Source organism: Chiloscyllium plagiosum, unplaced genomic scaffold (genome assembly GCF_037043375.1).
Source record: "Chiloscyllium plagiosum isolate Xiang-an unplaced genomic scaffold, Cpla_swu_hap1 HiC_scaffold_7, whole genome shotgun sequence".
NCBI classification, from domain to species: domain Eukaryota; kingdom Metazoa; phylum Chordata; class Chondrichthyes; order Orectolobiformes; family Hemiscylliidae; genus Chiloscyllium; species Chiloscyllium plagiosum.
Window position 1 is genome coordinate 108,767,765 of NW_028270145.1, and position 72,089 is coordinate 108,839,853.

Genomic DNA, 72,089 nt, shown 5'->3' on the forward strand with positions numbered 1-72,089 from the left:
TTGTGTGAGTGAGAGTGGGTAAGAGAGTGTGTGTGTGAGTGAGACAGTGTGTGAGTATGTGTGTGTGTGTGTGAGAGAGAGACAGAGAGAAAGAGAGTGGGTGTGAGAGAGAGTGTGTGTGGGGGAATGTCTATGTGTGAGAGAGAGAGAAAGTGGATGTGTGAGAGAGTGTGTGAATGTGTATGTGTGTGCGTATGTCTGAGAGTTTGAATGTGTATGTGTGTGTGAGAGAGAGTTTGAATGTGTGTGTGCGCGTGTGTGAATGTGCATGAGTGAATGTGTGTGCAAATGTGTGTATATGTGTATGCGTATGTGAGAAATAGTGCATGTTTGTGTGTATATGTGCGTGGATGCTTGAGAGAGTGTGTGTATCTATGTATGTGAGAGGACGTGTGTGTGTCATTTGCTAGAAAGTATGTGTGTGTGAGTGTGTATGTGTAAGTGTCTCATTACCAGCATCTCAGCGCTTTGTACAGACTCACAGCTGAATCATTACACAGCCACCTGACCAATGAAAGATAGAGAGAGAGGGGGAGAGAGAAGTGCGATAAAGAAAGGATAGAAAGACAGGCTGAAAAGGCTCAGATGAGTCTGATACAATGGGAGGAACCAGGTCCCAGCAGGAAAACACAGTTGGTGCCGATAACCAGGTGTACCAGCAGGTATAGGGCCAGCAGTAATTCATATCAGAGATAACTCTGAGCCTGAACTGAGCTTGGCCATCTCTGGTTACCAGCCACAGGTATCCTGGGAAATGAGGACATGACTCTCTGTCAGTCACCCTCACTCACAAGTGTGGAGTATCAACGTCAGCATGGATGGGTTGGGCTGAATGGCCTGTTTCTGCACAATGCAGGACGCTGCACCTCCTCAATAAATGCCTCTGGGTTCGCACCTCGTGGGTCAGCTCTCTGAGATTGTGAACCGTGGTGTTCCCGAGCACTGGAACGTACACTGTTTGCAGCCAGCTCTGTTGAGTCAAGTGCTCTCAGTGACCCACAGCACTGCAGATGATGAGATTATAGCCAGCAGCCTCCTGGCCTCTGGACACCTGCAGTCTCTTTAACCGCTGCACAGTAAGCCCTTTGCACAGCTCCCTCACGCGGGCATTGTGTTGAAACAGATTTCACACATTATCTGAAAGATACACTCATTCACATTCAGCACAGAGCTTTCCAATTCACCTCAAGACAGGATTATGTTCAGGTTGACACAAACTATAGCTGGTATTGAACTGAGGGATTTTGGAGGATTTACACATAGAAAAGGTTACAGACTGGAATCTAATAGGCAGATTCAGGGTGTTTATATATAGATAGAAACCTGGATATGCAATACAGACTGGAATCTATTGAATGGGTTTGGGATAGTTATATATAGTTATATATAAAATAAGAGTGTTTATGTGTGAGAGAGTGTATGTGTGTGAATGTATTTGTGTGTGGTTGTGTGAATGTGAGTGTATGTGAATGTGTGTGTGTGTTTGTGTGTGTGAGTGTGTGAATGTGAGTGTGTGTGTGAGTGTGTGAATGTGTGTGTTTGTGAGAGTGCGTAAATGTACGTGTGTTTGTGAGAGTGCATGAATGTGAGCATGTGTGAGTGTGTGAATGTACGTGTGTTTGTGAGAGTGTGTGAATGTGAGTGTGCATGTGAGAGAGTGCATGAATGTACGTGTGTTTGTGAGAGTGCATGAATGTACGTGTTTGTGAGAGTGTGTGTGAATGAGAGTATGTGTGTGTGTGTGAGAGAGGGTGTGTGTATGTATGTGAGTGTGTGAGTGTATGTGTGTGAGAGTGTGTGTGAATGTGATAGTGTGTGTGAATGTGTGTGCGTGTATGTGTGTGAGAGTGTGTGTGAGAGAGAGTGTGTGTGAGAGTGTGTGTGAATGTGAGAGTGTGTGTGAGAGAGAGTGTGAATGTGTGTGTGAGAGAGTGTGTGTGTGTGAATGTGAGAGTATGTTTGGGTGGTGAGAGTGTGAATGACTGTGTAGACAAAGTCTGACAACATGCTTCCTCTGGGGTATACAAAGTTAAAAATCACACAACACCAGGTTTTAGTCCAACAGGTTTATTTGGAAGCACTAGCTTTCAGAGCACTGTTCCTTTATCAGGTGGTTGTGGAGTATAAGATCGTAAGAAACAAAATTTATAGCAAAAGTTGACAGTGTGATGTAACTGAAATTATATTTTGAAAAATACCTGGATTGTTTGTTAAGTTTCTCATCTTTTAGAGTCACCATGTTGATTTCAATTCTTTCATACGTAAATCGCAGAACATTTATAAGTTACATTCTCAAGTGAACTCATGTCAGCCTGGATATGTAAGAGAGAGAGAGCGTGTGTGAGTGAGAGAGAGAGAGAGAGAAAGAGAGAGTGTGTGTATGTATGTGAGAGAGAGAGTGTGTGAGTGAATGTGTGTGAATGTGTCTGTGTGTGTGTGAGTGTGAATGAGTGTGTTTGTGTATGTGAGAGAGTGTGTGTGCATCCTGCTCTGTGTTTGTGTGTATATGTGTGTGTGCAAGAGAGAGTATGAGTGTGAGAGAGAGTGTGTGTGTGAGAGAGAAAGAGAGCGTGTGTGTGTGAGAGAGAGAGCATGTGTGTGTGATTGAGAAAGAGAGGTGTGTGTGTGAGAGAGAAGAGAGCGTGTGTGTGTATGAGAGAGAGCATGTGTGTGTGAGAGAGAGAAAGAGAGAGAGAGTGTGTGTGTGTGAGAGAGAGCATGAGTGTGTGTGTGTGAGAGAGAGAAAGAGCGAGAGAGTGTGTGTGTGAGAGAGAGTGTGTGTGTATATGTGTGTGCGTCAGATCAGAAATACATCTGTGGGTGCTAGAAATCACTCCCCTTCCTCAGGCATCCAAAGATTTCCAATTATTCCAGCAATCAGTTACCACGGTCTAATAACTCCCTGGGAATAGGCACTGAAAGACGTTGCTGGCTGGATCTCAGTCCCCACCTCATTGAAACAATGAGCCCATTCAGTTCCCAACGTTCTGACAGTATCTTGGTGTCCCTGACAAGGGGGACCAGTGGAAAGATATTTGTATCAGTTCTCACTCTCAAAGGAAGGGCCTTTGCTTCACTGAGGACCAGCTGGGATTCTAGTGTTTGAAAGAACTGCCCGATTTCATGGCAGACATGCCCCATTGGAGTTGGACCAGGAACTGAATACCAAAACATAGGACTTCAGAATAAGAGGAGGCCATTTGGCCCCTCAAACCTGGTCTACTATTTGGTAAATCTTTATCCACTCATTTATCGCAGACCCATAGAATCTTACAGAGGCCCTTTGGCCCATCAGTACAATGAAAACTACACTAAATCTAAACCAGTCTCACCTTCCAGCACTAGGCCTCTGGCCTTGAATGTTGTGACAGTTCAAGACAGTTCGTCCAATTCATTTTTAAAGGTTGTGAGGTTTTCTGCCTCAACCAGTCTCCCAGGCAGAGGATTCCAGACTCCCACTACCCTCTTGGTGACAAATATTCCCTCAATCCCCTCCAAGCTTCCTGCCCTTCACCTTAAAATTATACCCCTTTAATCCTGAGCCTTTGACTAAGGCGAACGGCTGCTTTCTATCCACCCTGTCCATGCTACTTGAAATCTCATACACCTCTGTCAGGTCCCCCCTCAGCCTTCTCTGCTCCATTGAAAACAACCCGAGCTTATCCAGCCTCTCTCCATCGCTGAAATGCTCTATCCCAGGCAACCTCCTTGTGAATCCCCTCTGCACCCCCTCCGGTGCAAGCACATCACTCCCCATAGTGCTGTGACCAGAGCTGCACACGGTACTCCAGCTGTAGCCTAACCAAAGTTCAGTACTACTCCAACATAACCTCCTTGCTCTCAGAATCTGTGTCTCAACTGATTAAGGCAAGTGTCCCATACACCTTCTTAACTCTCCTACTAACCTGTACTGCCATCGTCAGGGGTCTGTGGACAGAACCCCAAGATCCCTCTAATCCTCTGAGCTTCCTGACCTCCTGCCATTCATTGAGTACTCCCTTGATTTGTTACTTTTTTTAAAGATTCCCCACAGTGTGGAAACAGGCCCTGCAGCCCAACAGGTCTGCACTGACCCTCCGAAGAGTAACCCATTTCCCTCTGACTAATGCAGCTAACACTTTGGGCAATTTAGCATGGCCAATTCACCTGCCCTGGAGGTAAAGAGTCTGCTAACCACTCAGAAGCTAACTACTGGTGGCACAGTGGCTCAGTGGTCAGCACTGCTGCCTCACAGCGCCAGGGACCCGGGTTCGATTCCACCCCCAGGGGACTGTCTGTGTAAAGTTTGCACATTCTCCTTGTGTCTGTGTGGGTGTGCTCTGGTTTCCTCCCACAGTCCAAAGATGTGCAGGTCAGGGTGAATTGGCCAAACTAAATTGCCCACAGTGCTTGGGAATGTGTAGATTAGGTGCATTAGTCAGGGGTAAATGTAGAGTAATAGGGTAGGGGGAATGGACCTGGGTGGGTTACTCTTCAGAGGGTCGGTGTGGGCTTGTTGGGCCGAAGGGCCTGTTTCCACAATGTAGGGATTCGATTATTCTAAAGTGTATCATCCCACATTCGATCTGTCAATGATCTGCCCACATGACTGATTTTATCCTGCTGTAGCCTGAAATCATCTTCTCTTTCAGACACCTAGCCAATCTTAACCTCCCTTTGCAGACTCCTTATCTCCTCTGGACAACCGAATCTCCGTTCTATTTTTGTCAGCAGACAAAGATTTACTCCAGCAGTAGATTTAACTCCCAGCATTTCGGTGCCTGATCCAAGTCATGGAAATGAATATTTGGTGTCAATGATGAGGGGGCACAGTTTTAGAGTAAGGGGAAGGAGATTCAGAGGGGATTGTGGAAAAAAGATATTTCACTCAGAGGGTGGTGAGAATCTGGAATGTACTGCCTGGGCAGGTGATGGAGGATGGAAATATTACGACCTTTTTTTGGATGAGCACGTCAAATATCATAATATTCGAGGATGTGGGACACGAGCAGAAAATTGGGATTGTACCCTTCGGTGGTGGTTTTTTTCAGGGCAGAGTCGATGGGCTGAAGGGCCTTTTTTGTGCTGTATGAATCTATGAATCGATGAATTTATGGATAGTAAACAGCTGATCCTTGTGACACGCCACTACATACAGCTTGCTAACTTGAAAATGACCCTTTTATGCCTCCTCTCTGTTTGCTGTTGGTAGCCAATTTTTTCTCCAAGATAATATGTCACTGCCAACTTGATGTGCTTTTAATTTAATTAAAATAAATCTCTATTTAATATTGTCATCAAAAAGTCAGTGGGAAGCACATATGCCTCTGAGTCAGAAAGCCAGTTATAGAATCTTCACAGTGTGCAGGCAGGCCATTTGGCCCATCAAATCAACATCAACTCTCTGAAGGGCATCCCACCCAGATCCACCTCTATAACCCTTCCACTACAGCCCCGCATTTCCCATGGCCAATCCACCTGACCTGCACATCTTTGTAGGAGGAAACCGGAGCACCCGGAGGGAACACACACAGACACGGGGAGAACGTGCAAACTCCACACAGACAGTCTGCCTGAGGCGGGAATTGAACCCGGGTCTCTGGCGCTGTGAGGCAGCAGCACTAACCACTGAGCCATCGGGCTGTCCTGCACAAATCAGCTATCAGCAGATGAGTACAAATCCTAACCCTACACTTCAGGTGCTTGGAACCAAGTCAAGCCACTAATTAAATTTTTGCTGTCTCACTTTCCTCATGGTATTTTAGACCTCAAAAAGGAGGCCATTGTGCTTGTGTTAGCTCTTTGGTAAGAAGGCCAGGCTCAATGGGCTGAATGGCCTATTTTGTCGCCCCCTACTTCTCAGGATGTTATGTGGTTCAACATCCACTTTTTTTGGTAATTACTCCTGTGAAGTGCCTGGAGTGCAAGTTGTTGTGGTCATCTGAAAATTGGCATTCTTGCATGGGTCCTGATGGGTTCAAGATGAAAAACTTTGACAATATGTTGCTGTTTTCAGCCAGACTCAGAAACATGTTTACGAACTGAAAATACTGCCGATGTTGGAAATCTGAAATAAAGACAGAAAGTGTTGGGAATACCCAATAGTTCACGACAATGAACTTGATGAAAGAGATCTCGTAGCAGCTAGTAGTCATAGAGTCATAGGGCATCGAAACAGACCCTTCGGCCCAACTCATCCAGGCCAACCAGGTTTCCTAAGCTGAACTAGTCCCATTTGCCAGCATTTGGCTTGTATCCCTCTAAACATTTCCTATTCATGTACCAGTCCAAATGCCTTTTAAATGCTGTCATTGTACCAGCCTCCACCACATCCTCTGGCAGCTCATTCCATACATGCACCACCCTCTGCGTGAAAAAGTTGCCCCTTAGGTCTCTTTTAAATCATTTCCCTCTCACCTTAAACCTGCGCCCTCTAATTTTAAACTCCTCTACTCTGGGGAAAAGACCTTGACTATTCACTTTATTTATGCCCCTCATGATTTTATAAGCCTCCATAAGGTCACCCCTCCATAAGGCATCCAGGGAAAAATGTCCCAGCATATCCAGCCTTTCCTTATAATTCAAACCTTCCAATCTCAGTAACATCCTTAGAAATTGTTTCTGCACTTTTTCCATTTTAAGAGCATCCTTCCTGCATGCAGTATTCCAAAAGTTGCCTCACCAATGTCCTGCATGGTGGCAACATAAAGTCCCAACTGCTGTACTTAATGCTCTGACAATTAAGGCAAGTGCGCAAATGCCTTCCTCATCACCCGTGATTCCACTTTGAAGGAACTATCTACCTGCACTCCGAGGTCTCTTTGTTTCAACAACACTTCCCAGGGCCCTAACAGTAAGTAGTGTTACTGCCTCTAAGACAGGAGTTCTGGCGTAAAGCCTCACTCCAGAACTGGGACATGGGGGCGGCACGGTGGTACAGTGGTTAGCACTGCTGCCTCACAGCGCCAGAGACCCGGGTTCAATTCCCGCCTCAGGCGACTGACTGTGTGGAGTTTGCACGTTCTCCCCGTGTCTGCGTGGGTTTCCTCCGGGTGCTCCTGTTTCCTCCCACAGTCCAAAGATGTGCAGGGTCAGGTGAATTGGCCATACTAAATTGCCTGTAGTGTTAGGTAAGGGGTAAATGTAGGGGAATGGGTGGGTTGCGCTTCGGCGGGTCGGTGTGGACTTGTTGGGCCGAAGTGCCTGTTTCCACACTGTAATGTAATGTAATCTAATGACCAAGGTAAGTGTCTTCATTATTCAGTCGTGTAAGGATCAACTTGTAGCTCCTCCCACCGTATATTGATTGTGGGAGGGAAGAGCAGGAGGGACTCCTGGTCATTCTGGGCAGGAAAGAATCTGGAGACTTGACCATCACCACCCATCGCTGCAGACAACAAAAGGCTGGGAAAGGCAACTCGTCGAAGATTCATTTGGCCGAATGGCTGGATGGTGCCAATAGCATGGAGATGGTCAAATCTGTGCTTGAGCAGGGACCATGAGTTGAAGATGGTAACATCTCACCATCTTGTTTCAGTCTGCAGTGATCAGTTGCAGTGTGGTTTTAGGCCTACAGGTGTCAGTGTTGATCCAGCTGATCTCCTTGTTCTCTGTACTGCCACCAGCAGACTGTTCTCTGAACTGCAGTCTTTATTGGCTGCATTGCAGATCCCAGAACATAAAGGGCATGACTTAGAATCATAGTTAAAAATCACCCAACACCAGGTTATAGTCTAACAGGTTTAACTGAAGTACTAGCTTTTGGAGCGCTGCTCCTTCATCAGGTGGTTGATCAGTGGCGTTCCGAAAGCTAGTGTTTCCAAATAAACCTGTTAGACTACAACCTGGTGTTGGGTGATTTTTAACTTTGTCCACCCCAGTCCAACACCAGCATCTCCAAACATGACTAGAATCATAGAGCCAGAGAGATGTACAGCACAGAAAACAGATCCTAGTCCCATTTGTCGGCATTTGGCTCATATCTCTCCAAACCCTTCCTATTCATATACCCATCCAAATGCCTTTTAAATGTTGCTCTTGTACCAGCCTCCACCACTTCCTCTGGCAGTTCATTCCATACACGTACCACCCTCTGTGTGAAAAAGTTGCCCCTGTAGGTGTCTTTATATCTTTCCCCTCTCACCCTAAACCTATGCCATCTTGTTCTGGATTCCCCGACCCCAGGGAAAAGACTTTGCCTATTTACCCTATCCATGCCCCTCATGATTTTGTAAACCTCTGTAAGGTCACCCCTCAGCCCCCGACGCTCCAGGGAAAACAGCCCCAGCCTGTTCAGCCTCTCCCTATAGCTCAAATCCTCCAATCCTGGCAACATGCTTGTAAATCTTTTCTGAACCCTTTCAAGTTTCACAACATCTTTCTGATAGAAGGGAGAGCAGAATTGCATGCAATATTCCAACAGTGGCCTAACTAATGTCCTGTACAGCCACAACATGACCTCCCAACTCCTGTACTCAATACTCTGACCAATAAATGCCTACAATAGAACATTCTGCCTGTCAAACCTGTTTAGATTAGATTCCCTACAGAGTGGAAGCAGGTCTTTCGGTCCAACAAGTCCACACTGACCCTCCAAAGAGTAACCCAACCGTTTCCCTCTGACTAATGCACCTAACACTAAGGGCAATTTAGCATTGTTCTGGATTAGTGGTGCTGGAAAAGCACAGCAGTTCAGGCAGCATCCGAGAAGCAGTAAAATCGACGTTTCGGGCAAAAGCCCTTCCATGGCCAATTCACATGCTCTGCACATCTTTGTGACTGTGGGAAGAAACCGGATCACCCAGAAGGAACCCGCACAGACACAGGGGAGCATGTGCAAACTCCACGCAGTCGCCTGAGGCTGGAACCAAACCCAGATCCCTGGCGCTGAGGGGACAGTGCTAACCACCATGCTACCCTTTCTTCCATTCAATGAGCTAATGGCTGATCTGTAGCTCAGATGCATCAAACTAGCTTATTTCCATAGATTTAGTACACTTGCTGAACAAAAGTCTAGCAACCCCAGCTTTGAAAACGTCAATTGACCCCCCATTTGAATTGGGGCTCGTAGAGGGTAGGGTTCCAGATTTCCGCTGCCCTTAACATGAAGTAATGTTCTCAGGCATCACGCATGAAAGGCTTGGGTTTCATTTTAAGATTCTGACCTTTTAGTCTGGACTCCCATTACCAGAGAAAACAGAGTTCTATCAATCAAGCCTCTTGACTTTATAACTATGTAATTAATTCTAACACGAAAATGCATAAATTTAAGGTGAGTGGGGGGGAAGGTCAAAGGAGATGCGAAGGGCATGTTTCTTTACATAGAGAGGGGTAGGAGTCTCAAACACACTGCCAATGGGTGGTGGAGGAGGGTGCTTAAGGGACTTTTAATTAATCACATGAATATACATGGAATGGTGGGATATGGACCAAGGGCAGGCAGAAGGGATTAGTTTAATTTGGCATCATGTTCGGCACAACATCATGGGCTGAAGGGCCTGTATTGTTCTCTGTTCTAATTCATTAATTCATTACAATTAATTATCACCTTAGTTAGACCATTGCTTAACCTTCAATATTTGAGGAAATACAAGGTTTGTCTTGGCAATTTTTTCTTGCAACTTAACCCCTTTACTCCTGTCTGCTGAATCTGTGCTATACCCTCAGGGGCCAATGTATTGCTGGCCTGAGACTGAACACAGTCATTTCAAACAGCATCTGACCATAACTTCACTTTATTGTTACCAAAACCTTCTTGGTACCATTTTAACACTTCCTTTTTGCTCGCCATGAAAACCAAAACTTAATATTTCCTGCTCTGGGTTAAAACTGTGCCCAGGATCTCACAATCACCTCACTTGTCTCTGTGTTGTGTTGTTGTAAGCTTTCCTGATCTCGGCCTGCCCTGTGGAACAGTAATTTTGCCCAAAACGTTGACTTTCGTGCTCCTCGTATGCAGCCTGACCTGCTGTGCTTTTCCAGCACCACTCTGATCTAAACTGTAATTCCTGCTTTAACAAAGGTAAAATTCTGCCAATGTTGCAAATCCGAAACAAAAGCAGGAAATGCTGGAGAAAGCTAGATTGGCCTTGGATGGATGTCAATTTACAAGCAATAGATTTTATATCCATTCACTTCCTCTGAACAGTCAGAATGTCTCCCAGTTGACAGGATCAATAACTCAACGCTTATAGATTGGGAAAGGGGCTGGTGCAACGATGATTGGAGTATGGGATCACTTGCCTCAATTATACAGGGCCTTGGTGAGACCCCCCCCCCACCCGAGAGTATTGAGTACAGTGTTGGTCTCCTTATCTGAGGTAGGATGCTCTGGCGATGGAGGGAGGGCATCGAAAGGTTACCAAACTGATTCCTGGGATGGCAGAACTGATGTATGAAGAGAGACTGGATTGGTTTGGACTATATTCACTGGAGGTTAGAAGAATGGGAGGGAGGGAGGGAGTCTCATAGAAACCTATAAAATTCTGACAGGACGAGACAGGGTAAACACAGGAAGGATGTTCCCGATGACCAGGGGGTCCAGAAGCAGGGGTCACAGTCTAAGGATACGGGGAGGCCATTTAGGACTGAGATGAGGAGAGAAATCTTCACCCACACAGTGGGGAGCCTCTGGAATGTGGTTGATGTCAAAACGTTGAATGTTTTCAAGATGGAGTTAGATATAGTTCTTAGGGCTAAACAGATCATAAGATATGGGGAGAAAATGGGAACGGTGTAAAGAGTTGGGTGATTGTCCTCGATTTTATTGAATAGTGGAGCAGGGGGATCGAAGGGCTGCATGGCCTACTCCTGTTCCTATTCTCTATTGTCCATTGTCATATCTCTCCTCAGATATCTTTGGCATGGAAGAATGGATGCCTAGGAATCATAGTCAGAGAGTCATACCACACAGAAACAGACCCTTCGGTCCAGCCATTTCATGCTGACCATAATCCCAAGCTAATCTAGTCCCACCTGCCTGCTCCTGGCCCATATCCCTCCAAACCTTTCATGTACCTATCTAAATATCTTTTAGATGTTGTAACTGTAGCTGCATCCACCACTTCCTCAGGAAGTTCACTCCACACATGAATCACTCTCTGTGTAAAAACGTTACCCCCATGTGTTTTTAAAGTCTTTCTTCTCTCACCTTAAAATTAAGCCACCTAGTCTTGAAATCTCACCCTTGGGAAAAGACACCCTACCAATACCCCTCATTATTTTATAAACTTGCAAACCAGTGAAACATGTCCCAGGCTCTTCTTTAAAGTCAAACCCTCCAGTTCTGGCAACATCCTGGGTAAATCTCTGAAGCAGGTCATCACCCAGTGGCCCACTCATGTCCAGGAGGTTTCCTGGATAAGTGGGTCTTATGAATCAGATTGAGCCAACACAGGTATTACAAATTCCCACCAGCTGAGTTTTCTCGAAACATCGCACTGTTCCAGGGTGGCAGTACAATGTTCTACCTCTGGGTGGCAGCCTTGCCTGTGTATTGAGCAGGAGTGGGCTGTTTGTGGGATTCTCTCTAGTCTTTTAACATCCAACCCTCTCAGCCAACAGCACCACCACCACCCCTGCCCCCATCGTCTGTAGAGCTCAGACAACTGCTTAACGTCAGCAGTGAGATTTGGTCTGTGGAGAGAGAGGGCTCTGATCTTCAGGTCCTCACTTTCTCCCACTTAATGGAAGTCTGGCTACTGGTAAACCAAGGTGAAAGAAAAACTGATTGCAATTTTTTCCCAGGGCATAGATGAAATTCAGCGCGATTGGTGAATGCAACACAGATATCTCACAGTGCAAGAGGAGGCCGTTCAGCCTTTCATTCCTGCAGCAGCTCTTCAAACGAGTGTTATTACCTTGTGCCAATCTCCTGTCTAATCCTCATATTCTTGCACCTTATTGTTATCCCGATAACCATCCAATTCCCCTCTTAAATGTCTCAGTTGAACCTTCCTCCACCACATTTCCAGACACTGCATGCCCACTGAGTCTCCTCTCAGATCACTCTTGCTCTTTTTTTTTGCAAATCACTTCAAATCTGTGCCCTCTTGTTCTCGTTCCTCCCACAAGCAGAGTCGAGAAACACACAGCAGGTCAGTCAGCATCCGAAGAGCAGGAGAAACCTTCTCCTTTTACCAGCAGGACTAGTTTCTACCCTATCCAGCTTGTTCTATCAGATCTTCCTTTCAACCTGCTTCATTCCATGGAGAACAATCCCAACCCCTTCAATCCATTCCCATCACTGACACAGTTTTGTATTCACGCGTGGGACATGGATGCCGCGGGCTGAGCCAGCTTTTATTGCTTCATTCCTGGAAGCAGTCCTGGAACCTGCTTTCGCATTCCAACTGGTTTTGTGGAAAACAGAATTATTAGAAAGAGGTGGCTCAGTGATTAGCATTGCTGCCTCACAGTAGTTCAATTCCAGCCTTGGGTGACTGTCGGTGTGGAGTTCGCCCTGGGTGTCCTTATGGTCTGAAAATACGCAGGTTAGCTGAGTTGGCCATGGGGAAGGAAAGGTTACAGGGATATAATGGGCAGCTGCTCTTCAGAGGTCAGTGTGAACTCGATGGGCTGAAAGGCTTGCTCCCATGATGTGGGGACTCAGTGTTTGACTAATGTATCAGAGTTCCTGAGGAAGTAACAATCCTGAAGGGGCTGGATGTGGACAGGATGCCCTTTCTTATGGGAGAATCTAGAGCTGGGGATCACTGTTTAAATATCGCAAGGTGCCCATTTAAAGCAGCGATTGGATGAATTATTTTGTTCTGTCAGAGGGTTGTGGACCTTTGGAACTCTCTTCCTGAAAAGCTGGTGGATTCGGAGTTCCTGAATATTTTTGACACAGAAGCTGATGCATTCCTGTTAAGCAAAGGGGTTAAAGGTAATGGAAGGTAGTCGGGAATATGGCTTTGCGTTTCCAATCATAATAGCCATGATCTTATTGAATGGTGGAATAGTGAAGCAGGCACAATAATGCCTCTTCTTCCTCAGGCAGCTCAGGAAATTCAGCATGTCCATAACGACCCTCACCAACATCTACAGATGCATCATCGGAAGCATACTGTCCGGGTGCATAACGGCCTGACACGGCAACTGCTCTGTCCAGGGATGTAAACAAGTACACAGCCCAGACCATCACAAGAGACGACCTCCCATCCATAGATTCCATTTATGCGGCTCACTGCCGCGGACAGGCTGAAACATCATCACAGACACATCCCAGCCCCACAATGCTCTCTTGCAACCTCTTCCTTCAGGCAGAAGATACAAAAGCTTGAACACACACACACACACACACAGACACACACACACATACACACACCCAGACACACACACACACACAGACACACACACACATACACACACCCAGACACACACACACACACACTCAGACACACACACACATACACACAGCCAGACACACACACACGCACAGACACACACACACATACACACACCCAGACACACACACACACACACAGACACAGACACACACATACACATACCCAGACACACACACACACACACAGACACAGACACACACATACACACACACAGACACTCAGACACACACACACACACACCCAGACACACACACACATACACACACCCAGACACACACACACACTCAGACACACACACATACACACACCCAGACACACACACACACACAGACACAGACACACACATACACACACACAGACACTCAGACACACACACACACTCAGACACACACACACATACACACACCCAGACACACACACACACAGACACAGACACACACATACACACACACAGACACTCAGACACACACACACACTCAGACACACACACATACACACACCCAGATGCACACACACAGACACAGACACAGACACACATATACACTCAGACACACACACACACACTCAGACACACAGACACACACACATACACACACCCAGACACACACACACGCACACACAGACACAGACACACACAGACACTCAGACACACACACTCAGACACACAGACACACACACATACACACACAAACACAGACACACACAGACACACACACACACAGGCACACTCAGACACACACACACACACATACACACACCCAGGCACACACTCAGACACACACACACACACACTCAGACACACAGACACACACACATACACACACCCAGACACACACACACGCACACACAGACACAGACACACACAGACACTCAGACACACACACTCAGACACACAGACACACACACATACACACACAAACACAGACACACACAGACACACACACACAGGCACACTCAGACACACACACACACACATACACACACCCAGGCACACACACAGACACACACACACACACAGACACTCAGACACACACACACACCCAGACACACAGACACAGACACACACACACATACACACTCAGACACACAGACACACAGACAGACAGACACACTCAGACACACACACAGACACACACACACAGACACACACACTGACACACAGACAGACACTCAGACACACACACACACACGCATACACCGACACACACACACACACGCACACACAGACACACACAGACACATACACGGACACACGGACACACTCAGACACACACACATGCACACACGGACACACAGACACTCAGATACACACACAGACACACACACTGACGCACACACAGACAGACAGGCACACAGACAGACAGACACACACACACACATACACCAACACACACACAGACACACACACACACACAAACAGTTTCAGGAACAGCTTCTTCCCTGTTGTTATTAGATTGATGAATGGACTCTCTCACTTCAAATATGGTTAATCTTGTTAATGTTGACCTTGCCTAACACACGCCCTGTGCAATGTAATCTGTATACCTCTGGTTTTGATCAGTAACCCTAGCTCACTGTGATCTACCTGTACTCCTCACAAACAAAGCTTTTCACTGCATTTTGGGAAAGCAAATCTGAGCAGGACTTATACACTTAATGGTAAGGTCCTAGGGAGTGTTGCTGAACAAAGAGACCTTGGAGTGCAGGTTCATAGCTCCTTGAAAGTGGAGTCGCAGGTAGATAGGATAGTGAAGAAGGCGTTTGGTATGCTTTCCTTTATTGGTCAGAGTATTGAGTACAGGAGTTGGGAGGTCATGTTGTAGCTGTACAGGACATTGGTTAGGCCACTTGGAATATTGCGTGCAATACTGGTCTCCTTCCTATCGGAAAGATATTGTGAAACTTGAAAGGGTTCAGAAAATATTTACAAGGATGTTGCCAGGGTTGAAGGATCTGAGCTACAGGGAGATACCGAACAGGCTGGGACTGTTTTCCCTGGAGCGTCGGAGGCTGAGGGGTAACCTTATAGAGGTTTACAAAATTATGAGGAGCATGGATAGGATAAATAGACAAAGTCTTTTCCCTGGGGTCGGGGAGTCCATAACAAGAGGGCATAGGTTTAGGGTGAGAGGGGAAAGATATAAAGACACCTAAGGGGCAACCTTTTCACACAGAGAGTGATACGTGTATGGAATGAGCTGCCAGAGGAAGTGGTGGAGGTAAAAACAATGACTGCAGATGCTAGAAACCAGATTCTGGATTAGTGGTGCTGGAAGAGCACAGCAGTTCAGGCAGCATCCAAGGAGCAGTGAAATCGACGTTTCGGGCAAAAGCCCTTCAGGCTGGTACAAGAGCAACATTTAAAAGGCATTTGGATGGGTATATGAATAGGAAGGGTTTGGAGGGGTATGGGCCGGGTGCTGGCAGGTAGGACTAGATTGGGTTGGGATATCTGGTCAGCATGGACGGGTTGGACCGAAGGGTCTGTTTCCATGCTGTACATCTCTATGACTCTATGACTCTATGACACTATACTTCGGTACACATGACAATAAATCAATCCATCAAATCAATCAAACAATCAAAGGTTCTGAGTCATGATCTGTTTATGGACACTCTCGCCTGAGCATCAATGATGCTTTGCATGAATCCACTATTTAATTAACCAACATCAGGCAAAGGTGAATTGATTGAACTTTTCAAGTACATCCGAGGTGAGATGGAGGTGTCATTGTCCCGTCACTAGATTAGTGATCCAGAGGCCCAGGCTCAATGTGGGTGAAGTTTGAAGAGACAACACCTGCAATTAATGATGGCCATTGCTGACATTGTTGCAAAATAAAACCCAAATGGTCTTCTTTAGGGAAGGAAATTTGCTATCCTGAACTGATTTGGTCTACATGTGACTCCAGACCCACTGCAATGTGGCGGAATCTTATTGACCCTCGCAAATGACCTGATGAGTCACGTAATTCATGGGCGGTTCGTGGTGGACAATAAATGTCAGCCTTGGCAATGATGCCCACATCCCATGCAAGAATAAGAAATAATTAACGGGACAGTTAGAAGGAACGTTTGGCATGGAATTCCGGACTTGGGGGTATGTGCTAAAAGTTGGAGCTGGACTGAAATTAGGGAAAATTCATACATCCAACTTTTGGATGGAAAACTCTTTCCCAGTCAATATTCGATCAATTTTTAACTTTTAGTTTGAGGTTGTTAACAAAGGCTTTGGGAAGTGTGGGGAGATGGTGGTTATATTGGCCGAGGTCACAGGTTATTGATCTCATTGGATGATGATGTGTGTCAAAGGGCTGGATGGCTAACTCCTGCTCCTGTGCTAAATCACAGCATCAGATCCCAGGTTTTTTTAACAAGAGGGTTGGTTTTGTTTGTTCATGGGGTGTTGGCATCGCTGGCTGGACTCGCACTCACTACCCTTGAGACGGTGGTAATGAGCTGCCTTCTTCAACTGTTACAGACCTTCACTTACACCCACACTGCCATGGGGAAGGAAATTCCAGGATTTTTAGCCAGGGACACCAAGTCAGGACGGTGAGTGGCTTGGAGGGGAACTTGGAGGTGGTGGTGATCCCATGTATCCACTGCCCTTTGTCCTGCCAGATGGAAGTAGTCATGGATTTGGAAGGTGCTGTCAGAGGATTAGATTAGATTAGATTACTCACAGTGTGGAAACAGGCCCTTCGGCCCAACAAGTCCACACCGACCCGCCGAAGCGCAACCTAGCCAGACCCATTCCCCTACATTTACCCCTTCACCTAACACTACCGGCAATCTAGCATGGCCAATTCACCTGACCTGCACATTTTATTTTTGGATTGTGGGAGGAAACCGGAGCACCCGGAGGAAACCCACGCAGACACGGGGAAATGTGCAAACTCCACACAGACAGTCACCTGAGGCGGGAATTGAACCCCGGGTCTCTGGCACTGTGAGGCAGCAGTGCTAACCACTGTGCCACCCGTGCCGCCCACATCTTTGGTGAATTTCTGCAGTGTATATTGTAGATGGTACAGACTACTGCTACTAAGCATCAGTGGTGGATGTTTGTGGATGCAATGCTAATCAGGCAGGCTGCTTTGTCCTGGATGGTATCAGTTTTCTGGAGTGTTATTGGAGTGTAAGTGAGCACTGATACGCAAGACATCATTACATTCTTTTGAAGTATCAGAAAGTGCAGAATGCAGAGTCTGAACCTTTGAGCTTCGTCAGCCGTGCTGAATTTTCTTAATTCTTTGTCAACATTTTGACTATCTCTTTAAAAATCTGGCCTTGTTTATTACTCAGGTGTTGTTAATCCTCCACCCCAGATTGTTGAGGACGGGGGTGGCGGTGGGGGGGTGGGAGGGGGGGGGGGGGTGGGGAAGCTCAGTCATTGAGGACATTCAGAGATTCATGGATTTCTAGATATTAAAGGTAACAAGAGGAAAAGATGGGAAATAGCCCTGGGCTAGCCATGGGTGAGCGGCCTACTCCTGTTCCAAGTTCTTATGTTCTTAAGCCACTTGGCTAAACAAAGGATGTTGCCAGGGTTGGAGGATCTGAGCTATAGGGAGAGGCTGAACAGGCTGGGGCTGTTTTCCCTGGAGCCACAGAGGCTGAGGGGTGACCATATAGATGTTATAAAATCATGTGGGGCATGGATAGAATAAATAGACAGTCTTTTCCCCAGGGTGGGGGAGTCCAGACCTAGAGGGCATAGGTTTTGGGTGAGAGAGGAAATATATATACAAGAGACCTAAGGGACAACTTTTTCACACAGAGGGTGGTGCGTGTATGGAATGAGATGCCAGAGGAAGTGGTGGAGGCTGGTACAATTGCAACATTTAAAAGGCATCTGGATGGGTATGTGAATAGGAGGGGTTTGGAGGGATATGGGCCGGGTGCTGGCAGATTGGGTTGAGATATCTGGTCGGCATGGACGAGTTGGACCGAAGGGTCTGTTTCCGTGCTGTCCGTCTCTGTGACTCTATGTGCTTTGAGAATTCAGCAATGTGAATGGAATTACAATCCTTAAGTCACTTCAATCATATTATTGATGTCAGCGATTGAAATTTGACATTCTTGTGATGGTCCTGATGAGTGCAAGGTGAACAGCTGAAGCAAAATAGGAGGACAAGGGCAGGGGGAGGTCAGTCAGTCCATTGACACTGCTCTGCTGATCTGACACTTCTGACACTACCCTCATAACCTTTACGCAACAAGTCATCAGAACTTTGAACAAAGTCAAAGACTGAGCTTTCACAACCCTCTGTGATAGGTATTTCCAAACACTCACAACCCTCTGTGTCAAGAATATTCCTCCACTTCTTGTTCCTTTATTTTTACAGTGATTTAGTGCTGTCTGCACACTTTACTTAGATATGTGACGTATAGTATGCACCTTACAGATATTCAACAATAACTTGCATTCTTGTAGCACTGTCCACGTAGGGCTTCCCAAGGCCAGGAGAGTTTTCAAACAAGCTCTCCTGAGGAGACTTTGGGACAGGTGAGCAAAAACTTGGCCAAAGAGCTAATGGTGGAGTGAGGAGGAAAAGAGGTTAAGGGAGACAGTTTCAAAGATTAGGGCCCAGGCAGCTAAATGGTCCAGCCAACAATGGTGAAACGATGGGATTCCTGGAATTGTCGAAGTGCAAAGGCTTTAGAATATAGAATCCCTACAGTGTGGAAGCAGGCCATTCAGCCCATCAAGTTCATACCCACCCTCCGAAGAGCAGCCCATCCCTGTAACTCTGTATCTTCCCATGACTAACCCACCTAACCTGACCATCCCTTTTCACTATGGGTCAATCCACCTAAACCTGACAGCTTTGGACTGAGGGAGGAAACCCACGCAGGCACAGGGAGAATGTGTCAACTCCACACAGACAGCTGCCTGAAGGTGGAAGTGAACCTGAGCCCCTAGCGCTATGAGGCAGCAGGGCCAACCACTAAGCCACCGCGCCAACCTAAAAGGTACTTGGGACCTGAGGAGGTTTTTGAAGTCAAGAAGGTGAGTGGAAAAGGGAGGGATTCGGAAATCATACACAGTCTGTAAAACTGAGATGAGAATTTTAGAATTCATTAATGCAATAGTTACAACTACATGCCACTTTACCACCGATTCACAGACTAGCTGCAGAAATACAAATGGATCTCACGGAAGGTGTTAAACGATGTTTGATTCTTCAAGTGCCTTGGAATGGGAACATGTGACCTCAGTTCATGGTTCTGTTTTCTCACAACTGTTTGATTGCTCTTAAATTTGCCCTTGAACAGAAAATAAAAACAAAGAGAATTTTTATTCAGCTCTTGGATCAGTATTAAACAAGACCTGGGACAGTGATTGCTGTAATCACTAATCTGTGAATTACAGATGGCAGTCAAGGCTGTAACATGAGTTGTGCTATTGACAGGTGTTGTAGAGGGGGTCCTGTTGGTCACTTCCTGCCTCCCCCACTCCCCCATTCTTTAAAAGATCATTCTCTTTTCTCACTTTGTGCTAATGCTTAGCAGCTGGTTTAAAATCAGTAGCACGTGTTAGAATTGGCAGAGGTGAGAGCTACCCAGTTCACCAGCACACAGAGAAGGAACTGCACAAATACACTCCATACACAGACACACACAAACGCACACACAAACATACACAGACAGGCACATACAGACACACATACATACATAGACACACACATACGCACACAGAAACAGACACACACACACATACACAGACAGGCACATACAGACACACATACGCACACAGAAACAGACACACACACACATACACAGATAGGCACATACAGACACACATATATACACAGACACACACATACGTACACAGAAACAGACACACACACACATACACAGACAGGCACATACAGACACACATACATACACAGACACACACATACGCACACAGAAACAGACACACACACACATACACAGACAGGCACATACAGACACACATACATACACAGACACACACATACACACACAGAAACAGACACACACACACATACACAGACAGGCACATACAGACACACACATACACACACAGAAACAGACACACACACACATACACAGACAGGCACATACAGACACACATACATACACAGACACACACATACGCACACAGAAACAGACACACATAAACATACACAGACAGGCACATACAGACACACATACATACACAGACACACACATACGCACACAGAAACAGACACACATAAACATACACAGACAGGCACATACAGACACACATACATACACAGACACACACATACGCACACAGAAACAGACACACACACACATACACAGACAGGCACATACAGACACACACATACACACACAGAAACAGACACACACAGACAGGCACATACAGACACACATACGTACACAGACACACACATACGCACACAGAAACAGACACACACACACATACACAGACAGGCACATACAGACACACATACATACACAGACACACACATACGCACACAGAAACAGACACACATAAACATACACAGACAGGCACATACAGACACACACATACACACACAGAAACAGACACACACAAACATACACAGACAGGCACATACAGACACACATACATACACAGACACACACATACGCACACAGAAACAGACACACACAAACATACACAGACAGACACATACACACACAAACGCACACAGAAACAGACACACACAAACATACACAGACAGGCACATACAGACACACATACATACACAGACACATACATACGCACACAGAAACAGACACACACAAACATACACAGACAGGCACATACAGACACACACATACGCACACAGAAACAGACACACATAAACATACACAGACAGGCACATACAGACACACATACATACACAGACAGACACATACACACATACAGACACACACGCATATAGACATACCCATACACACACAGACAGGCACATACATACACAGACACACACACACACACATTATGGGCGGCACGGTGGCACAGTGGTTAGCACTGCTGCCTCACAGCGCCAGAGACCCGGGTTCATTTCCCGCCTCAGGCGACTGACTGTGTGGAGTTTGCACGTTCTCCCCGTGTGTGCGTGGGTTTCCTCCGGGTGCTCCGGTTTCCTCCCACACTCCAAAGATGTGCAGGTCAGGTGAATTGGCCATGCTAAATTGTCCATAGTGTTAGGTAAGGGGTAAATGTAGGGGTATGGGTGGGTTACGCTTCGGCGGGGCGGTGTGGACTTGTTGGGCCGAAGGGCCTGTTTCCATACTGTAAGTAATCTAATCTAATCTAATCTAATCATACATGTACATACATACACAGACACGCACATACATACACAGATAGACACACAAACATATACAGACAGGCACACACATACATAGACACACAGACACATACAGACACACACACATACATACACATACAGACACACATGCATACAGACACACACACGCATACAGACACAGACACACACATATACACAGACACACACATACATACACAGAAAGACACACACATAAATAGACACACAGACACACACAGACACACATACATATGTGTACAGACACACACGCATACAGACACATATAGACACACATACATACACATACAGACACAGACAGACACATACATACATAGATACACACATACATACACAGGCAGACACACACATACATACACAGATAGACACACACATAACATACACAGACAGATGCACACACATACATAGACACACACGTACATGAACAGGCACACAAATACAGACACATTTAGATTAGATTACTTACAGTGTGGAAACAGGCCCTTCGGCCCAACAAGTCCACACCGACCCGCCGAAGCGCAACCCACCCATACCCCTACCTTTACCCCTTTAACCTAACACTACGGGCAATTCAGCATGGCCAATTCACCTAACCCGCACATCTTTGGACTGTGGGAGGAAACCGGAGCACCCGGAGGAAACCCACGCAGACACGGGGAGAATGTGCAAACTCCACACAGTCAGTCGCCTGAGTCGGGAATTGAACCCGGGTCTACAGGCGCTGTGAGGCAGCAGTGCTAACCACTGGGCCACCGTGCCGCCCACACACACATATACATACACAGACACTCACATACAAACACACACTCATACACAGCCAGACACACACACACATATATACACAGCCAGAACACACACAAACATACACAGACACACACACACATACATACACAGACACATACATATACAGCAAGACACACACATACATAGACACACACGTACATGCACTGACACACATGCATACATACAGACACACATACATACCCAGACACACACATACACACACATGCACAGCCAGAAACACACACACATATACATACACAGCCAGAATGCACACACAAACATGCACAGACACACACACAGACATACACAGACACATACATACACAGGAAGATACACACACATACATAGACACACATGTACATGCACAGATAGACACATACATACCCAGACACACACACACACATACACACACAAACACACACACGTACATGCGTGGCCAGGCACACACACACATACATACAAAGCCAGACACACACACACACACACAAACACACACACATACACAGCTAGACACACACACACACACACACAGCCAGACACACACACACACACACACATACATACACAGACACACACATACACAGACAGACACACACGTACATATTTAGATGGACACATGTACATACTGACAGATTCACATACATACACAGATAGACACACACACACATATATGTACACAGAGACACACACACACACACACTCCGTCTGCCACTCCTCAGCCCATTGGCCCAATTAATCACAATCCCTTTGTAATCTTCGATAGCCTTCTTCACTACACCACCAATTTTGGTGTCATCTGCAAACGTACTAACTATACCTACTAAATTCTGATACAAATTGTTTACATAAATGGCAAACAATAATTATAAACAGTTTTAACCACAAGATAGTTATCCATGCACACATACATAAACAATTATCAATGCACATACACATAAACAATTATCCACGCACACACACACAAACAGATACACAGAGCTATAAACAGTAAGAAAGCTATCTAAACATACATGGTCATAAACAGTGAGACACGCAACATGCAGTTGTAGAATTATCCTCAAAAACACACATACAAGTATAAATGTGACAATTACCTACACAAAGATGCTTACCCACACACAGTCATGAACAATGACACACACACACACATGCACACAGACAGTTTTATATTGTAAGTTACACGGACACATTTACACACACACACACACGCGCATGCACACACGCACACACACGCATGCACACACACACATGCACACACACACATACACACACACACATACACACACACACACATACACACACACGTACACACACGCACGCACACACACATACACACACACACACACATACACACACACACACACACACACACACACACATCATAAACAGCACACAGTTGTCCACACACAGGGCATGGTTATCTGCATACACATTGTGATTGTCTTAATGACATAGTTAAATACATTGAGACAGCTGTGTGCACATGAACAGTTATTCACACACAATTTTATAATCATACAGATATTTAAATGAACTCACGCATAGAACATAGAACATAGGACAGTACAGCACACTACAGGCCCTTCAGCCCTCGATGGTGCGCCGGCCTTCTATCCTACTCTAAGATCAGACTAACCTACATACCCTACATTGTACTATCTCTCATGTGCCCATCCAAGAGTTGCTTAAATGTCCCTAATGTCTCTGACTCTACTCCCACCGCTGGCAGTGCATTCCACACACCCACCACTCTCTGTGTAAAGAACCTACCTCTGACATCTCCGCTAAACCATCCTCCAACCCCCTTAAAGTTTTGCCCCCTCCTGATAGACGTTTCCACTCTGGGAAAAAAAAGTCCCTGACTATCCACTCTATCTACGCCTCTCATCATCGTGTACACCTTTATCAAGTCACCTCTCACCCTTGTTCACTCCAATGAGTTAAAGAAGGGTCTGTTCTTAAGAAAGGTCACTGGATATGAAACGTTAACTGATTTGTCTTCACAGATGCTGGCAGACCTGCAGAGCTTTTCCAGCAATTTCTATTTTTATTCATAAAGAGCTGTATACAGATGTAGTAATATACATGTAAGCAGTTACATATACACACACATTTATACTGATGTACACATACATAAGTATAGACAAAAGCGGTCACAATACACATACGTAAACAAATTAACTACACAGTATTCCATTGGCTGATAAAATATTGGCACGAAACATAAGAACATAGGAAGTCTGGAGGAGGACACAAGTAGGTATGTTTTGAAGTAATGATAAGTGCCAAATAAATGAAAAATTTTCTTCTTTGTTTCTTTCATAAATACAGACAAGTGTAGATAGAGTACAATGGAATTGAACAGAATGAACACTGATCTCATTGAAAGATATTATAATTCTAACTTGTGCATGAGATGTGAGTATTGTTGGCTGGGCCAGTGTTTATTGCCTTTCCCTAATTACCTAGAGGGCAGTTAAGAATCAATCACATGATGTGCAGAATAGAGTCAGATATAGATTAGACCAGGTAAGGACTGCAGGTTTCTTCTTGAAGGGACATTTTCCCTCTTTGTTCTCCCATGGGATGTGGGCATCCTGGGACGTGGGCAAGGCCTGCATTTATTTCCCATCCTTAACTGCCCAGAAAGAGGCAACCACATTGCTGTGGGTCTGGAGTCACATGTAGGCCAGACCAGATAAGGATGGCAGTTTTCTTTCCTGATGCAAGGACCACGTGGATTTTTACAACAGTCACTATTGGCATGTGATGTGGCGTCCACCCAGCCTGGCACAGTGACCTCCTGGCCTGGCATGGTGACCCTGGGCCTGGCACAGTGACCTCTGGGCTTAGCATAGTGACCTCCTGGTCTGGCGTGGTGACCCGTGAGCTTGGCACAGTGACCTCTGGGCTTAGCATAGTGACCTCCTGGTCTGGCGTGGTGACCCGTGAGCTTGGCACAGTGACCTCTGGGCCTGGCACAGTGTCCTCCTGGCCTGGTGTGGTGACCCCTGGGCCTGGCACAGTGACCCCTGGGCCTGGCACAATGACTTTCTGGCCTGGCATGGTGACCCTGGGCCTGGCACAGTGTCCTCCTGGCCTGGTGTGGTGACCCCTGGGCCTGGCACAGTGACCCCTGGGCCTGGCACAATGACTTTCTGGCCTGGCATGGTGACCCTGGGCCTGGCACAGTGACCTCTGGGCTTAGCATAGTGACCTCCTGGTCTGGCGTGGTGACCCGTGAGCTTGGCACAGTGACCTCTGGGCCTAGCACAATGACCTCTGGGCTTGGCACAGTGACCTCCCATCCTGGTGTGGTGACCCCCTGGGCCTGGCATAGTGACCTCCTGGTCTGGCGTGGTGACCCCTGGGTCTGGCGTGGTGACCCTTGGGCCTGGCATAGTGACCTCCTGGTCTGGCATGGGGATCCCTTGGCCTGGCACAGTGCCTTGGAGGTTAACCCCCCCCCCCAGAGAACTAAAAGCAAAACACCCAAAGAGGGAGCGCCTCTCCCTATAGTCTGTAAATGGAGGGTGAAAAGTGGTTTAACCTGCTTTTCAGCAACTTCTCATGATTCAATAAAATAAATTCCTGACACTCAGTTTAAAATCAACAAGTAACAATTTATTTATCTAACTCAAACAAAGTAACAAACTATTAACAAGCCAAATAAATCCCTTCTAACTACAAACTATTCCCGAATAAAACAAGATTCTAATGGTATGCTGTTCCAATAAATGGAAGGTGCTGCCTGAGTTTTTGCTCTCTTATTGAGGATATACTGGCATTGGAGGCTGTCCAGGGGAGATCCGTTGGGTATGGAGGGATTAGCTCATGAGGAGAGACCCGGATTGAGTGGATTTGAAGAAGATGTTTCCTTTCGTGGGAGAGCCTGAGGATAGCCTCAGAGTGAAGGATGGCCCTTGAGAACTGAGGCGAGGAGGAATTTTAGAGGGTGGTGAATCTGTGCAACTCATTGCCAGAGGGGGCTGTGGAGGCAAAATCACTGAGTGCATTTAAAACAGAGGGAAATATTTTCTAAATTAGTAAGCGGATCATGGGGTTATGGGAAGAAGGCTGGGGAAACAAATCAGGCACAATGGAATGGTGAAGCAGCCTTGATGGGCTGAGTGGTCTAATTCTGACTAGATTCCCTACAGTGTGGAAACAGACCCTTCGGCCCAACCAGTCCACACTGACCCTCCGAAAAGTAACCCACCACCCTCTGACTAATGCTCCTAACAGCTATGGAGAATTTAGCATGGCCAATTCACCTGACCTGCACATTATTGCAAACCGGAGGAAACCCACACAGACACGGGGAGAATGGGCAAACTCCACACACACACACACAGTCGCCCAAGGCTGGAATCGAACCTGGGACCCTGGCACTGTGAGGCAGCAGTATTGACCACTGAGCCACCATGCCACCCGCTCCTATATGTCATGGTCTTATAGAGCTTGAGATCATTATGCCTGTGCTGTTTGGAATTTATAAGAATGAGAAGTGACCTTCTTTATTGAAACATACAAGATTCTTAAGGGACTTGATAGGGGAGATGCAGAAAAGTTGTTTTCTATTGTGGGGGAGTCTAGGACAGGGAGGGCATACCCTCAGAAAATAGGACCGCAGATTTAAGGCAGAGTTGAGGCGGGTCTTTACCACTGAGATTTGCTGAGGCTGTGTCTTTAAGTATATTCAAGGCTGAGGTAGACAGCTTATGGGTAAAAGACAGCAAAATGGAGTGGGGGATTATTACTGAATGGCGGTGCAGACCTGGTGTGCTGGGGTGGCGCAGTGGCTCAGTGGTTAGTACTTTTGCCTCACAGTGCCAGAGACCTGGGTTTGATCCCAGCCTTGAGCGACTGCATGGAGTTTGCACATTCTCCTCTGGGTGCTCTGGTTTCCTCCCACAGTCCAAAGACGTGCAGGTCAGGTGAATTGGCCGTTCTAAATTGCCTGTAGTGTTTGGTGCATTAGTCAGGGGTAAATATGGGGTAGAGGAATGGAGTTGGGTGGGTTGCTCTACAGAGGGTCAGTGTGGACTTGCTGGGCCAAATGGCCTGATTCCACACTGTAGGAAATCTAATAACTGAATGGACTAATTCTGCTCCCAAGTTTTATGGTGTTATCTTCAATCCAGTTTCCTTTTGAAAGGCACCTCCTATATTCTATGAGCAGTGCCTCGGAACTTTCTTCTGCAGCTCCTGAGCAGAAAGATCATTGGTCGATATCTAGACATGGGGCATTACCTGGGACAGTGCAGTGCTCCCTTGCTCACGCAGCCAGCTCTCCACAGTGAGGTTTAATCCCTCCCCTGACTGAGAGGAAACAGCAAGTGACAGGAAACAACACATAATCCTTTCAAAGGATTTACTGGACGATGAATAGTTCGTTAGTGTTGCCAAGATAAATGTTGGTTTTGATGGAGCAATAAAGTGAATTGAAAGCAACAGGTTCCAGGGAAATGGTGTTTGAAGTGTGCCTTTCAGAATTTCAACAGTTTTATAGGTGTCTTTTGATGTTGGGCCATGCTTTTGGAAGGGAACCAATCTCCTGATGCATAACCTACCTCCTCCCCCCACAACCTTCACACCATCGTATACCTCGCAATTTCTTCTGTACCATCACTGATATTCATCAGGGTGAGACACTTACTTACTTGATTGACAATCCGGAGGTCCAGGCTAACCTCTGTGGGGAGAGGACTTCAAATCCCAGCTCAGACCCAAAATGTTAGCTTCTGTGGAGAGAAAGCAGAGATGACATTTCAGGTCCAGAGACCTTTCTTCAGAATCTTTCTGAAGTTAACCCAAAACATTAGCTTTGCTAGTTCTGATAAAGGGCTTATAGACTCATAGAGTCATAGAGATGTACAGCACAGAAAAAGACCCTTCGGTCCAACTCGTCCATGCCGATCAGATATACCAACCTAATTTTGGATGTAGGTTTGCTCGCTGAGCTGGAATGTTCATTTCCAGACGTTTCGTCACCCTACTAGGTAACATGTTCAGTGGGCCTCGGGTGAAGCAATGCTGAAAATTTATATGTTTAGGTTTCTTTGGGTTGATGATGTCATTTCCTGTGGTGATGTTATTTCCTGTGGTGAAGTCACTTCCTGTTCCTTTTCTCAAAGGGTAGTAGATGGGGTCTAATTCGATGTATTTGCTGATAGAGTTCCGGTTGGAATGCCATGCTTCTAGGAATTCTCGTGCCTGTCTTTGTTTGGCTTGTCTTAGGATGGATGTGTTGTCCCAGTCGAAATTATGTCCTTCGTCATCCATATGTGAGGATACTAGTGAGAGAGGGTCATGTCGTTTTGTGGCTAGTTGATGTTCATGTATCCTGGTGGCTAGTTTTCTGCCTGTTTGTCCAATGTCATGTTTGCTCGGTATTTTGTAAATGACATTAGTTTTGTTTGTTGTCTGTATAGGGTCTTTCAAGCTCATTAGCTGATGTTTTAGAAGTTGGTGGGTTTGTGGGCTACCATGATGCTAAGGGGCCTGAGTAGTCTGGTCATGATTTCTGAGATGTCTTTGATGTAGGGGAGAGTGGCTCGGGTTTCTGGACGTGTTTTGTCTGCTTGTTTGGGTTTGTTGCTGAGAAATCGGCGGACTGTGTTCATTGGGTACCCATTTGTTTTTGAAAACATGGTGACTTTCCTCTGCTCTGTGTAGATCCGCTGTACTGCAGTGTGTGGTGGCTCATTGAAATAATGTTCTGATGCAGCTTTGATTGTGGGTGTTGGGATGATTGCTTCACCCACAAATGAAGCAGGAATTTTCAGCATTGCTTCGCCTGAGGCCCATTGAAGATGTTACCTAGTAGGGTTACGAAACATCTGGAAATCAACCTTGCAGCTCAGCGAGCAAACCTACATCCAGAACCTCAACCTGAGCTACAAATCTTCTCAAAACTCACTAATACCAACCTAATCTAGTCCCATTTGCCAGCACCTGGCCCATGACCCTCTAATCCCTTCCTATTCATATACCCATCCAGATGCCTTTTAAATGTTGCAATTGTACCAGCCTCCACCACTTCCTCTGGCAGCTCATTCCATACACGTACCACCCTCTGCGTGAAACATTTGCGCCTTAGGTCTCTTTTATATCTTTCCCTTCTCAGCCTAAACCTATACCCTCTAGTTCTGGAATCCCCCACCCCAGGGAAAAGACTTTGCCTATTTACCCTATCCATGCCCGTCATAATTGTGTAAACCTCTATAAGGTCACCCCTCAGCCTCCGACGCTCCAGGGAAAACAGCCCCAGCCTGTTCAGCCTCTCCCTATAGCTCAAATCCTCCAACCCTGGCAACATCCTTGTAAATCTTTTCTGAACGCTTTCAAGTTTCACAACATCTTTCTGATAGGAAGGAGACCAGAACTGCACGTAATATTCCAACAGTGGCCTGACCAATGCTCAAAACATCGACTCACCTGCTCCTCGGATGCTGCCTGACCTGTTGTGCATTTCCAACGTCACACCTTTTGATTCTGACCTCCAGCATACTGCAGTCCTCACTTTCTCCGAGCTCTGAGGAAGGGTCAGATTTCTCCCACCTCCCGTTAATATAGATCTAGATTCAGATTTTTCTGTCACGTGTACTCAGGTACAGGAGTACAAAGAAAAGTGTTGAAAGTTGATGCACACAACACCATCATAGGTGCAAAGGTACCCCAGTATTCAGGTATAGCGTAATAAAAGAAACAAAGTATTACTTTCACTGAATAAGCAGGAAAATAAAGAAATAAGGAAATGATGAACATCAAAGTCCTTCTTACTATAAAGGGGGAGGTGATGGCAGTAGTGGCATTCTTGCTGGGCTGTTAACCCAGACACCCAGATAATGTTCTGAGGACCCGGGTTTGTTCCTACCACAGCAGGTGGTAGAACTTGAATTCAACAAAATACAGTTCTGGAATCAGGGGTCTAATGACGATCATGAATCAATTGTTGGGAAACTCCATCCAGGTCACTAATGCCCTTTAGGGAAGGAAACTGCCATCCTTACCTGGTCTGGCCTACATGTGACTCCGGACCCACAGCAATGTGGCTGACTCTTAACTGCCCTCTGGCTAATGAGGGATTGGGCAATAAATTCTGGCCTGGCCAGCGATGCCCACATCCCATCAATGGGAAAAGTAAAAGAATAAAGTTAGAAGTTCCACAGACACGATGAGTCCTTTGCTTAGCTCACTCTCTGGGAGACCGCAGCTGCCTGTTCTCGCTGCTGCCATGGATACCAGTGACCTCCCTCATTAATCTCTCTTCCTGCATTGAACCGCGAAGCCATTGCAACTGCTGCCACTTACACTGGCACCTCTGTGATATCTCCTGCAGCCTCCAGAACATACCTGGGCAAGATCCACTCGCATGCCAACAGACCTCCACGCTGCACTCAGAGATTGGGCTGAGAGACAGCGACACTGCACTGAGAGACGGGGCTGAGAGACTGTCACACTGGACTGAGAGACTTGGCTGAGAGACTGTCACACTGCACCGAGAGACAGGGCTGAGAGACTGTCACACTGCATCGAGAGACCGGGCTGAGATGCTGCCACACTGCACCGAGACACTTGGCTGAGAGACTGTCACACTGCACCGAGAGACCGGGCTGAGAGACTGTCACACTGCACCGAGAGATCGGGCAGAGAGACTGTCACACTGGGACGAGAGATCGGGCTGAGAGACTGTCACAATGCACCATAGACTGGGCTGAGAGACTGTCACACTGCACCGAGAGATCGGGCTGAGAGACTGTCACACTGCACCGAGTGACCGGGCTGAGAGACTGTCACACTGCACCGAGTGACCGGGCTGAGAGACTGCCACACTGCACCGAGAGACCGGGCTGAGAGACTGTCACACTGCACCGAGAGATCGGGCTGAGAGACTGTCACACTGCACCGAGTGACCGGGCTGAGAGACTGTCACACTGCACCGAGAGACCGGGCTGAGAGACTGTCACACTGCACCGAGAGACCGGGCTGAGAGACTGTCACACTGCACCGAGAGACCGGGCAGAGAGACTGTCACACTGCACCGAGAGACCGGGCTGAGAGACTGTCACACTGGGACGAGAGACCGGGCTGAGAGACTGTCACACTGCGACGAGAGACCGGGCTGAGAGACTGTCACACTGCACCGAGAGACTGGGCTGAGAGACTGTCACGCTGGGACGAGAGACCGGGCTGAGAGACTGTCACACTGTACCGAGAGACCGGGCTGAGAGACTGTCACACTGCACCGAGAGACTGGGCTGAGAGACTGTCACACTGGGACGAGAGACCGGGCTGAGAGACTGTCAGACTGGACAGAGAGACCGGGCTGAGAGACTGTCACACTGCACCGTGTGACTGGGCAGAGAGACTGTCACACTGCACCGAGAGATCGAGCAGAGAGACTGTCACACTGCACCGAGAGACCGGGCTGAGAGACTGTCACACTGCACCGAGAGATCGGGCTGAGAGACTGTCACACTGCACCGAGAGACCGGGCAGAGAGACTGTCACACTGCACCGAGAGACCGGGCTGAGAGACTGTCACACTGCACCGAGAGACTGGGCTGAGAGACTGTCATACTGCACCGAGAGACTGGGCTGAGAGACTGTCACACTGCACCAAGAGACGGGCTGAGAGACTGTCATACTGCACCGAGAGACTGGGCTGAGAGACTGTCACACTGGGCCGAGAGACCGGGCTGAGAGACTGTCACACTGGGCTGAGAGACCGGGCTGAGAGACTGTCAGACTGGTCAGAGAGACCGGGCTGAGAGACTGTCACACTGGGCCCTGCGATCGGGCTGAGAGACTGTCACACTGGGCTGAGAGACCGGGCTGAGAGACTGTCACACTGCACCGAGAGACCGGGCTGAGAGACTGTCACACTGGGCCGAGAGACCGGGCTGAGAGACTGTCACACTGCACCGAGAGACCGGGCTGAGAGACTGTCACACTGCACCGAGAGACCGGGCTGAGAGACTGTCACACTGCACCGAGAGACCGGGCTGAGAGACTGTCACACTGCACCGAGAGACCGGGCTGAGAGACTGTCACACTGCACCGAGAGACCGGGCTGAGAGACTGTCATACTGCACCGAGACACTTGGCTGAGAGACTGTCACACTGCACCGAGAGATCGGGCTGAGAGACTGTCACACTGCACCGAGTGACCGGGCTGAGAGACTGTCAGACTGGACAGAGAGACCGGGCTGAGAGACTGTCACACTGCACCGTGTGACTGGGCTGAGAGACTGTCACACTGCACCAAGAGACGGGCTGAGAGACTGTCATACTGCACCGAGAGACTGGGCTGAGAGACTGTCACACTGGGCCGAGAGACCGGGCTGAGAGACTGTCACACTGGGCTGAGAGACCGGGCTGAGAGACTGTCAGACTGGTCAGAGAGACCGGGCTGAGAGACTGTCACACTGGGCCCTGCGATCGGGCTGAGAGACTGTCACACTGGGCTGAGAGACCGGGCTGAGAGACTGTCACACTGCACCGAGAGACCGGGCTGAGAGACTGTCACACTGGGCCGAGAGACCGGGCTGAGAGACTGTCACACTGCACCGAGAGACCGGGCTGAGAGACTGTCACACTGCACCGAGAGACCGGGCTGAGAGACTGTCACACTGCACCGAGAGACCGGGCTGAGAGACTGTCACACTGCACCGAGAGACCGGGCTGAGAGACTGTCACACTGCACCGAGAGACCGGGCTGAGAGACTGTCATACTGCACCGAGACACTTGGCTGAGAGACTGTCACACTGCACCGAGAGATCGGGCTGAGAGACTGTCACACTGCACCGAGTGACCGGGCTGAGAGACTGTCAGACTGGACAGAGAGACCGGGCTGAGAGACTGTCACACTGCACCGAGAGATCGGGCTGAGAGACTGTCACACTGCACCAAGAGACCGGGCTGAGAGACTGTCACACTGGGCTGAGAGACCGGGCTGAGAGACTGTCACACTGCACCGAGAGACCGGGCTGAGAGACTGTCACACTGCACCGAGAGACCGGGCTGAGAGACTGTCACACTGCACCGAGAGACCGGGCTAAGAGACTGTCACACTGCACCGAGAGACCGGGCTGAGAGACTGTCATACTGCACCGAGACACTTGGCTGAGAGACTGTCACACTGCACCGAGAGACCGGGCTGAGAGACTGTCATACTGCACCGAGACACTTGGCTGAGAGACTGTCACACTGCACCGAGAGACCGGGCTGAGAGACTGTCACACTGCACCGAGAGACCGGGCAGAGAGACTGTCACACTGCACCGAGAGACCGGGCTGAGAGACTGTCAGACTGGTCAGAGAGACCGGGCTGAGAGACTGTCACACTGGGCCGAGAGACCGGGCTGAGAGACTGTCACACTGGGCCGAGAGACCGGGCTGAGAGACTGTCACACTGTACCGAGAGATCGGGCAGAGAGACTGTCACACTGCACCGAGAGACCGGGCAGAGAGACTGTCACACTGTTCCGAGAGACCGGATTGAGAGACTGTCACACTGGGCCCTGCGATCGGGCTGAGAGACTGTCACACTGCACCGAGAGACCGGGCTGAGAGACTGTCACACTGTACCGAGAGACCGGGCAGAGAGACTGTCACACTGCACCGAGAGACCGGGCTGAGAGACTGTCACACTGGGCCGAGAGACCGGGCTGAGAGACTGTCACACTGCACCGAGAGACCGGGCTGAGAGACTGTCACACTGCACCGAGAGACCGGGCTGAGAGACTGTCACACTGGGCCGAGAGACCGGGCTGAGAGACTGTCACGCTGCACCGAGAGACCGGGCTGAGAGACTGTCACACTGCACCGAGAGACCGGGCAGAGAGACTGTCACACTGCACCGAGAGACCGGGCTGAGAGACTGTCAGACTGGTCAGAGAGACCGGGCTGAGAGACTGTCACACTGGGCCGAGAGATCGGGCTGAGAGACTGTCACACTGCACCAAGAGACCGGGCTGAGAGACTGTCACACTGGGCCGAGAGACCGGGCTGAGAGACTGTCACACTGCACCGAGAGACCGGGCAGAGAGACTGTCACACTGGACTGAGAGACCGGGCTGAGAGACTGTCACACTGTTCCGAGAGACCGGGCAGAGAGACTGTCACACTGGGCCCTGCGATCGGGCTGAGAGACTGTCACACTGCACCGAGAGACCGGGCTGAGAGACTGTCACACTGTACCGAGAGACCGGGCAGAGAGACTGTCACACTGCACCGAGAGACCGGGCTGAGAGACTGTCACACTGGGCCGAGAGACCGGGCTGAGAGACTGTCACACTGCACCGAGAGATCGGGCTGAGAGACTGTCACGCTGCACCGAGAGACCGGGCTGAGAGACTGTCACACTGGGCCGAGTGACCGGGCTGAGAGACTGTCACGCTGCACCGGGAGATCGGGCTGAGAGACTGTCACACTGCACCGAGTGACCGGGCTGAGAGACTGTCACACTGCACCGAGAGATCGGGCTGAGAGACTGTCACACTGCACCGAGAGACCGGGCTGAGAGACTGTCACACTGGGCCGAGAGACCGGGCAGAGAGACTGTCACACTGCACCGAGAGACCGGGCTGAGAGACTGTCACACTGGGACGAGAGATCGGGCTAAGAGACTGTCACACTGGACTGAGAGACCGGGCTGAGAGACTGTCACACTGGGCCGAGAGACCGGGCTAAGAGACTGTCACACTGGGCCGAGAGATCGGGCAGAGAGACTGTCACACTGGGCCGAGAGATCGGGCTGAGAGACTGTCACACTGCACCGAGTGACCGGGCTGAGAGACTGTCACACTGGACCGAGAGATCGGGCAGAGAGACTGTCACACTGGACTGAGAGATCGGGCAGAGAGACTGTCACACTGGACTGAGAGACCGGGCTGAGAGACTGTCACACTGCACCGAGTGACCGGGCTAAGAGACTGTCACACTGCACCGAGAGACAGGGCTGAGAGACTGTCACACTGGGCCGAGAGACCGGGCTAAGAGACTGTCACACTGGGCCGAGAGATCGGGCAGAGAGACTGTCACACTGCATCGAGAGACCGGGCTGAGAGACTGTCACACTGGACCGAGAGATCGGGCAGAGAGACTGTCACACTGCATCGAGAGACCGGGCTGAGAGACTGTCACACTGGACCGAGAGATCGGGCAGAGAGACTGTCACACTGGACCGAGAGATCGGGCAGAGAGACTGTCACACTGCACCGAGAGACCGGGCTGAGAGACTGTCACACTGCACCGAGAGACCGGGCTGAGAGACTGTCACACTGCACCGAGAGACCGGGCTGAGAGACTGTCACACTGCACCAAGAGACTGGGCTGAGAGACTGTCACGCTGCACCGAGAGACCGGGCAGAGAGACTGTCACACTGCACCGAGAGACCGGGCTGAGAGACAGTCACACTGCACCGAGAGACCGGGCAGAGAGACTTTCACACTGGGCTGAGAGACCGGGCAGAGACACTGTCACGCTGCACCGAGAGACCGGGCAGAGAGACTGTCACACTGCACCGAGAGACCGGGCAGAGAGACTGTCACACTGGGCCGAGAGACCGGGCAGAGAGACTGTCACACTGCACCAAGAGACCGGGCTGAGAGACTGTCACACTGGACTGAGAGACCGGGCTGAGAGACTGTCACACTGGACTGAGAGACCGGGCTGAGAGACTGTCACACTGCACTGAGGGACCGGGCTGAGAGACTGTCACCGTGTGCCGAGAGACCGGGCTGAGAGACTGTCACACTGGACAGAGAGACCGGGCTGAGAGACTGTCACACTGGACTGAGAGACCGGGCTGAGAGACTGTCAGGCTGCACCGAGAGACCGGGCAGAGAGACTGTCAGACTGGACTGAGAGACTTGGCTGAGAGACTGTCACACTGCACTGAGGGACCGGGCTGAGAGACTGTCACCGTGTGCCGAGAGACCGGGCTGAGAGACTGTCACACTGGACAGAGAGACCGGGCTGAGAGACTGTCACACTGCACCGAGAGACCGGGCTGAGAGACTGTCACACTGCACTGAGGGACCGGGCTGAGAGACTGTCACACTGGACCGAGAGACCGGGCTGAGAGACTGTCACTCTGCACTGAGGGACCGGGCTGAGAGACTGTCACACTGGACCGAGAGATCGGGCTGAGAGACTGTCACACTGCACCGAGAGACCGGGCTGAGAGACTGTCACTCTGCACTGAGGGACCGGGCTGAGAGACTGTCACACTGGACCGAGAGATCGGGCTGAGAGACTGTCACACTGCACCGAGTGACCGGGCTGAGAGACTGTCACACTGGACCGAGAGATCGGGCTGAGAGACTGTCACACTGGACCGAGAGATCGGGCAGAGAGAGTGTCACACTGCACCGAGTGACCGGGCTGAGAGACTGTCACACTGGACCGAGAGATCGGGCTGAGAGACTGTCACACTGGACCGAGAGATCGGGCAGAGAGACTGTTACACTGGACCGAGAGATCGGGCAGAGAGACTGTCACACTGGGCCGAGAGACCGGGCTGAGAGACTGTCACACTGCACCGTGAGATCGGGCTGAGAGACTGTCACACTGCACCGAGTGACCGGGCTGAGAGACTGTCACACTGGGCCGAGTGACCGGGCTGAGAGACTGTCACGCTGCACCGGGAGATCGGGCTGAGAGACTGTCACACTGCACCGAGAGATCGGGCTGAGAGACTGTCACACTGCACCGAGTGACCGGGCTGAGAGACTGTCACACTGCACCGAGAGATCGGGCTGAGAGACTGTCACACTGCACCGAGAGATCGGGCTGAGAGACTGTCACACTGGACTGAGAGACCGGGCAGAGACACTGTCACACTGGGCCGAGAGACCGGGCTGAGAGACTGTCACACTGCACCGAGTGACCGGGCTGAGAGACTGTCACACTGGGCCGAGAGACCGGGCTGAGAGACTGTCACACTGGGCCGAGAGACCGGGCAGAGAGACTGTCACACTGCACCGAGAGATCGGGCTGAGAGACTGTCACACTGCACCGAGAGATCGGGCTGAGAGACTGTCACACTGCACCGAGAGACCGGGCTGAGAGACTCACACTGGACTGAGAGACCGGGCAGAGACACTGTCACACTGGGCCGAGAGATCGGGCAGAGAGACTGTCACACTGGGCCGAGTGACCGGGCTGAGAGACTGTCACACTGGACCAAGAGATCGGGCAGAGAGACTGTCAGGCTGCACCGAGAGACCGGGCTGAGAGACTGTCACACTGCACCGAGAGACCGGGCTGAGAGACTGTCACACTGGGCCGAGTGACCGGGCTGAGAGACTGTCACACTGGACCGAGAGATCGGGCAGAGAGACTGTCACACTGCACCGAGAGACCGGGCTGAGAGACTGTCACACTGTTCCGAGAGACCGGGCAGAGAGACTGTCACACTGGGCCCTGCGATCGGGCTGAGAGACTGTCACACTGCACCGAGAGACCGGGCTGAGAGACTGTCACACTGTACCGAGAGACCGGGCAGAGAGACTGTCACACTGCACCGAGAGACCGGGCTGAGAGACTGTCACACTGGGCCGAGAGACCGGGCTGAGAGACTGTCACACTGCACCGAGAGATCGGGCTGAGAGACTGTCACGCTGCACCGAGAGACCGGGCTGAGAGACTGTCACACTGGACCGAGTGAACGGGCTGAGAGACTGTCACGCTGCACCGGGAGATCGGGCTGAGAGACTGTCACACTGCACCGAGTGACCGGGCTGAGAGACTGTCACACTGCACCGAGAGACCGGGCTGAGAGACTGTCACACTGCACCGAGAGACCGGGCTGAGAGACTGTCACACTGCACCGAGAGACCGGGCTTAGAGACTGTCACACTGCACCGAGAGACCGGGCTGAGAGACTGTCACACTGCACCGAGAGATCGGGCTGAGAGACTGTCACACTGCACCGAGAGATCGGGCTGAGAGACTGTCACACTGCACCGAGAGACCGGGCTGAGAGACTGTCACACTGCACCGAGAGACCGGGCTGAGAGACTGTCACACTGGGCCGAGAGACCGGGCAGAGAGACTGTCACACTGGGCCGAGAGACCGGGCAGAGAGACTGTCACACTGCACGGAGAGACCGGGCTGAGATACTGTCACACTGCACCGAGAGACCGGGCTGAGAGACTGTCACACTGGGCCGAGAGATCGGGCAGAGAGACTGTCACACTGGACCGAGAGATCGGGCAGAGAGACTGTCACACTGCACCGAGAGACCGGGCTAAGAGACTGTCACACTGGACTGAGAGACCGGGCTGAGAGACTGTCACACCGGGCCGAGAGATCGGGCAGAGAGACTGTCACACTGGGCCGAGTGACCGGACTGAGAGACTGTCACACTGGACCGAGAGATCGGGCAGAGAGACTGTCACACTGCACCGAGAGACCGGGCAGAGAGACTTTCACACTGGGCCGAGAGACCGGGCAGAGACACTGTCACGCTGCACCGAGAGACCGGGCAGAGAGACTGTCACACTGCACCGAGTGACCGGGCAGAGAGACTGTCACACTGGGCCGAGAGACCGGGCAGAGAGACTGTCACACTGCACCAAGAGACCGGGCAGAGAGACTGTCACACTGCACCGAGAGACCGGGCTGAGAGACTGTCACACTGGACTGAGAGACCGGGCTGAGAGACTGTCACACTGGACTGAGAGACCGGGCTGAGAGACTGTCAGGCTGCACCGAGAGACCGGGCAGAGAGACTGTCAGACTGGACTGAGAGACCGGGCTGAGAGACTGTCACACTGGACTGAGAGACCGGGCTGAGAGACTGTCAGGCTGCACCGAGGGACCGGGCAGAGAGACTGTCACACTGCACTGAGGGACCGGGCTGAGAGACTGTCACACTGGGCCGAGTGACCGGGCTAAGAGACTGTCACACTGGGCCGAGTGACCGGACTGAGAGACTGTCACACTGCACCGAGAGACCGGGCTGAGAGACTGTCACACTGGACCGAGAATTCGGGCAGAGAGACTGTCACACTGCACCGAGTGACCGGGCAGAGAGACTGTCACACTGGGCCGAGAGACCGGGCAGAGAGACTGTCACACTGGGCGAGAGACCGGGCAGAGAGACTGTCACACTGGACTGAGAGACCGGGCTGAGAGACTGTCAGGCTGCACCGAGAGACCGGGCAGAGAGACTGTCACACTGCACCGAGAGACCGGGCAGAGAGACTGTCACACTGCACCGAGAGACCGGGCTGAGAGACTGTCACACTGCACCGAGAGACCGGGCTGAGAGACTGTCACACTGCACCAAGAGACTGGGCTGAGAGACTGTCACGCTGCACCGAGAGACCGGGCAGAGAGACTGTCACACTGCACCGAGAGACCGGGCTGAGAGACTGTCACACTGCACCGAGAGACCGGGCAGAGAGACTTTCACACTGGGCCGAGAGACCGGGCAGAGACACTGTCACGCTGCACCGAGAGACCGGGCAGAGAGACTGTCACACTGCACCGAGTGACCGGGCAGAGAGACTGTCACACTGGGCCGAGAGACCGGGCAGAGAGACTGTCACACTGCACCAAGAGACCGGGCTGAGAGACTGTCACACTGGACTGAGAGACCGGGCTGAGAGACTGTCACACTGGACTGAGAGACCGGGCTGAGAGACTGTCAGGCTGCACCGAGAGACCGGGCAGAGAGACTGTCAGACTGGACTGAGAGACCGGGCTGAGAGACTGTCACACTGGACTGAGAGACCGGGCTGAGAGACTGTCAGGCTGCACCGAGGGACCGGGCAGAGAGACTGTCACACTGCACTGAGGGACCGGGCTGAGAGACTGTCAGGCTGCACCGAGAGACCGGGCAGAGAGACTGTCAGACTGGACTGAGAGACCGGGCTGAGAGACTGTCACACTGCACCGAGAGACCGGGCTGAGAGACTGTCACCGTGTGCCGAGAGACCGGGCTGAGAGACTGTCACACTGGACAGAGAGACCGGGCTGAGAGACTGTCACACTGCACCGAGAGACCGGGCTGAGAGACTGTCACACTGCACCGAGAGACCGGGCTGAGAGACTGTCACACTGGGCCGAGAGATCGGGCTGAGAGACTGTCACACTGGACCGAGAGATCGGGCAGAGAGACTGTCACACTGCACCGAGTGACCGGGCTGAGAGACTGTCACACTGGACCGAGAGATCGGGCTGAGAGACTGTCACACTGCACCGAGAGACCGGGCTGAGAGACTGTCACTCTGCACTGAGGGACCGGGCTGAGAGACTTTCACACTGGACCGAGAGATCGGGCTGAGAGACTGTCACACTGGACCGAGAGATCGGGCAGAGAGACTGTCACACTGCACCGAGTGACCGGGCTGAGAGACTGTCACAGTGGACCGAGAGATCGGGCTGAGAGACTGTCACACTGGGCCGAGAGACCGGGCAAAGAGACTGTCACACTGGGCCGAGAGATCGGGCAGAGAGACTGTCACACTGGACTGAGAGACCGGGCTGAGAGACTGTCACACTGCACCGAGAGACAGGGCTGAGAGACTGTCACACTGGGCCGAGAGACCGGGCTGAGAGACTGTCACACTGGGCCGAGTGACCGGGCTAAGAGACTGTCACACTGGGCCGAGAGATCGGGCAGAGAGACTGTCACACTGCATCGAGAGACCGGGCTGAGAGACTGTCACACTGGACCGAGAGATCGGGCAGAGAGACTGTCACACTAGACTGAGAGACCGGGCTGAGAGACTGTCACACTGCACCGAGTGACCGGGCTAAGAGACTGTCACACTGCACCGAGAGATCGGGCAGAGAGACTGTCACACTGGACTGAGAGACCGGGCTGAGAGACTGTCACACTGCACCGAGTGACCGGGCTAAGAGACTGTCACACTGGGCCGAGTGACCGGGCTGAGAGACTGTCACGCTGCACCGGGAGATCGGGCTGAGAGACTGTCACACTGCACCGAGAGATCGGGCTGAGAGACTGTCACACTGCACCGAGTGACCGGGCTGAGAGACTGTCACACTGCACCGAGAGATCGGGCTGAGAGACTGTCACACTGCACCGAGAGATCGGGCTGAGAGACTGTCACACTGGACTGAGAGACCGGGCAGAGACACTGTCACACTGGGCCGAGAGACCGGGCTGAGAGACTGTCACACTGCACCGAGAGATCGGGCTGAGAGACTGTCACACTGCACCGAGAGATCGGGCTGAGAGACTGTCACACTGCACCGAGAGACCGGGCTGAGAGACTGTCACACTGGGCCGAGAGACCGGGCTGAGAGACTGTCACACTGGACTGAGAGACCGGGCTGAGAGACTGTCACACTGGGCCGAGAGATCGGGCAGAGAGACTGTCACACTGCACCGAGTGACCTCGCTGAGAGACTGTCACACTGGGCCGAGTGACCGGGCTGAGAGACTGTCACACTGCACCGAGAGACCGGGCTGAGAGACTGTCACACTGGGCCGAGTGACCGGGCTGAGAGACTGTCACACTGGACCGAGAGATCGGGCAGAGAGACTGTCACACTGCACCGAGTGACCGGGCTGAGAGACTGTCACACTGCACCGAGAGATCGGGCTGAGAGACTGTCACGCTGCACCGAGAGACCGGGCTGAGAGACTGTCACACTGGACCGAGTGAACGGGCTGAGAGACTGTAACGCTGCACCGGGAGATCGGGCTGAGAGACTGTCACACTGCACCGAGTGACCGGGCTGAGAGACTGTCACACTGCACCGAGAGATCGGGCTGAGAGACTGTCACACTGCACCGAGAGACCGGGCTGAGAGACTGTCACACTGGGCCGAGAGACCGGGCAGAGAGACTGTCACACTGGGCCGAGAGACCGGGCAGAGAGACTGTCACACTGCACCGAGAGACCGGGCTGAGAGACTGTCACACTGGGACGAGAGATCGGGCTAAGAGACTGTCACACTGGACTGAGAGACCGGGCTGAGAGACTGTCACACTGGGCCGAGAGATCGGGCAGAGAGACTGTCACACTGGACCGAGAGATCGGGCAGAGAGACTGTCACACTGGACTGAGAGACCGGGCTGAGAGACTGTCACACTGCACCGAGTGACCGGGCTAAGAGACTGTCACACTGGGCCGAGAGACCGGGCTGAGAGACTGTCACACTGGGCCGAGTGACCGGACTGAGAGACTGTCACACTGCACCGAGAGACCGGGCTGAGAGACTGTCACACTGGACCGAGAATTCGGGCAGAGAGACTGTCACACTGCACCGAGTGACCGGGCAGAGAGACTGTCACACTGGGCCGAGAGACCGGGCAGAGAGACTGTCAGGCTGCACCGAGAGACCGGGCAGAGAGACTGTCACACTGCACCGAGAGACCGGGCAGAGAGACTGTCACACTGCACCGAGAGACCGGGCTGAGAGACTGTCACACTGCACCAAGAGACTGGGCTGAGAGACTGTCACGCTGCACCGAGAGACCGGGCAGAGAGACTGTCACACTGCACCGAGAGACCGGGCTGAGAGACTGTCACACTGCACCGAGAGACCGGGCAGAGAGACTTTCACACTGGGCCGAGAGACCGGGCAGAGAGACTGTCACACTGGGCCGAGAGACCGGGCAGAGAGACTGTCACACTGGACTGAGAGACCGGGCTGAGAGACTGTCAGGCTGCACCGAGAGACCGGGCAGAGAGACTGTCAGACTGGACTGAGAGACCGGGCTGAGAGGCTGTCACACTGGACTGAGAGACCGGGCTGAGAGACTGTCACTCTGCACTGAGGGACCGGGCTGAGAGACTGTCAGGCTGCACCGAGAGACCGGGCAGAGAGACTGTCAGACTGGACTGAGAGACCGGGCTGAGAGACTGTCACACTGCACCGAGAGACCGGGCTGAGAGACTGTCACCGTGTGCCGAGAGACCGGGCTGAGAGACTGTCACACTGGACAGAGAGACCGGGCTGAGAGACTGTCACACTGCACCGAGAGACCGGGCTGAGAGACTGTCACACTGGACCGAGAGATCGGGCTGACAGACTGTCACACTGCACCGAGAGACCGGGCTGAGAGACTGTCACTCTGCACTGAGGGACCGGGCTGAGAGACTGTCACACTGGACCGAGAGATCGGGCTGAGAGACTGTCACACTGGACCGAGAGACCGGGCTGAGAGACTGTCACACTGGACCGAGAGATCGGGCAGAGAGACTGTCACACTGCACCGAGTGACCGGGCTGAGAGACTGTCACACTGGACCGAGAGACCGGGCTGAGAGACTGTCACACTGGACCGAGAGATCGGGCAGAGAGACTGTCACACTGGGCCGAGAGACCGGGCTGAGAGACTGTCACACTGGGCCGAGAGACCGGGCTGAGAGACTGTCACACTGCACCGAGTGACCGGGCTGAGAGACTGTCACACTGGGCCGAGAGACCGGGCTGAGAGACTGTCACACTGGGCCGAGTGACCGGGCTGAGAGACTGTCACACTGGGCCGAGTGACCGGGCTGAGAGACTGTCACGCTGCACCGGGAGATCGGGCTGACAGACTGTCACACTCCACCGAGAGATCGGGCTGAGAGACTGTCACACTGCACCGAGTGACCGGGCTGAGAGACTGTCACACTGCACCGAGAGATCGGGCTGAGAGACTGTCACACTGCACCGAGAGATCGGGCTGAGAGACTGTCACACTGGACTGAGAGACCGGGCAGAGACACTGTCACACTGGGCCGAGAGACCGGGCTGAGAGACTGTCACACTGCACCGAGAGATCGGGCTGAGAGACTGTCACACTGCACCGAGAGATCGGGCTGAGAGACTGTCACACTGCACCGAGAGACCGGGCTGAGAGACTGTCACACTGGACTGAGAGACCGGGCAGAGACACTGTCACACTGGGCCGAGAGACCGGGCTGAGAGACTGTCACACTGGACTGAGAGACCGGGCTGAGAGACTGTCACACTGGGCCGAGAGATCGGGCAGAGAGACTGTCACACTGCACCGAGTGACCGGGCTGAGAGACTGTCACACTGGGCCGAGTGACCGGGCTGAGAGACTGTCACACTGCACCGAGAGACCGGGCTGAGAGACTGTCACACTGGGCCGAGTGACCGGGCTGAGAGACTGTCACACTGGACCGAGAGATCGGGCAGAGAGACTGTCACACTGCACCGAGAGACCGGGCTGAGAGACTGTCACACTGTTCCGAGAGACCGGGCAGAGAGACTGTCACACTGGGCCCTGCGATCGGGCTGAGAGACTGTCACACTGCACCGAGAGACCGGGCTGAGAGACTGTCACACTGTACCGAGAGACCGGGCAGAGAGACTGTCACACTGCACCGAGAAACCGGGCTGAGAGACTGTCACACTGGGGCGAGAGACCAGGCTGAGAGACTGTCACACTGCACCGAGAGATCGGGCTGAGAGACTGTCACGCTGCACCGAGAGACCGGGCTGAGAGACTGTCACACTGGACCGAGTGAACGGGCTGAGAGACTGTCAAGCTGCACCGGGAGATCGGGCTGAGAGACTGTCACACTGCACCGAGTGACCGGGCTGAGAGACTGTCACACTGCACCGAGAGATCGGGCTGAGAGACTGTCACACTGGGCCGAGAGACCGGGCAGAGAGACTGTCACACTGGGCCGAGAGACCGGGCAGAGAGACTGTCACACTGCACCGAGAGACCGGGCTGAGAGACTGTCACACTGGGACGAGAGATCGGGCTAAGAGACTGTCACACTGGACTGAGAGACCGGGCTGAGAGACTGTCACACTGGGCCGAGAGACCGGGCTAAGAGACTGTCACACTGGGCCGAGAGACCGGGCTAAGAGACTGTCACACTGGACCGAGAGACCGGGCTGAGAGACTGTCACACTGGGCCGAGAGACCGGGCTGAGAGACTGTCACACTGGGCCGAGTGACCGGGCTAAGAGACTGTCACACTGGGCCGAGAGATCGGGCAGAGAGTCTGTCACACTGCACCGAGTGACCGGGCTGAGAGACTGTCACACTGGACCGAGAGATCGGGCAGAGAGACTGTCACACTGCATCGAGAGACCGGGCTGAGAGACTGTCACACTGGACCGAGAGATCGGGCAGAGAGACTGTCACACTGGACTGAGAGACCGGGCTGAGAGACTGTCACACTGCACCGAGTGACCGGGCTAAGAGACTGTCACACTGCACCGAGAGACCGGGCTGAGAGACTGTCACACTGGACCGAGAGACCGGGCTGAGAGACTGTCACACTGGACCGAGAGTCCGGGCTGAGAGACTGTCACACTGGGCCGAGTGACCGGACTGAGAGACTGTCACACTGCACCGAGAGACCGGGCTGAGAGACTGTCACACTGGGCCGAGTGACCGGACTGAGAGACTGTCACACTGGGCCGAGTGACCGGACTGAGAGACTGTCACACTGCACCGAGAGACCGGGCTGAGAGACTGTCACACTGGGCCGAGTGACCGGACTGATAGACTGTCACACTGGGCCGAGTGACCGGACTGAGAGACTGTCACACTGCACCGAGAGATCGGGCTGAGAGACTGTCACACTGGGCCGAGTGACCGGACTGAGAGACTGTCACACTGCACCGAGAGACCGGGCTGAGAGACTGTCACACTGGACCGAGAATTCGGGCAGAGAGACTGTCACACTGCACCGAGTGACCGGGCAGAGAGACTGTCACACTGGGCCGAGAGACCGGGCAGAGAGACTGTCACACTGGACTGAGAGACCGGGCTGAGAGACTGTCACACTGGACTGAGAGACCGGGCAGAGAGACTGTCAGGCTGCACCGAGAGACCGGGCAGAGAGACTGTCACACTGCACCGAGAGACCGGGCAGAGAGACTGTCACACTGCACCGAGAGACCGGGCTGAGAGACTGTCACACTGCACCGAGAGACCGGGCTGAGAGACTGTCACACTGCACCAAGAGACTGGGCTGAGAGACTGTCACGCTGCACCGAGAGACCGGGCAGAGAGACTGTCACACTGCACCGAGCACCGGGCTGAGAGACTGTCACACTGCACCGAGAGACCGGGCAGAGAGACTTTCACACTGGGCCGAGAGACCGGGCAGAGAGACTGTCACGCTGCACCGAGAGACCGGGCAGAGAGACTGTCACACTGCACCGAGAGACCGGGCAGAGAGACTGTCACACTGGGCCGAGAGACCGGGCAGAGAGACTGTCACACTGCACCAAGAGACCGGGCTGAGAGACTGTCACACTGGACTGAGAGACCGGGCTGAGAGACTGTCAGGCTGCACCGAGAGACCGGGCAGAGAGACTGTCACACTGGACTGAGAGACCGGGCTGAGAGACTGTCACACTGGACTGAGAGACCGGGCTGAGAGACTGTCACTCTGCACTGAGGGACCGGGCTGAGAGACTGTCACCGTGTGCCGAGAGACCGGGCTGAGAGACTGTCACACTGGACAGAGAGACCGGGCTGAAAGACTGTCACACTGCACCGAGAGACCGGGCTGAGAGACTGTCACTCTGCACTGAGGGACCGGGCTGAGAGACTGTCACACTGGACCGAGAGATCGGGCTGAGAGACTGTCACACTGGACCGAGAGATCGGGCAGAGAGACTGTCACACTGCACCGAGTGACCGGGCTGAGAGACTGTCACACTGGACCGAGAGATCGGGCTGAGAGACTGTCACACTGGACCGAGAGATCGGGCAGAGAGACTGTCACACTGGACCGAGAGATCGGGCAGAGAGACAGTCACACTGGGCCGAGAGACCGGGCTGAGAGACTGTCACACTGGGCCGAGAGACCGGGCTGTGAGACTGTCACACTGCACCGTGAGATCGGGCTGAGAGACTGTCACACTGCACCGAGTGACCGGGCTGAGAGACTGTCACACTGGGCCGAGTGACCGGGCTGAGAGACTGTCACGCTGCACCGGGAGATCGGGCTGAGAGACTGTCACACTGCACCGAGAGATCGGGCTGAGAGACTGTCACACTGCACCGAGTGACCGGGCTGAGAGACTGTCACACTGCACCGAGAGATCGGGCTGAGAGACTGTCACACTGGACTGAGAGACCGGGCAGAGACACTGTCACACTGCACCGAGAGATCGGGCTGAGAGACTGTCACACTGGACAGAGAGACCGGGCTGAGAGACTGTCACACTGCACCGAGAGACCGGGCTGAGAGACTGTCACACTGCACCGAGAGACCGGGCTGAGAGACTGTCACACTGCACCGAGAGATCGGGCTGAGAGACTGTCACACTGGACAGAGAGACCGGGCTGAGAGACTGTCACACTGCACCGAGAGACCGGGCTGAGAGACTGTCACACTGCACCGAGAGACCGGGCTGAGAGACTGTCACACTGCTCCGAGAGACCGGGCTGAGAGACTGTCAGACTGGTCAGAGAGACCGGGTTGAGAGACTGTCACACTGGGCCCTGCGATCGGGCTGAGAGACTGTCACACTGGGCTGAGAGACCGGGCTGAGAGACTGTCACACTGCACCGAGAGACCGGGCTGAGAGACTGTCACACTGGGCTGAGAGACCGGGCTGAGAGACGGTCAGACTGGTCAGAGAGACCGGGCTGAGAGACTGTCACACTGCACTGAGAGACCGGGCTGAGAGACTGTCACACTGGGCTGAGAGACCGGGCTGAGAGACTGTCACACTGCACCGAGAGACCGGGCTGAGAGACTGTCACACTGCACCGAGAGACCGGGCTGAGAGACTGTCACACTGCACCGAGAGACCGGGCTAAGAGAATGTCACACTGCACCGAGAGACCGGGCTGAGAGACTGTCATACTGCACCGAGACACTTGGCTGAGAGACTGTCACACTGCACCGAGAGACCGGGCTGAGAGACTGTCACACTGCACCGAGAGATCGGGCTGAGAGACTGTCACACTGCACCGAGTGACCGGGCTGAGAGACTGTCACACTGCACCGAGAGACCGGGCTGAGAGACTGTCACACTGCACCGAGAGACCGGGCAGAGAGACTGTCACACTGCACCGAGAGACCGGGCTGAGAGACTGTCACACTGGGCTGAGAGACCGGGCTGAGAGACTGTCACACTGCATCGAGAGACCGGGCTGAGAGACTGTCAGACTGCACCAGGAGATCGGGCTGAGAGACTGTCACACTGCACCGAGAGACCGGGCAGAGAGACTGTCACACTGCACCGAGAGACCGGGCAGAGAGACTGTCACACTGGGCCGAGAGACCGGGCAGAGAGACTGTCACGCTGCACCGAGAGACCGGGCAGAGAGACTGTCACACTGCACCGAGAGACCGGGCTGAGAGACTGTCAGACTGGTCAGAGAGACCGGGCTGAGAGACTGTCACACTGGGCCGAGAGACCGGGCAGAGAGACTGTCACACTGCACCGAGAGACCGGGCTGAGAGACTGTCAGACTGGTCAGAGAGACCGGGCTGAGAGACTGTCACACTGGGCCGAGAGATCGGGCTGAGAGACTGTCACACTGCACCAAGAGACCGGGCTGAGAGACTGTCACACTGGGCCGAGAGACCGGGCTGAGAGACTGTCACACTGTACCGAGAGACCGGGCTGAGAGACTGTCACACTGGGCCCTGCGATCGGGCTGAGAGACTGTCACACTGCACCGAGAGACCGGGCTGAGAGACTGTCACACTGTTCCGAGAGACCGGGCAGAGAGACTGTCACACTGGGCCCTGCGATCGGGCTGAGAGACTGTCACACTGCACCGAGAGACCGGGCTGAGAGACTGTCACACTGTACCGAGAGACCGGGCAGAGAGACTGTCACACTGCACCGAGAGACCGGGCTGAGAGACTGTCACACTGGGCCGAGAGACCGGGCTGAGAGACTGTCACACTGCACCGAGAGATCGGGCTGAGAGACTGTCACGCTGCACCGAGAGACCGGGCTGAGAGACTGTCACACTGGGCCGAGTGACCGGGCTGAGAGACTGTCACGCTGCACCGGGAGATCGGGCTGAGAGACTGTCACACTGCACCGAGTGACCGGGCTGAGAGACTGTCACACTGCACCGAGAGATCGGGCTGAGAGACTGTCACACTGCACCGAGAGACCGGGCTGAGAGACTGTCACACTGGGCCGAGAGACCGGGCAGAGAGACTGTCACACTGCACCGAGAGACCGGGCTGAGAGACTGTCACACTGGGACGAGAGATCGGGCTAAGAGACTGTCACACTGGACTGAGAGACCGGGCTGAGAGACTGTCACACTGGGCCGAGAGACCGGGCTAAGAGACTGTCACACTGGGCCGAGTGACCGGGCTGAGAGACTGTCACACTGGACCGAGAGATCGGGCAGAGAGACTGTCACACTGGACCGAGAGACCGGGCTGAGAGACTGTCACACTGGACTGAGAGACCGGGCTGAGAGACTGTCACACTGCACCGAGTGACCGGGCTAAGAGACTGTCACACTGCACCGAGAGACAGGGCTGAGAGACTGTCACACTGGACCGAGAGATCGGGCAGAGAGACTGTCACACTGGACCGAGAGATCGGGCAGAGAGACTGTCACACTGCATCGAGAGACCGGGCTGAGAGACTGTCACACTGGACCGAGAGATCGGGCAGAGAGACTGTCACACTGGACCGAGAGATCGGGCAGAGAGACTGTCACACTGGACTGAGAGACCGGGCTGAGAGACTGTCACACTGCACCGAGTGACCGGGCTAAGAGACTGTCACACTGGGCCGAGAGACCGGGCTGAGAGACTGTCACACTGGGCCGAGTGACCGGACTGAGAGACTGTCACACTGCACCGAGAGACCGGGCTGAGAGACTGTCACACTGGACCGAGAATTCGGGCAGAGAGACTGTCACACTGCACCGAGTAACCGGGCAGAGAGACTGTCACACTGGGCCGAGAGACCGGGCAGAGAGACTGTCACACTGCACCGAGAGACCGGGCAGAGAGACTGTCACACTGCACCGAGAGACCGGGCTGAGAGACTGTCAGGCTGCACCGAGAGACCGGGCAGAGAGACTGTCACACTGCACCGAGAGACCGGGCTGAGAGACTGTCACACTGCACCGAGAGACCGGGCTGAGAGACTGTCACACTGCACCAAGAGACTGGGCTGAGAGACTGTCACGCTGCACCGAGAGACCGGGCAGAGAGACTGTCACACTGCACCGAGAGACCGGGCTGAGAGACTGTCACACTGCACCGAGAGACCGGGCAGAGAGACTTTCACACTGGGCCGAGAGACCGGGCAGAGACACTGTCACGCTGCACCGAGAGACCGGGCAGAGAGACTGTCACACTGCACCGAGAGACCGGGCAGAGAGACTGTCACACTGGGCCGAGAGACCGGGCAGAGAGACTGTCACACTGCACCAAGAGACCGGGCTGAGAGACTGTCACACTGGACTGAGAGACCGGGCTGAGAGACTGTCACACTGGACTGAGAGACCGGGCTGAGAGACTGTCAGGCTGCACCGAGAGACCGGGCAGAGAGACTGTCAGACTGGACTGAGAGACCGGGCTGAGAGACTGTCACACTGGACTGAGAGACCGGGCTGAGAGACTGTCACTCTGCACTGAGGGACCGGGCTGAGAGACTGTCAGGCTGCACCGAGAGACCGGGCAGAGAGACTGTCAGACTGGACTGAGAGACCGGGCTGAGAGACTGTCACACTGCACCGAGAGACCGGGCTGAGAGACTGTCACCGTGTGCCGAGAGACCGGGCTGAGAGACTGTCACACTGGACAGAGAGACCGGGCTGAAAGACTGTCACACTGCACCGAGAGACCGGCCTGAGAGACTGTCACTCTGCACTGAGGGACCGGGCTGAGAGACTGTCACACTGGACCGAGAGATCGGGCTGAGAGACTGTCACACTGGACCGAGAGACCGGGCAGAGAGACTGTCACACTGCACCGAGTGACCGGGCTGAGAGACTGTCACACTGGACCGAGAGATCGGGCTGAGAGACTGTCACACTGCACCGAGAGACCGGGCTGAGAGACTGTCACACTGGGCCGAGAGACCGGGCTGAGAGACTGTCACACTGGACCGAGAGATCGGGCAGAGAGACTGTCACACTGGACCGAGAGATCGGGCAGAGAGACTGTTACACTGGACCGAGAGACAGGGCTGAGAGACTGTCACACTGGGCCGAGAGACCGGGCTGAGAGACTGTCACACTGCACCGTGAGATCGGGCTGAGAGACTGTCACACTGCACCGAGTGACCGGGCTGAGAGACTGTCACACTGGGCCGAGTGACCGGGCTGAGAGACTGTCACGCTGCACCGGGAGATCGGGCTGAGAGACTGTCACACTGCACCGAGAGATCGGGCTGAGAGACTGTCACACTGCACCGAGTGACCGGGCTGAGAGACTGTCACACTGCACCGAGAGATCGGGCTGAGAGACTGTCACACTGCACCGAGAGATCGGGCTGAGAGACTGTCACACTGGACTGAGGGACCGGGCAGAGACACTGTCACACTGGGCCGAGAGACCGGGCTGAGAGACTGTCACACTGGGCCGAGAGACCGGGCTAAGAGACTGTCACACTGCACCGAGAGACCGGGCTGAGAGACTGTCACACTGGGCCGAGAGACCGGGCAGAGAGACTGTCACACTGGGCCGAGTGACCGGGCTGAGAGACTGTCACACTGCACCGAGAGATCGGGCTGAGAGACTGTCACACTGCACCGAGAGATCGGGCTGAGAGACTGTCACACTGCACCGAGAGACCGGGCTGAGAGACTGTCACACTGGGCCGAGAGACCGGGCAGAGAGACTGTCACACTGCACCGAGAGATCGGGCAGAGAGACTGTCACACTGCACCGAGTGACCGGGCTGAGAGACTGTCACAATGGACCGAGTAACCGGGCTGAGAGACTGTCACACTGGACCGAGAGATCGGGCAGAGAGACTGTCACACTGCACCGAGAGACCGGGCTGAGAGACTGTCACACTGTTCCGAGACACCGGGCAGAGAGACTGTCACACTGCACCGAGAGACCGGGCAGAGACACTGTCACACTGGGCCCTGCGATCGGTCTGAGAGACTGTCACACTGCACCGAGAGACCGGGCTGAGAGACTGTCACACTGTACCGAGAGACCGGGCAGAGAGACTGTCACACTGCACCGAGAGACCGGGCTGAGAGACTGTCACACTGGGCCGAGAGACCGGGCTGAGAGACTGTCACACTGGACCGAGAGACCGGGCAGAGAGACTGTCACACTGCACTGAGAGACCGGGCTGAGAGACTGTCACACTGCACCGAGAGATCGGGCTGAGAGACTGTCACACTGCACTGAGAGACCGGGCTGAGAGACTGTCACACTGCACCGAGAGATCGGGCTGAGAGACTGTCACACTGCACTGAGAGACCGGGCTGAGAGACTGTCACACTGCACCGAGAGATCGGGCTGAGAGACTGTCACGCTGCACCGAGAGACCGGGCAGAGAGACTGTCACACTGGGCCGAGTGACCGGGCTGAGAGACTGTCACGCTGCACCGGGAGATCGGGCTGAGAGACTGTCACACTGCACCGAGTGACCGGGCTGAGAGACTGTCACACTGCACCGAGAGACCGGGCTGAGAGACTGTCACACTGGGCCGAGAGACCGGGCAGAGAGACTGTCACACTGGGCCGAGAGACCGGGCAGAGAGACTGTCACACTGGACTGAGAGACCGGGCTGAGAGACTGTCACACTGCACCGAGAGACAGGGCTGAGAGACTGTCACACTGGGCCGAGAGACCGGGCTAAGAGACTGTCACACTGGACCGAGAGACCGGGCTGAGAGACTGTCACACTGGACCGAGAGACCGGGCTGAGAGACTGTCACACTGGACCGAGAGACCGGGCTGAGAGACTGTCACACTGGACCGAGAGACCGGGCTGAGAGACTGTCACACTGGGCCGAGTGACCGGGCAGAGAGACTGTCACACTGGGCCGAGAGATCGGGCAGAGAGACTGTCACACTGCACCGAGAGACCGGGCTGAGAGACTGTCACACTGCACCGAGAGACCGGGCTGAGAGACTGTCACACTGCACCGAGAGACCGGGCTGAGAGACTGTCACACTGGACCGAGAATTCGGGCAGAGAGACTGTCACACTGCACCGAGTGACCGGGCAGAGAGACTGTCACACTGGGCCGAGAGACCGGGCAGAGAGACTGTCACACTGGGCGAGAGACCGGGCTGAGAGACTGTCACACTGGACCGAGAATTCGGGCAGAGAGACTGTCACACTGCACCGAGTGACCGGGCAGAGAGACTGTCACACTGGGCCGAGAGACCGGGCAGAGAGACTGTCACACTGGACTGAGAGACCGGGCAGAGAGACTGTCAGGCTGCACCGAGAGACCGGGCAGAGAGACTGTCACACTGCACCGAGAGACCGGGCAGAGAGACTGTCACACTGCACCGAGAGACCGGGCTGAGAGACTGTCACACTGCACCGAGAGACCGGGCTGAAAGACTGTCACACTGCACCAAGAGACTGGGCTGAGAGACTGTCACGCTGCACCGAGAGACCGGGCAGAGAGACTGTCACACTGCACCGAGAGACCGGGCTGAGAGACTGTCACACTGCACCGAGAGACCGGGCAGAGAGACTTTCACACTGGGCCGAGAGACCGGGCAGCGAGACTGTCACGCTGCACCGAGAGACCGGGCAGAGAGACTGTCACACTGCACCGAGAGACCGGGCAGAGAGACTGTCACACTGGGCCGAGAGACCGGGCAGAGAGACTGTCACACTGCACCAAGAGACCGGGCTGAGAGACTGTCACACTGGACTGAGAGACCGGGCTGAGAGACTGTCACACTGGACTGAGAGACCGGGCTGAGAGACTGTCAGGCTGCACCGAGAGACCGGGCAGAGAGACTGTCAGACTGGACTGAGAGACCGGGCTGAGAGACTGTCACACTGGACTGAGAGACCGGGCTGAGAGACTGTCACACTGCACCGAGAGACCGGGCAGAGAGACTGTCACACTGCACCGAGAGACCGGGCAGAGAGACTGTCACACTGCACCGAGAGACCGGGCTGAGAGACTGTCACACTGCACCGAGAGACCGGGCTGAAAGACTGTCACACTGCACCAAGAGACTGGGCTGAGAGACTGTCACGCTGCACCGAGAGACCGGGCAGAGAGACTGTCACACTGCACCGAGAGACCGGGCTGAGAGACTGTCACACTGCACCGAGAGACCGGGCAGAGAGACTTTCACACTGGGCCGAGAGACCGGGCAGCGAGACTGTCACGCTGCACCGAGAGACCGGGCAGAGAGACTGTCACACTGCACCGAGAGACCGGGCAGAGAGACTGTCACACTGGGCCGAGAGACCGGGCAGAGAGACTGTCACACTGCACCAAGAGACCGGGCTGAGAGACTGTCACACTGGACTGAGAGACCGGGCTGAGAGACTGTCACACTGGACTGAGAGACCGGGCTGAGAGACTGTCAGGCTGCACCGAGAGACCGGGCAGAGAGACTGTCACACTGCACCGAGTGACCGGGCAGAGAGACTGTCACACTGGGCCGAGAGACCGGGCAGAGAGACTGTCACACTGGACTGAGAGACCGGGCAGAGAGACTGTCAGGCTGCACCGAGAGACCGGGCAGAGAGACTGTCACACTGCACCGAGAGACCGGGCAGAGAGACTGTCACACTGCACCGAGAGACCGGGCTGAGAGACTGTCACACTGCACCGAGAGACCGGGCTGAAAGACTGTCACACTGCACCAAGAGACTGGGCTGAGAGACTGTCACGCTGCACCGAGAGACCGGGCAGAGAGACTGTCACACTGCACCGAGAGACCGGGCTGAGAGACTGTCACACTGCACCGAGAGACCGGGCAGAGAGACTTTCACACTGGGCCGAGAGACCGGGCAGCGAGACTGTCACGCTGCACCGAGAGACCGGGCAGAGAGACTGTCACACTGCACTGAGAGACCGGGCAGAGAGACTGTCACACTGGGCCGAGAGACCGGGCAGAGAGACTGTCACACTGCACCAAGAGACCGGGCTGAGAGACTGTCACACTGGACTGAGAGACCGGGCTGAGAGACTGTCACACTGGACTGAGAGACCGGGCTGAGAGACTGTCAGGCTGCACCGAGAGACCGGGCAGAGAGACTGTCAGACTGGACTGAGAGACCGGGCTGAGAGACTGTCACACTGGACTGAGAGACCGGGCTGAGAGACTGTCACTCTGCACTGAGGGACCGGGCTGAGAGACTGTCACCGTGTGCCGAGAGACCGGGCTGAGAGACTGTCACACTGGACAGAGAGACCGGGCTGAAAGACTGTCACACTGCACCGAGAGACCGGGCTGAGAGACTGTCACTCTGCACTGAGGGACCGGGCTGAGAGACTGTCACACTGGACCGAGAGATCGGGCTGAGAGACTGTCACACTGCACCGAGAGACCGGGCTGAGAGACTGTCACACTGCACCGAGAGACCGGGCTGAGAGACTGTCACACTGCACCGAGTGACCGGGCTGAGAGACTGTCACACTGGGCCGAGTGACCGGGCTGAGAGACTGTCACGCTGCACCGGGAGATCGGGCTGAGAGACTGTCACACTGCACCGAGAGACCGGGCTGAGAGACTGTCACACTGGACTGAGAGACCGGGCAGAGACACTGTCACACTGGGCCGAGAGACCGGGCTGAGAGACTGTCACACTGGACTGAGAGACCGGGCTGAGAGACTGTCACACTGGGCCGAGAGACCGGGCTGAGAGACTGTCACACTGCACCGAGTGACCGGGCTGAGAGACTGTCACATTGGGCCGAGTGACCGGGCTGAGAGACTGTCACACTGCACCGAGAGACCGGGCAGAGAGACTGTCAGACTGGACAGAGAGACCGGGCTGAGAGACTGTCACACTGGACCGAGAGATCGGGCAGAGAGACTGTCACACTGGACCGAGAGATCGGGCAGAGAGTCTGTCACACTGGACCGAGAGATCGGGCAGAGAGACTGTCACACTGCACCGAGTGACCGGGCTGAGAGACTGTCACACTGGGCCGAGTGACCGGGCTGAGAGACTGTCACACTGCACCGAGAGACCGGGCTGAGAGACTGTCACACTGGGCCGAGTGACCGGGCTGAGAGACTGTCACACTGGGCCGTGAGATCGGGCAGAGAGACTGTCACACTGCACCGAGAGACCGGGCTGAGAGACTGTCACACTGGGCCGAGTGACCGGGCTGAGAGACTGTCACACTGCACCGAGAGACAGGGCTGAGAGACTGTCACACTGGACCGAGAATTCGGGCAGAGAGACTGTCACACTGCACCGAGAGACCGGGCTAAGAGACTGTCACACTGGGCCGAGAGATCGGGCAGAGAGACTGTCACACTGGACCGAGTGATCGGGCAGAGAGTCTGTCACACTGGACCGAGAGATCGGGCAGAGAGACTGTCACACTGCACCGAGAGACCGGGCTGAGAGACTGTCACACTGGGCCGAGTGACCGGGCTGAGAGACTGTCACACTGCACCGAGAGACAGGGCTGAGAGACTGTCACACTGGACCGAGAATTCGGGCAGAGAGACTGTCACACTGCACCGAGAGACCGGGCTAAGAGACTGTCACACTGGGCCGAGAGATCGGGCAGAGAGACTGTCACACTGGGCCGAGAGACTGGGCAGAGAGACTGTCACACTGGGCGAGAGACCGGGCAGAGAGACTGTCACACTGGACTGAGAGACCGGGCAGAGAGACTGTCAGGCTGCACCGAGAGACCGGGCAGAGAGACTGTCACACTGCACCGAGAGACCGGGCAGAGAGACTGTCACACTGCACCGAGAGACCGGGCTGAGAGACTGTCACACTGCACCGAGAGACCGGGCTGAGAGACTGTCACACTGGGCCGAGAGACCGGGCTGAGAGACTGTCACGCTGCACCGAGAGACCGGGCAGAGAGACTGTCACACTGCACCGAGAGACCGGGCAGAGAGACTGTCACACTGGGCCGAGAGACCGGGCAGAGAGACTGTCACGCTGCACCGAGAGACCGGGCAGAGAGACTGTCACACTGCACCGAGAGATCGGGCAGAGAGACTGTCACACTGCACCGAGAGACCGGGCTGAGAGACTGTCACACTGTACCGAGAGATCGGGCAGAGAGACTGTCACACTGTACCGAGAGACCGGGCTGAGAGACTGTCACACTGCACCGAGAGACCGGGCAGAGAGACTGTCACACTGCACCGAGAGACCGGGCAGAGAGACTGTCACACTGGGCCGAGAGACCGGGCAGAGAGACTGTCACGCTGCACCGAGAGACCGGGCAGAGAGACTGTCACACTGCACCGAGAGATCGGGCAGAGAGACTGTCACACTGCACCGAGAGACCGGGCTGAGAGACTGTCACACTGTACCGAGAGATCGGGCAGAGAGACTGTCACACTGTACCGAGAGACCGGGCTGAGAGACTGTCACACTGCACCGAGAGACCGGGCAGAGAGACTGTCACACTGCACCGAGAGACCGGGCTGAGAGACTGTCACACTGGGCCGAGAGACCGGGCAGAGAGACTGTCACGCTGCACCGAGAGACCGGGCAGAGAGACTGTCACACTGCACCAAGAGACCGGGCTAAGAGACTGTCACACTGGACTGAGAGACCGGGCTGAGAGACTGTCACACTGGACTGAGAGACCGGGCTGAGAGACTGTCAGGCTGCACCGAGAGACCGGGCTGAGAGACTGTCACACTGGACTGAGAGACCGGGCAGAGAGACTGTCACACTGGACTGAGAGACCGGGCTGAGAGACTGTCACTCTGCACTGAGGGACCGGGCTGAGAGACTGTCACCGTGTGCCGAGAGACCGGGCTGAGAGACTGTCACACTGCACCGAGTGACCGGGCTGAGAGACTGTCACACTGGACAGAGAGACCGGGCTGAAAGACTGTCACGCTGCACCGAGAGACCGGGCAGAGAGACTGTCACACTGCACCAAGAGACCGGGCTAAGAGACTGTCACACTGGACTGAGAGACCGGGCTGAGAGACTGTCAGGCTGCACCGAGAGACCGGGCTGAGAGACTGTCACACTGGACTGAGAGACCGGGCTGAGAGACTGTCACTCTGCACTGAGGGACCGGGCTGAGAGACTGTCACCGTGTGCCGAGAGACCGGGCTGAGAGACTGTCACACTGCACCGAGTGACCGGGCTGAGAGACTGTCACACTGGACAGAGAGACCGGGCTGAAAGACTGTCACACTGCACCGAGAGACCGGGCTGAGAGACTGTCACACTGGGCCGAGAGATCGGGCAGAGAGACTGTCACACTGGACAGAGAGACCGGGCTGAAAGACTGTCACACTGCACCGAGAGACCGGGCTGAGAGACTGTCACTCTGCACTGAGGGACCGGGCTGAGAGACTGTCACCGTGTGCCGAGAGACCGGGCTGAGAGACTGTCACACTGCACCGAGTGACCGGGCTGAGAGACTGTCACACTGGACAGAGAGACCGGGCTGAAAGACTGTCACACTGGGCCGGGAGACCGGGCTGAGAGACTGTCACACTGGGCCGAGAGATCGGGCTAAGAGACTTTCACACTGGGCCGAGAGACCGGGCAGAGAGACTGTCAGGCTGCACCGAGAGACCGGGCAGAGAGACTGTCACACTGCACCGAGAGACCGGGCTGAGAGACTGTCACACTGGACTGAGAGACCGGACTGAGAGACTGTCGCACTGCACCGAGAGACCGGACTGAGAGACTGTCACACTGGACTGAGAGACCGGGCTGAGAGACTGTCACACTGCACTGAGTGACCGGGCTGAGGAACTGCCACACTGCGCCAGGAGACCGACAGAGACAGTGCCACACTGCACTGAGAGACTGGGCTGAGAGACTGTCACACTGGACCGAGAGACCGGGCTGAGAGTCTGTCTCACTGGACCGAGTGACCGGACTGAGGTACTGTCACACTGCACCGAGAGACCGGGCCGAGAGACTGTCACACTCGGCCTACTCCATCCTACTCCAACCCTATCTTGGGATAAAATATCCTGGTGGAAATTGAATGAAAATTACAGCTGCTTAGAGTGACTCCACTTTTCTCTCTTGACATTATTAGCACAGAGGGAAAAGTCAGCCAGGATTTTATAGTGGTCATAGCCCCATTTTTAAATTCATTCCTGGAATGTGGGCATTGCTGGCTGGGCCAACATTTATTGCCCATCCCTAGTTGCCCCTTGAGAATGTGGGGGTGAACTGCCTTCTTGAACCACTGCACTCCATGTGCTGTAGGTCGACCCATAATGCCATTAGGGAGGGAGATTCTAAAACACTATCTATCCACTGCCTCCTGGTGGTGATTCCAGAGATTCTGCTTGTTAGGATATTTTGGTGGGTGCTCAAATTTTACTATTACTCAGTTATTCTGGTCAGGCAGATAAAGAGGATTGTCATAAAGTTTTCATGCATCATAAACACCAACAAAGATTTGCATCAAAGACCCTGTTTTGGGGTTTCTCATTCCAGGTAGGCTCTGAGAGAACATTGGCCCCTGTTCGCTGTCCCGGCAACATCCTGGGAGAGGCAAAAAAAAGACCTATATAAAAACCCCTCAACTGGGCAAGCCAAGTAACGCTCACAACTCATTGCAGGGAAAGAGGTCAATATTTAGGGTTAAGGCAGGTTGTCCATCAGGGTGGCACGGTGGCTCAGTGGTTAGCACTGCTGCCTCACAGCACCAGGGACCCAGGTTTGATTCCAGCCTCGAGCGACTATCTGTGTGGATTTTGCACATTCTCCCTGTTTTTGTATGGGTTTCCTCCAGGTGCTCTGGTTTCCTCACACTGTCCAAAGATGTATCGATTCGGTGAATTGGCCGTGCTAAATTGACCATAGTGTTCAGGGATGTGTAGGTTAGGTGCATTAGTCGGGGGAAAACATAGGGTAAGGGGAATGGTCTGGTTAGATTACTCTTCAGAGGGTTGGTGTGGACTTGTTGGGCTGAAAGGCCTGTTTCTGCACTGCAGGAATTCAACAAATCTGAATTTATGAGTGGTGTGAGTTCTGACCTGAAACGTTAACTCTGATTTCTCTCCACAGATGCTGCCAGACCTGCTAAGCTTTTCCAGCACTTTGATTCTGCAATTATTGATACTGTTTCTATCCTTTGATCTGATTTAAGACCTGAGGGGACTTGACAGGGTGAATGTTGAGAGGACATTTCACCTCGGGGAAAGACCAGAACTAGAGGAGATATTTTAAAAATAACAGGCCTCCCATTTAAGATGGAGGTGAGATGGATTCCTATTGTCAGAGGGTCAAGAGGAAACAGTGGAATCTTCTTCTCTAGTGAGTGGAGATAACAGTGTCGTTGAATATTTTTAAAGCACATATGACTGAAAAGAGAGTCAAAGGATAGCGGGAGAGGTGGGAAAGTGGAGGAGCGGCCACAATCAGATCAGCTGTGATGTTATAAAGTGGCTGTGCAACTTGAAGAGGCTGATTCACCAACTTCTGCACCTAATTCCTATGGTTATTGGCATGATCATTTGTGCTGGATGTAACTTTGCTCACTGAGCTGGAAGGTTCTTTTCCAGACGTTTCGCCACCATACTGGGTAACATCTTCAGTGAGCCTCCAGTGAAGCACTGGTGATATGGCCTGCTTTTTATTTATGCATTTAGGCTTCCTTGGGTTGGTGATTTCATTTCCTGTGGTGATGTCATTTTCTGTGGTGATGTCATTTCCTGCTCTTTTTCTTAGGGATGGTAAATGGGATCCAAGTCAATGTGTTTATTGATAGAGTTCCAGTTGGAATTCCATGCTTCTAGGAATTCTTACATGTGTCTCTGTTTGGCTTGTCCTAGGATGGATGTGTTGTCCCAGTCAAAGTGATGTGCTTCCTCACCTGTATTTAAAGATACTAGTGAGAGAGGGTCATGTCTTTTTGTGGCTAGTTGGTGTTCATGTATCCTGGTGGCTAGTTTTCTGCCTGTTTGTCCAATGTAGTGTTTGTTACAGTCCTTGCACGGTATTTTGTAAATGACATTAATTTTGCTTGTTGTCTGTATAGGGTCTTTTAAGTTCATTAGCTGCTGTTTTAGTGTGTTGGTGGGTTTGTGGGCTACCATGAGGCCAAGAGGTCTGAGTAGTCTGGCAGTCATTTTAGAGATGTCTTTGATGTAGTGGAGAGTGGGAGAATGATCATTTATATGTGATCACACACCTTCTCCTAAGCAATCTCATAATGGCAATCTCATTCCACAAAAAGCCATTTTTCTCATTACTTTACTCCACCAGCCTGACCCCAAGGCTTTTCTCGGCCTCTCTTCTCATGGAATACTAATCTCCCATTGAAGCTGAACAATGGAAGGTCGTGGTTGGCAGTTGAACACCTTTCTCACGGACCATTGTCCTTGGTCTATGTTACGGCAGAACGAAGCTGACATGTCTTTATCTCACTTATGGGACATGCCCGTCTCTGGTGGCACGGTGGCTCAGTGATTAGCACTGTTGCCTCAGAGCACCAGGGAGCTAGGTTCAATTCCACCCACAAGCAACTGGCTATGTGGAGTTTGCACATTCTCCCCGTGTCTGCGTGGGTTTCCTCCGGGTGCTCTGGTTTCCTCCCACAATCCAAAGATGTGCAGGTTAGGTGGATTGGCCATGCTAAACTGCCTGTAGTGTTCAGGGATGTGTAGGTTAGACGCATTAGTCAGGGATAAATGTAGGATAGTAGGGGAATGGGTCTGGATGGGATACTCATTGGAGTGGACTTGTTGGGCCAAAGAGCCTGTTTCCACACTGTAGGGATTCTATATATCAGTATGGCTGGGCCAGTATTTTTCGTCTATCCCTAGTTGCCCTTGAGAAGGTGGTGGTGAACTGCTTTCTTGAACCGCTGCAATCCATGTACTGTAGGTAGATCCACACTATCCTTAGGGACAGAATTCCAGGATGTTATTCCAACAGTATCTCAGGAAGACCTGAGACTAGTGGAGTGCCTCCAGGATCGGTACTGGGCCCATTGCTGTTTGTTATCTATATCAGTGATTTGGATGAGAATGTACAAGGCATGATTAGTAAGTTTGCTGCTGACACTGAAATAGACGGTATCATGGACAGTGAGGAAGGTTATCGGAAATTGCAGCAGGACCTTGATCAGCTTGGGGAAGTGGGCCGAGAAATGGCCAATGGAGGTTAATATAGATAAGTATGAGGTATTGCATTTTGGAAAGATAAATCAAGGTAGGAGTTTCATGGTGAATGGTAAGGCCTTAAGGAGTGTAGTGGAACAGAGAGACCTTGAAGTTCAGGTTCACGGTTCTCTGAAAGCGGAGTTACAGGTAGACAGGGCAGTGAAGGAAGCTTTTGGCACACTGGCCTTCATCAGTCAGAGCATTGAGAATAGAAGTTGGGAAGTTATGTTGCAGTTGTACAGGACATTGGTGAGGCCACACTTGGAGTAATGTGTTCAGTTTTGGTCACCTTGCTGTAGCAAGGATGTTATTAAACTGGGAAGAGTGCAGAAGAAATTTACAAGGATGTTGCCTGCACTCAATGGTCTGAGTTGTAGGGAGAGGTTGTAGAAGCTAAGACATTTTCTTTAGCACGTAGGAGACTGAGGGGGGATCTTATAGAGGTGTATAAGATCATGAGAGGCATGGATAGGGTGAATGCACTCAGTCTTTTTCCCAGGGTTGGGGAATCAAGGACTAGAGGGCATCAGTTTAAGGTTTGAGGGGAAAGAATAAAAGGGAACCTGAAGGACAACATTTTTACACAGAGGATGGTGCGCATATGGAATGAGATGCCAGCGGAGCTGGTTGAGGTGGGTACATTAACGACATTTAAAAGGCATTTGGGCAAATACATGGATAGGAGGAGAAAGTGAGGGCTGCAGATGCTAGAGATCAGAGCTGAAAAATGTGTTGCAAGAAGGGCTTATGCCCGAAACGTTGATTCTCCTGTTCCTTGGATGCTGCCTGACCTGCTGCGCTTTTCCAGCAAATACATGGATAGGAAAGGGTTAGAAGGATATAGGCCAATTGCAGGGGAATGGAGTTAGTGTGGATAGTTATTTTGGTCAGCATGGACCAGTTTGGGTCAAAGGGCTTGTCCCTGTGCTGTAGGACTCTATGATTCTCTGACTCTAACAAGCAGTTCTACGCACAAATGTTTGGAATTGTAGTGGATGCAGGATCAGTTGTTAATCTGAGATTGATATATTTCTACTAAAGCAAAGACATTAAGGGATATTGACCAGAATCAGGTCACAGATCAGCCATGATCTCATTGATTGGCTGAGAAAGGCTGAAAAGGCTAAATGCCCTTCTCCTTTTCCGATGTTCCTACATTCCACTGAAGGGACGGCAATATATGTCAAAGTCAGGACACTGAGTGGCTTGGAGGGGAACGTGCAGGTGCTGGTGTTCCCCATATAACTGGGGCCCTTGTCCTTCTAGATGGAGGGGGTCATGTGTTTGGAAGGTGCTGTCTAAGGATCTTTGGTGAATTTCTGCAGCGCACCTTGCAGATAGCACACACTGCTGTATTGGTTGGCATGGTGGCTCAGTGGATAGCACTGGTACCTTACAGCAGCATGGACCTAGGCTCGATTCCACACATTGCACATTCTTCCTGTGTCTGCATGTGCTTCGTCCGTGTGCTCCAGTTCCCTCCCACAATCCAGAGATGTGCAGTTTAGGGTGGATTGGCCACGGGAAATTGTGCAGGCTGGGTTACCCATTGGAAATGCAGCGTTGGGGAGGGGGAGTGGGTCTGGGTGGGATCCTCTTTGAATGGTTGAGGATGGAGTTGATGGGCCAAATGGTTGGTTTCCACACTGGAGGGATTCTATCCTGGACAGGATCAGAGAAGGGGTCGACCACGCATTGACATTTGTTGGTGCAGGCAGTTTTCAGCTGGAGATGTCCCTCATGGGAAACCCCGGGCAGGATTCCCAACCCTGAACCCTCATCCCCCTCCCAATCCTGAGATGTGAACGCCAGCATCTAACCACCACTGCCGTCCTGATCAGACTTCACCCCAAGAGTAATGTGTAGTTGCAAACTCCCTGTCTAATATCGTGTTAAAACCTCGGGAGCACTTGGAGGTAAATGATTCAGGATGGGAAGGGAAAGAGATCTAACAACTTCTGACAAATTGAGCGCACACTCTCTGGCTCCCTGTTCTTTCAGATTTGGGAATAGGGTGAAACTTTCTAGAGCGTGACTGTGTTCAAGTAGCTGTTAAGTGAGGTCAGTGTTTGCTCTTTTGTACATTCCATGCAGTATTTATATGAGATCCCAGGCCCATATGAAAATCATTTCTAGCCATTTAACAGTGTGTTATCTGAAGCAATGATCTCCTGTGCAGCAGCCAAACACCAACACAATGTAGTTAGTTAATGACAAACAGCTCTGTGCTTAAGGAGGTTCTAAGTAACTCATTGTTAAAGTCAATGAAGTAATATTTCTCAATCATATTTCCACTTGTTTTCTCCTTCATTGCGTGTGGTGCCTGCTGTTTCTGTATCCCCTGGCCTCTCTTCTCATCAAAGAGCAAAAGAGTGATAGTCAGCTTCTCAACCTTATCCCTTCACCCTAATAGATGGTTAGCACTGCTGCCTCACAGCACCAGGGACTCGGGTTCGATTCCAGCCTTGGGCAACTGTCTGTGTGCAGTTCCTCCAGGCGCTCTGGTTTCCTCCTACAATCCAAAGATATGCAGTTTTGGGTGGATTGGCCACGCGAAATTTCCCCACAGTGTCCAGGGCTGTGCAAGCTAGGTGTGTTAGCCATGGGAAATGCAGGGTTACAGCGATAGGATAGGGGTGCGAAGGGGTCTGGATGGGATGCTTTTCAGAGGGTAGGTGCAGACCCGATAGGCCGAATGGTCTCTTTCTACACTATAGGGATTCGATGATTAGATCACAGATGATCCGTGTCTTAAACCCCCCCACCTGGCCTGGATTGGCAACACTTAATAACCTTACTTAACAAAAGTCTATTGCTGCAATTTTCATTTGTCTCTCAAGTCTCTGATGCTATTGGCCACCTCAATACATTTATGGCGGAGATAGTTTTAGATTCCATACCCCCTTCTGTGAAGAAGCTCTCTTTACATCCAAAGATGTGCACTCTAGGTCCTCCTGGGAGCAGATATGGCGGAAGCAGAGAAATTAGGAATATGGGATGGCATTTTTGCAGGAGGTAGGTTGGGAAGAGGTACAGACCCACCGACACCCACAGCTACCTGGATTACACCTCTTCCCACCCTACCTCTTGCAAAAATACCATCCCGTATTCCCAATTCCTCCGCCTCCGCCGTATCTGCTCCCAGGAGGAGCTGTTCCACCATAGAACACACCAGATGGCCTCCTTCTTTAGAGACCGCAATTTCCCTTCCCACGTGGTTACAGATGCCCTCCAACGCATCTTGTCCACAACCCGTACCTCCGCCCTCAGACCCCACCCCTCCAACCGTAACAAGGACAGAAAGTCCCTGGTGCTCACCTTCCACCCTACCAACCCTCACATAAACCAAATCATCCGCCAACATTTCCGCGACCTCCAAACAGACCCCATCACCAGGGATATATTTCCCTCCCCACCCCTCTCCGCCTTCCGCAAAGACCGTTCCTCCGTGACTACCTGGTCAGGTCCACGCCCCCCTACAACACACCCTCCCATCCTGGCACCTTCCCCTGCCAATGCAGGAATTGCAAAGCCTGCGCCCACACCTCCTCCCTCACCTCCATCCAAGGCCCTAAAGGAACCTTCCACATCCATCAAAGTTTTACCTGCACATCCACCAACATCATTTATTGTATCTGTTGCTCCCGATACGGTCTCCTTTACATTGGGGAGACTGGACGCCTCCGAGCAGAGCGCTTTAGGGAACATCTCCGGGACACCTGCACCAATCAACCACACCGCCCTGTGGCCCAATATTTCAACTCCCCCTCCCACTCTGCCGAGAACATGGAGGTCCTGGGCCTCCTTCACCACCGCTCCCTCACCACCAGACGTCTGGAGGAAGAACGCCTCATCTTCCACCTCGGAACACTTCAACCCCAGGGCATCAATGTGGACTTCAACAGTTTCCTCATTTCCCCTTCCCCCACCTCACCCCAGTTCCAAACTTCCAGCTCAGCACTGTCCCCATGACTTGTCCTACCTGCCTATCTTCTTTTCCACCTATCCACTCCACCCTCCTCCCTGACCTATCACCTTCATCCCCTCCCCCACTCACCTATTGTACTCTATGCTACTTTCTCCCCACCCCCACCCTCCTCTAGCTTATCTCTCCACCCTTCAGGCTCTCTGCCTGTATTCCTGATGAAGGGCTTTTGCCCGAAACGTTGATTTTCCTGCTCCTCGGATGCTGCCTGAACTGCTGTGCTTTTCCAACACCACTAATCCAGAATCTGGGTTCCAGCATCTGCAGTCATTGTTTTTACCTCATCCACCTGTTTGGTCACCGTTTCAAAGAATTCAATAAGGTTTGTGAGGCATGACCTACCCTTCACAAAACCATGCTGACTATCCCTAATCAACTTATTCCTCTCTAGATGATTATAAATCCTATCTCCTACAACCGTTTCCAACACTTTATCCACAACTGGTCTATAATTACCAAGGTTGTCTCTACTCCCCTACTTGAACAAGGCAACAACATTTGCTATCCTCCAGTCTCTGACACTATTCCTGTCGACAATGATGACATAAATATCAAAGCCAAAGGCTCTGCAATCTCCTCCCTGGCTTCCCAGAGAATCTGAGGATAAATCCCATCCAGCCCAGGGGACTTACCCATTTTCACATTTTGCAGAATTGTTAACACGTCCTCCTTGCGAACCTCAATCCCTTCAATTTCCTGACTGCTGACTCAATTTGCAAATTAACCTTAAGAGAAACCTTATAGAGACTGAGCAGGCCAATCTCATTGAGTGCAGAGTTAAGAGGTTTCCTTACCAGAAGCTAATGCTGCTTAGTCAAGTTGCCATAGTCCTATCAGACCATAGGGCTGCTCTCTCTCTGGAGAGAGGCGACTGAAAGCTGTCACACGTCAGGCAAGGGGAGAGGTGGACAAGGAGAGTCCTTCATAGTCACCCCAGCTGGTGTGGGGGAAATGGTGCGGCCGAATAGGATTTGCTGCAAGTTAGGACACAATATTGTGTGACCTCAAGATTGGACCGTGAAAGTCGATGTACTTAATGTGTAACAGTGTTGCAGCCAGCTGTGGTCTTCTCATTAGCTGTTGCTACTTGAACCAGACCCTGTGTGCGCTACTCGCGATGAATTCATCACAGCAAGGGGCAATCCCCTCTGTGGATTGGAACACTTTGCAAAGCTCAGTAACCCTGAGGGTCAAGCCTCTGTTTTCCTGATTCCAAGTTAGAACACATGCAGCAGGGGAACAGGCGAATGGAGGTGTATCTGTCTGTGCCCACCTATGAGCAGAAAACAAAGTACACCGACAGCAGGAAGATATCCTTTCAAAGAGAAATCAACTCATAATTATTCCAGGAATGTTCCTGCACTTGAGGTTACTTTGTACGACTGTTGAAAGGGAATGATAGGAATTTTTGTATAGCCTCAGAGCGGCAGCACACATCCCCAACAAAATGATACAACTAATTAAGCACTTAATAACAATCATGTGAGAAAAGATGACTTTCATGTGGATTGTAAACAGCATGTGAAAAATGTGTGTCATTTCCAGCTCTACCACCCCAACTGATGTAAAGGTACAGGGAGGCTCTAATGAGGTTTCCAAACAGAAACTCTCCCCTTGTTGTGGTTTAAGTAGCATTTGTCTTGGAATTAGCCTCGTGGGAATAATTTGAGTTTCAAACAAAAAACTGTTTGTTCGTGACTTTTCTCGTTCAGCTCCCCGACGTTGCTAATATGTAACTTTATTGTCTACGGGATGTGGGCATCGAGGGCTGAGCCATCGTTACTTGCCCGTCCCTAGTTGCCCCTTGAGAAGGTGGTGGGGAGTTCTCTTCTCAAACCGCTGCAGTCCATGTCTGTAGGTTGACCCTCAATGCCCTGAAGGAGGGAATTCCAGGATTTTTACCCAGCAACAGTGGTGATACGTTTCCAAGTCAGGATGGTGAGTAGCTTAGAGGGGAACTCACAGGTATTTAGAGTCATAGAGTCAAAGAGTAATGTAGCATAGAAACAGGTCCTTTGGCCCAAACTGGTCCATGCTGACCATAGTGCCCACTCAGCTAGTTCCAATTGCCTACATTTGGTCCATAAGCCTCTCAACCCTTCCCATCCACGTACCTATCCAAATATTTTTAAAATGGTGCTACTGTACCAACCTCAACCACTTCCTCTGGTAGCCCATTCGATAACCCCTCAGGTCCTTCTTAAATCTTTTCTTACCTTAAACCTATACCCACTAGTTTTCAATTCCGCATCCCTGGGAACAAGACCAAATGCACTGATCCTGTCTATGTCCCTCATGTTTTTATGCACCTCAATAAGGTCACCCCTCATTCTCCTACGTTCCAAGGAATAAAGTCCTGTCCTGGCCAACCTCTCCCTCTAGCTCAGGCAACATCCTTGCAAATCTTCTTTGCTGCCCTTGCCCTTCGAGATGATAGAGGCCCCAGACATAAGGAAGTGCTGTTGGACGAGCCTATCTGAGTTACTGTGCCTGTATCCTGTTGATGGTGCACTCTCGTGCCACTGTGCGTTTGTGTGGAAGGAGGGAGGGTTGAAGCAAATGGGTGCGGTGCCAATTCAAGGGGACCCCTTCATCTTATTAGTTTAGACTTTGTCCTCCAATTTCTAAAATGGAGCTTGAACCATGAACCTCACAAGACAGCTACATCAAACCACAGCTAACAGCAGGGGCTCTCGCGAGACCCTGGGGCACTTGTTTAATGAAAGCTTCAATTAAATTGTTCCTGTCTCAGCTCTGCATTAAAAAAAAAATGAAGACAGGCAACGTGAATACGTTTCAACGCCTCAGGTCAGTAGCTCAAGCAGAAGAAAAAATTCGACTCCTGAATCGCTGGGGTCAAAAGGTCAAGTCACTCAGCTACTGATCACTACCAACTGCTCACTTCTGCTTGCTGGGCTCAGTTCAGTTCTAGGAGAAAGTGAGGACTGCAGATGCTGGAGTATCAGAGCTGAAAATGTGTTGCTGGAAAAGCGCAGCAGGTCAGGCAGCATCCAGGGAACAGGAGAATCGACGTTTCGGGCATAAGCCCTTCTTCATTGGGTCGTTCTGCTGTAACGCGTGCTTCATTAGCACGAATTCGCTGTAATGCAATGGGGGACACCCTTTCTAAAGTGTAAACTTTTTAAAGGTGTGTTGGCTGCAATGCGATTACCTCATCAACACTTTAAGCGCTGCTTCTACAGCGCGATTTTTCTTTAATGTGGAGTTGTACAAGAACGCAACCAGCGCATTATAGAAGAACTACCAGTGCTGGGTGGACTGCTGGCAAGAGTGTGTGCCATCTCCAAAACACCTTTCAACAGTTTCTCAAGACAGCACCTTCCAAACCCACAACCACTTCCATCTAGAAGGACCAGGGCAGCAGATACGTGGGAACACCACCCCTTGCAAGTTCCCCTCCAAGCCATTCATCATCCTGATTTGGAAATATATCATTGTTTCTTCACTGTCGCTGGGTTAAATTCTAGTAACCCCTTTTGAACAGCATTGTGGGTGTCCCTACACCAAATGCACTGCAGCGGGTCCAGAAGGCAGCTCCTTCAGGAGGGGCAGTTAGGGATGGACGATAAAAGCCAGCTGAGACACTTACACCCTCAGAATAAAGTTAAAAATCACACAACACCAGGTTATAGTCCAACAGGTTTAATTGGAAGCACACTAGCTTTTGGAGCGACGCTCCTGATCACCTGATGAAGGAGCGTCGCTCCGAAAGCTAGTGTGCTTCCAATTAAACCTGTTGGACTATAACCTGGTGTTGTGTGATTTTTAACTTTGTACACCCCAGTCCAGCACCGGCATCTCCAAATCATGACCCTCAGAATAAGTTGTTCAGCAAGGCAGTGTTCCATACTTCAGCAAAGAAACACAAACATGGAGTTTGTTTGAAAAACGGTCCACCATTAAAAGTCTATACACAATAGTGTCCAGTTACACTGTTTCATTAAGGATAGATGTTGGCTGAAATATGTGGAAAAACCTCCTAACATGCACAACAGCCTGTTGGATAAGTCAACAATATTCCAGCTCACATCATAAACACTGCCTCCAATTACTGAGACAGAGCTTCTGACAATAGTTCTGTTGATCTCCATTGACCTGTCACACTGACTCTCTCTCTTTTCAGTTACTGCCCTACCAGCCGAATATTTCACATAATCACAGGCCTGTTACAGCACTGAAGGGGGCCATTCAGCCCATTGTGCCTGCACTGGCTCTATTGCCCATTTCTAATGCCCCTTTCAGATTCTGAAAATGCAGAATTTTCATGTTGGCTTGCTCAGCCTAGATTGTGTACAGAACAAAGGAACAAAAGAGAAATACAGAGTCGCGAAGAGTGGCATTGTAAAGGCACAGCGGGTCAAGCAGCATCCGAGCAGCAGGAGAGTTGACGTTTCAGGCATAAACCCTTCATCAGGAAGGGGGCTGAGAGATAAATATAAGGATGGAGGTGAGGCTGGGGGAAGGTAGGTGGATGGAGGTAGGGTGTGATGGTGATAAGTCAATGTGCAAGGTAGAGCAGATAGGTGGGAAGGAAGATGGACAGGTAGGACAGTTCAAGAGGGCAGTGTCAATTTAGAGGGTGGAGTCTAGGGTGAGGTGGGGGGAGTGGAGATTTGGAAACTAGTGAAGTTGATGTTGATGTGGTTGGATGGTCCCAAGGCGGAAGATGCCGGGCTTTTGCCTGAATTGTCGATTTTCCTGCACCTCGGATGCTGCCTGACCTGCTGTGCTTTTCCAGCACCACTCTAATCTAGACTCTGATTTCCAGCATCTGCAGGCCTCACTTATGCCATGCTGGGCCAAAAGACCTGTTTCCACACTGTAGGTATTCTCATTAAACCAAGAGACAGTACTTCCATATGAGCATCAGCCTCATGAACCTTCCCTGAACTGTCTTCAATGCCAATATATTGTCCCTTTGATAAAGGGACCAAAACTATTCCAGCTTTTGCAACATTTACTCAAGTGGAATCCTTCACAATTTTAACCTCTTCATTATACCTCCGCTTAGATTTCTCTGCTTGATGTAGGATAACCTTCCTTTCTCACAGAGCAGGTTCCCCGGAATGATCAGACCATAAGAAATTGGAAGAGGAGTAGGCCATTCGGCCCCTTGAGCCAGCTTCACCATTCAATAGGATCATGGCTGACCTGATATTCTTCACATCCACTTTCTCGTCCTTTCCCCACAACCATTGATTCCCCGAATGATCAAGAATCCATCCATCTCAGCCTTAAACATACACAAGAATTGCGCAAGTAACTGCTGTAGGAGGGATGTTGTGAAACTTGAAAGGATTCAGAAAAGATTTACAACGATGTTGCCAGGGTTGGAGGCTATAGTGAGAGGCTGAAGAGTCTGGGGCTGCTTTCCCTTGAACTTCAGAGGCTGAGAGGTGATTTTGTAGAGGTCTATAAGATCATGAGGGGCATGGAAAGGTGAATAGACAAGGTCTTTTCCCTTA